General features: G+C 33.4%; 3 protein-coding genes across 3 annotated transcripts; 2 read left to right on the top strand and 1 right to left on the bottom strand.

Moving 5' to 3' along the window:
* Window positions 1-8360: 8360 nt before the first annotated feature.
* LOC130629656 (non-structural maintenance of chromosomes element 1 homolog) lies at window positions 8361-13609 on the top strand. Its single transcript, XM_057442936.1, has 8 exons — window positions 8361-8540; window positions 9509-9630; window positions 10402-10479; window positions 12002-12103; window positions 12182-12223; window positions 12582-12698; window positions 13229-13296; window positions 13375-13609. Exons 1-8 carry the CDS (start codon window positions 8426-8428, stop codon window positions 13511-13513), a joined length of 783 nt encoding a protein of 260 aa, XP_057298919.1. The 5' UTR covers window positions 8361-8425; the 3' UTR covers window positions 13514-13609.
* On the bottom strand, window positions 13586-40186 carry LOC130629655 (sperm flagellar protein 2-like). The gene is made up of 55 exons (XM_057442935.1): window positions 40101-40186; window positions 39530-39603; window positions 39310-39338; window positions 38833-38914; window positions 38233-38403; window positions 37299-37405; window positions 37150-37213; window positions 36887-36973; window positions 36755-36802; window positions 36318-36403; window positions 36155-36233; window positions 35721-35789; window positions 35208-35270; window positions 35011-35129; window positions 34611-34680; window positions 34415-34540; window positions 33870-33931; window positions 33630-33702; window positions 33156-33248; window positions 32962-33072; window positions 31482-31584; window positions 31216-31313; window positions 30780-30912; window positions 29957-30102; window positions 29750-29856; window positions 29158-29221; window positions 28820-28930; window positions 28175-28262; window positions 27912-28047; window positions 27481-27572; window positions 25963-26012; window positions 25690-25728; window positions 25549-25582; window positions 23706-23864; window positions 23112-23219; window positions 22742-22857; window positions 22506-22633; window positions 22335-22401; window positions 21832-21903; window positions 21158-21380; window positions 19927-20119; window positions 19481-19622; window positions 19232-19279; window positions 18566-18734; window positions 17754-17858; window positions 17204-17271; window positions 17018-17088; window positions 16388-16487; window positions 16166-16273; window positions 15863-15940; window positions 15370-15420; window positions 14945-15127; window positions 14451-14522; window positions 14096-14158; window positions 13586-13826 (listed from the first exon to the last, which is right to left on the bottom strand). The coding sequence occupies exons 1-55, from the start codon at window positions 40156-40158 to the stop codon at window positions 13608-13610; spliced, it is 5415 nt and encodes a 1804-aa protein (XP_057298918.1). The 5' UTR covers window positions 40159-40186; the 3' UTR covers window positions 13586-13607.
* Window positions 40187-44705: 4519 nt separating this feature from the next.
* LOC130629654 (pre-mRNA-splicing factor 38A-like) lies at window positions 44706-53891 on the top strand. Its single transcript, XM_057442934.1, has 9 exons — window positions 44706-44845; window positions 48556-48715; window positions 49548-49669; window positions 49994-50079; window positions 50264-50305; window positions 50511-50570; window positions 52020-52090; window positions 52674-52718; window positions 53698-53891. Exons 1-9 carry the CDS (start codon window positions 44716-44718, stop codon window positions 53807-53809), a joined length of 828 nt encoding a protein of 275 aa, XP_057298917.1. The 5' UTR covers window positions 44706-44715; the 3' UTR covers window positions 53810-53891.
* Window positions 53892-62687: the final 8796 nt, after the last annotated feature.

Raw genomic sequence — 62687 nt, 5'->3', positions numbered from 1 at the left:
TTTAAAAGCTGTTAAATAAATGACTAGCTTGCATTGGAGGCATTTACTTAAATTGAGCTAGCAGCAGCTTTCTTATTATTAGACCCCTCCTTTAATTATATTATTCTTATCGTTATTCCTTTCCCCCTTTGGCGCAGAAAGTTTTCTATTTACACTTCAGCGGTCGCTATAAAATTTGTGCTGCAAGCAAGAAGATGTAGACACTAAGTAAAGCAAGGTTATTTTAAGTCTTTCTTTATATGCATGGATCAAGAAATTTCCCTAATTTTTAAATAGAATTCTCGCGGACGCGTTGTCATGTGAGAAATAATAGGGAAAAAATTAATAACAGCAACGACACGTCAATTTTTTGGAATTTATATTGTGTATATATAGCTTGAAATGCTGATTGAATCAGTACTTTTGACAAACTGTTGAAGAGGTAATGGGGTTTAAAGATATTTTGACGATGTCATCAACCTGTCTGTTCCAAAATGGGTGGGTTGACCAGGAAATTAGTCCCAGGTGTGACATCAATCTTTGTAATTACCTTAGTTTTATATAGCCAATTAACAGATTAAATTACCGACAGCGAATAATTACAGTTGATAGCTTATAGATTTTAAAAGTACATTGGCGAATTACAAAAATGCTGTATAATGAAAAGTAAGTTCCAGCTAAAAAACAGCACTTCCTCAACAATACTAGTTGTCCACAAATTATTTAGGGATCGTCTCCGAGTTCGTTTCATTTTTGATACGAATTGAAACGATTTTCATCGTATGGGAATCGTTTCATTATTTTTTTACATCGTTTCATAATCGTATCATGAATCGTATCGTATCATAAATCGTATCATATTTTTTTACGAAACGATTTTATAATTTATTATGAAAAATGAAACGATTTTGAAACTATTCTGAAACGATTTTGAAACGATTTTTAAAAAAAGGTTTGAAACAATCTGATACGATTGTCAATTATCAAATGTAATACGATGCTAAAGGTGGATGACGTTATTGAAACAAATTTTACAATGAATTACCTAATTAAAAACCAATTACACTTGTGAAATATAAACTTGTCTTTTCTTTAAGAAGTTGCTGTATTCATTCTAAAATAACAGGAAAACGTAAATATAAGGCTTTAAAGTTGCCGTATTTCATTCTAAAATGACGAGAAAACGTCCCTGCAAAGCTTTACAGTTTCCGTATTTTATTCAAAATGACGAGAAAACGTCCCTTGCTGTATATCATTCTAAAATGATGAGAAAACGTCCCTGTGAAGCTTTAAAGTTGCCATAATTCATTCTTAAATGACGAGAAAATGTTCCTGCAAAGCTTTACATTTGCCTTATTTCATTCTAAAATGACGAGAAAACGTCCCTGCGAAGCTCTAAAGTTGCCGTATATCATTCTAAAATGATGAAAAAGGTCCCTTTTTTATCTTTAATTTATATTGTTTTAGTTATTTTTTAACTTATTTCTCCGAAAGACGATTATAAATATATAAAGCCTAAATTATAAAATCAAAAAATCGCTACTGAAAGGAACATAAAGATATTCGCTGTATTCCTTTCACAAATGACATAAACACATTTAAAATTCTAAAAAAACTCCATACTTATGACCTTACTTCACTTAGGTGCTTTATTGTTTTTCTTTGCAGTAGTATCAGGTATTGTTGCAGAGATGGTAAAAGCATCTGGATATATTGGAGTTGAGCTTATTACAAGTCTTGCTAATCAGATTTTAAAGGATGGTGCTATTCTGAGTAAGTGGCAGTCAAGTGTAATAGTGAATTGTTTCAAGCGCAAGGGTGATGCATTAGAAAGAGGTACCTATAGAGGTTTGAAGTTGGTTGATCAAGTAATGAAAGTTATTGAAAGCGTGATTGATAAGTTACTTAGAGAAAGAATTGATATAGATAAGATGCAATTTGGTCATATTGAAGAAGAACTACTTTGTTCATCACTAACATACTGCCAAGCAGTGAGCGGGATTCGATCCGCTGTCCCCAGAACTGGGGACTATGTTAGTGATGAACGCAGATAGTTTATCCGGATGGTGTGTATACATATAGGTGAACATTTATCATAGCACATCCCTATTTCATTCTCAACAGATGAACAAAGTAGTTCTTCTTCAATATGACTCACACGCATTATACTCGCCCGTCATGATCAGAGGTCTGATCGGGGTGAAGCATTCTCTGTTAAGAATGAAATATGGATGTGCTATGATAAATATTCACCTATATGCAATTTGGTTTTGTTCCAGGGTGTGGCACTACAGATTCAATATTTTTACTCAGAGAGCTTCAGGAAAAGTATTTAGGAAAGAGAAAGAATCTCTATTTTGCCTTTGTAGATTTAGAGAAAGCTTTTAATAGAGTGCCACATAAAGTTATTTGGTGGGCTATGAGAAAATTAGGGGGGGAAGAGTGGCTAGTTAGCAATGCTAGAAGTCGTGTCAGGATTAACGATTCACTTAGTGATGATTTTATTGTAAATGTTGGTGTACATCAGGGTTCTGTACTTAGTCCTTTGTTGTTTGTTCTAGTCTTAGAAGCGCTGTCGATGGAGTTCAGAACAAGTTGTCCATGGGAGTTATTGTATGCAGATGATTTGGTTCTCATAGCAGAGTCGATGGAAGAATTAGTTGCAAAGTTTGAGAAGTGGAAGAAAGAACTAGAAGAGAAAGGGCTAAGGGTGAACAAAGCAAAGTCTAAAGTCATGATTAGTAGCATTGCAGCCAAGTGTGACCTTGTAGTTGGAAAGTGGCCTTGTGGAGTTTGCAGGAAAGGGGTTGGTAGTAACTCAATTTTTTGTCAGACTTGCAAGCATTGGGTACATAAGAAGTGCAGTAGTATTGGTGGAAGGTTAAGAGCTGACATTCAGTTTGTATGCAAGTGTTGCAAAGGTGAGATTATAGAGAAAGAAGTATTTCCAGCTTCAATGATGTACAACAGTGGCTCATTAGAGATAGTTGAGAACTTCTGTTACTTAGGTGATATGTTGGGCAGTGAAGGGGGTGTTGGAAGAAGTGGTACTTGCAGGATAGGTTCTGCTTGGAAAAAGTTCAGAGAGTTACTTCCTTTGTTGACTAGCAGTTGACACGTCTTGTTAATTGAGTTAAAAGGTAGGTTGTATGAGGCCTTTGTAAGAAGTGTTATGTTGTACGGTAGTGAGACATGAGTGTACGGTAGTGAGACATGGCAGTGAAGCAGGAAGATCTTGACCGTTTAGAAAGGAATGATATGAGAATGGTCAGGTGGATGTGTAACGCCAGTCTGAGAGACAGAAAGAGTTCAGATGATCTAAGAAGCAGGCTAAGTATCCATAGAATTAAAGATGTTATCCAGATAAGAAGATTGAATTGGCTGGGGCACTTGGAAAGAATGGAGGGGGATAACTGGGTAAGAAAGTGTAGAGACTTGATAGTTTCTGGGGCAAAGCCCAGAGGCAGACCGAGAAAGACTTGGCAGGACAGACTTGATACAGAGGAAGTTGAGTTTAGATCTAACACAGTCTAGATCAGATTGGAAAGGGGTCATTAATATACCCCGTCCAACCTATGCTAGCATAGAAAAGAGACGTTTAGCCAAGAATGATGATGATCTCAATAACGATTTTCTTATTTTCTCTAAAACACCATTCTGGAGATCAATTTTTCTTTTCTGTTGAATGTTATTCTAATCTATATATATTGCAATCACATTGAGCATATTGAAATGATTTGCTTCTGGTAATGGAGCAGTATGACAGGTACCATTTTTAGGTGTTATTGGCATGTATTTCAAAACCTAGTGCCCAGGACTAAATTGATAAATGCTGGTAAAATCAGTAAAAAAATTTAAAATTAAGTTTGAATATTCTTTTCTTTTTTATATTTGCTACTTTTAAACAACAGGTGGCCACAAAAATGTAAAAGAAAATTAAAAAATACAATTAATAAGACACAGGTAACTATTTTCTCCTCATTGCTGCAATTCATTCTATCATGCACACTGTGATTGCTGAGATATAAATAGATAACAAAATTCTATAAACGTTAGAAATATTATTCCATGTGTCGCTGTTAGAGACAATCCATCAAGAAAACTTAGATTTACATAAAGAGAAACATTCTAGATGACACTGTAGTGCGTTTTAAATAAGTTTATGAAATAAAAAAGAGCTACGTATTGAAAAAAACTTTAGTAATAAAATAGATGAATTAAAAAAATAAGCAAATCTATATATACAAATAATGTTTATTATATACCCGATTTTTACAATGTAGAAATTTACTTACGTGACAACGCGTAGGTTTTATTGAGAGACCATTATTAGATTAATAATTTTTTTAAATCTTTTATGTAAAAGGAATGTAAAACAAACACCTTTTGAAACGAATTATGGTATGTGAAACGATTTCAAGTAAATATAATAAGACGATCTTGAAACAATTTTGAAACGAATATGAAACAATTTTAGTTTTTAATGAAACGATTTACAAAATAGTGAAACGATTTCCATACGATTTAAAACGATTCCAAAAAATTCAACATTAATTTAAAATCATTTCAAATTCGTATCACATGCTATGCTAATTCAACAATGAAACGATATGAAACGATTTTTTTTGAAACAATCTCAGAGACTATCCCTTAAATAAAATAAAACTGCTATAAAATCAAAGATTAAAAAAGTCAGTAGACAATTTAACCTAGTAGCCTTTATTGTATAGAGCTTGAAACGCTAATGAGAAAAATGTATAGAATCATGTGCTTTCCATAAACAAATAAGGAGATATAAGGGTTTAAAAATTTTCCTGACGTCAGCACAGACCTGCTAAAATACAAAAATGTTTTTTAGAAATTTGTATACCCGCTGCCTTAATTGTATAGATATTGTAACGTTGAGCAAGCAAATGTAAAAGATCATGTACTTTTGTACGTAGATATTGGGGTTTAAAGATACTTGGATGACATCATCAACCCGTCCATTCCGAAACGGATTTGGGTACCCAGGTTTGGAAAACTTACCAAATTTATTGCCATGGTGTCCCTAATTACCCACGTAGTGAGAAATGACTGAGGTCACCACCTTGTTTCTAAAAGTTATTTGCCTTTGAAATTTTAAGTGCATTGTAATCGCTTCATTAATTTAAATTAAGATATTGACGTTACATTAATGTTGTTAATGTTGTGTCATAGCGTCAAAAAATTAAACATTTAGGACCTAACTTTTTTAGCTACATCAGAGCAAAATAAACACATCCACTTTGCCTGTTACAGGCAGACAGACAGACACAGTTATTATAAGAGATTGTTTGGAAACTGTGAAAATTAAAGTATTCCTTTAAATATATTATTTTGTTAGGTGTATAAAATATATATGTTAGGTGTATCCTTGTTAAATTCAACCTTTCAACCAAACTTTTTACCATTTTTTCAAACAAATTTTTCCTCTGCAGGGGCGGATCCAGACTTTTTCAAGACTTAGTCAAGACTGAGTCTTGAGTTTAGCAGCTGGGGGCTAAATTTTAAGCTTTGCGGTTACAAAAATCGACGAAAATTGTCTTCCGATTTATCTAGTTATTAATAAAATTGACCAAAAGAAACGCTAAGCTATAACAAAATCTCCTAAGAACATCTTTTATAAGAATCAAATCTCCGTCTTACACATCTTATTTTAGATAGATAAAAGCACTAAAATTAACAGGGATTAACTACAATAAAGTAAGACAATTGTGAATATATTTCATTATTTATAAACTCTTGCTGTTTCTGCCAATATCAGGCTTCATCAGCATGACTAGGCGAATCAAATGATCACACCAGCCATGGACAGCAAAATAAAACACAATAATAACAAAAACAATAAGAATATGGAAAGATCACGATAATGAAGATGAAATATACATACATGTGATATGATACAAACACACCTCAACCCATGTATTTGTTCAGATATATTTGTTTATTCATAGGGCTAAACTCAAGTTTCACTTGAACTTTAAAAGAAGAATTTAAAAGGGCTTTTTACTGCTTTTTGCTTGCTGAAATAGGAAAATGCAACTTTCAGTTAAGAAAGTTGCAACCTGGAAAAAGGGGAACGTAATGATTTGGCTTGAAGTCTACACCAGACTTAACAATATCTTCATAACAAAATAAAATTTTTAACTGATCTTCATCAGGTAAAATAGATGGGTGTGGCAATATACACTGTGTAAAGAAAGTTGTAACAAACTGTAACAAGCCGAATTGTGGGTAAAATGTGTTAATTTTTCTCTTTATTACTGTTGACAAGGCAAGTATTGATAGAAAAGGAAACCATGTCTTGGGGGTACAGTTGTTGATTGCTTCTGCTTTAACTGCCTCCTCAGGAGAAAGAGTCATATCACAAACAATATGGGAAAGGGAAAATCTGAATAAACTTTTCTCAGATATAAAAATATTTGCCTTTTGGTCTTTAAAAGCAAATTGAAAACAAGGATGATTGGAATAAAAGGAAGGATGCAAGAAAAGTTCTACGGATGTCAAGATTCTCAAATCATCAACAAGAGAATTATCACCTATACCAATACCATTGATGCTGAGCTGTATAGACAGTCTCCTGATGGATTGGATCTAAAAATAATATATTTTACCATGACCTTTTACTCAACAAACTTTGTTTCTTAATAGCCATTCGAAGAGTTGTTTATTTTCATCACCAACCTTACTTTTCCAGATGTCAAGTTCTTGCTTCTAATAACAACACAAATATTAATTGAGAAAGAATTCCTCCGCAATGCTGAAAATTCTGTTCAAAGCTCATATTACAAAAACAATACACCTTTACGATAATTCAATTGTACATGCGTTCCTACGGCTCCCCATCGTTTTACAATATCGGAAAAATAGAGGTAAAACTCGTGTTTTTATGAGAGTTTGTTAGAGACGAAAGCGTGTTTTCTCCAGTTTGTTAACTTCCGTCGTATCAATTTCTTTCAAATTTTCAGGAAACGTTAATAATGATACAACTTATGTGTACTTTTCATTAAAAACAAAACGTGGCAAGAAAAGTTATCACGAAATCACGTGTTTTCTCCTTAACAAACTCTTATAAAAGTGTAATGTTTACCTTCTCTGATTGCAAAATAAGCTGCGATGGAGTGTTATTTTTTCCGAATTATTGTAAAGGTGTATTAGCCCTAGCTATTAGCTAATTAAATTTTTTTGTATTTGGTTTTAATAGTCTGTTGTATAAAGCTCTCCCCAACTAGCTTTTCGTAGCAGATATACTGAAAACCTTTAAATAAATGCGAGGTGTGTTGGAGAGTAAAAAACATACTTCTCACCTTAAAGCAATAATTCCTTTATCTTCACACCTCGCCTCAGATGGAAGGTATATATCTGGACCTGAATTCCGATGAAGACTTTTACCAACCAAGGGATAAATATCCCCAGACAACAAAAATGCTCGAGAATAAACACTTTCTAAAAGTTCTTTTTGCATTTTACGAACAGATTCAAAATTATCACACTTTAAATCAGTAAGCACCCGCGCCAACATATCTGCTGCAGCCATGATAGTACGGAAAGAATCCAAGCCAAAAGGCGTGAGTCTTTGACTAATCCTGACGGATGGGAGTTAAAACTATAGCCTAACAGGTTATCAGTAACCACGCAGTACGGAACCTAAATTTCCTTCGCTGGCTGCGGGCCACATTGTTGGACTACGCATAGAGTGTGAAAATTACGTCACGATTTTGACGTCACAGGCCCCTTAGGTGAGATGGGGAGGGTTGCGGGCCATAGCTATTTGATTTTTGACTGACTAAGTGACTGATTAGTCAAAATGAATCAGTCAAAATCTGTAAGCTATAATTTGCAACCCTCTCAGTCTATATGGTAGCGACGTCACAACTTTGACGTCAACATCGCTATAGGCGAATTGGAGAGGGCTGTGAACCATGGCTTTTCGCCGTAAAAAAATTACAATCTGATTTTTTAACGCCCTCCGTTTGCAACACCTGGATCGTCAACATCTTTGCTTGGCTAACATTTTTCGTCAAATTTACACTTAGTCACGCGACTTATCTGACTAACCCTGAATCCGCACCTGCTCTGTTCTCTTATTTTTTTTAATAACACAGCATAGAAAAGCTGAGATCAGTTTACAATCTCAAATGTACACGCTATTTTTAACATTTAACAGACCATAACTCTGTATTAAAAACAACTAATTAGACTTAATACCTTCATTATGGACTATACACCAAAGTCATCTGAGTTTATAAAATTGTAGTTATAAAAATGCTATCTGCTGTCGCATGGCATGAACTATTTTAATATGGCAAAATAGATTAAGGATCTCAATTTGTAACCCCTTAATTTTATTATTTGAGTGCTGAACCAGCCCCATCTTTTTAGATTTTTTAGATCAAAGAAACAGTATTTATGCAAGGTATAGATTATGGAGAACTACAATGATGCACATCGGCTATTCCTACAAATTTTTATTTCCAGAAAGTTAATGTTAACTGATGACGCTTTGCAGTTATATTTGAAAGTGGGAGAGCAAGTTGAAGGTGCGCCTACAGCTTATTTACCATATGTTTGAACTAAAATTTATTTTTGTGTATCAACTATTTAGCTTTCAAGCAAAGTTTTGTAAAAATTCACAATGTATAATACAGATACAAAGATAAGGGAATGGTTTTCTTATAAAGTTTGGACCTGAAAATTCCTGAAAAAATTACCTTTTCTCCAAAATCAATAAAGAAAATAATGTGAATGCCTATATGACAACCTACAAAAAAGAATTTAATTAACTTTTAAATTTAGCTCAATGGACTTACAAAAAGCTTTAATATAATTCGAATCAGGATATTAGGAGTTTATCTCCTTCTTGAGAAGGGGCTCATTGACAAAACAATATCCAACCTCTAGCTAGAAAATAGGTATATAATTCCTGGAATAAGTTAGTCCTGGAAAACCCTGAAGTTTCAACAACCTTTTCATGATGTTCTGGAATGATGCCCTAGTAATCATGCTGCGCTAAATTCATGCATTTTTTTTAGGTGCATAAAACTATTTACAAAGCTTACAGGAAGACTTTTCTCAGAAAGAACTTTACAAACTAAGTGTATAATCTTTTTTTGAAATTCCGTAATTCCTGGGAATTATTTCCATGATTAGTTGTTTTTTCCTAGCAACTTACATTTTTCTCCTACAATAGACATAATTGGTTCAAAATATAAAAGCCAAATAAATGTTGCTTCGTGATATAAGGATGCGTACATAAATGTTTGGGATATTTATGACGGGTGAACCTGTAAAATTTTCTACAAGCTAACCACTGGTACTAAAAAATGTCCAGAACAAAAATCTGGAATGTCTTAAAATTTAGTTTTAAATTTTTTATGGTCACCTTCTGGCAAAAAAACAAGCAGTGTATTAGAAGGTGCTGTGACATGTAATTTACCTGATTTAATTTTATAAAGTCAAATTTTAAAAGACCATTTTTTGTATTTCGGTTTATGTTTTATTGTTATAGTTGACACTCCTCCAGACGAGTTTTTTAGTTTTGTTAAAACTATAAACAAGAAATTAGAACCACTTTTGATGGAGTTAAGACAAGGAAGAGCTGAAGAATCTGGAGAAATGTTTTATGCACTGGTAAGTAATATCAAAATTTTTTTGATTACTTTTTGAAACCAAACACTGTCAAATAAAAAAACTATAAATATAAAATTGATTTATTGATTTTTTTTTGGAAGGGGATGTTTGGGGAGATTTATCCTATAAAAATATTAGGCGGCATTCATTGTGATTGAATAATATAAATATTATCATGTCATTAACAAGCGAGTGTATTCTGGGCTATGTTTCCAGAATGAATTCTTTTCATCTGAAAGCAAATTTATATATATTTAGTATATATTCATAATAGCATCATTCTTTGAGAATGCTACTTTGGAGGTGTTAAACCGTGCAGTTACAAAATTTCACAATTTCTACAATTCGCTAGGAAAATTGTGCAAAAACTTTACACCTGCACAAATCCCCTTAAAATGTTTTTGATTTATGATTCCCAGTTAGGGTTACGGGATTCTTGAAAAACCTCCAAGAAAACAACTAGTATATATATTTCATGTCTAATAATTATTACAACTGCTAGAATAGCTTGTGAACACACTTACCCACAGAAACATGTAATATGGTTCAGTTGTGTTGTTGACATTGCATACAGAATGCTAAACTCACCAATACAGATTACCAATGCAGAACATCTAAAAGTAGATAACACCTGAAATATACTTGTAAATTTTCACGTGTTGTTCTGTCTCAAGTAAAAGTCCGCAGTATTACCACATCGCAAATCTTTCAGGAATTTTAACTTTTTAAATTGTAGCATTAGTGTTGTTAAAACTGATAATTTTATTTTAGGTTAATTGCTATGAAGATGAACATTCGAAGCTTGCAACAAATTTTTTGCCACAAGAAATTGATTACATAAAGAAAGTGGTGAGCAATTATCATGAAGTCAGCCTTTTGTCTAATTTCTACAATTTCTAAAATTTTGTGAGTGAACATATAGTGAACATATAAAATAAGAGGCCTGGGACGAGCAAACAAGTGCCATTTTTTGCAAAAAAAATTATGTTATCAATTAACCTTTATAATATTTATGCATTGATAAAGTTTGAATGCACACCCCTTAACAGGTCTAAGTTTACTGATGAAAGAAAATGTCCAAATTTACTATTACTGAAATATGACATCATAATTCATGCAGCATAATTAAATCTGAAATTGTTTAAATGTGAATATCTTGAGAACGAAAAGAGCTTTTTAAAAAATTTAAAAAGACTTGTTAGCTAACTTTTTAAGCTCTATAATATAAGTCCAACATCATTTTGTACCTCGGGTTCCCTTTAAGTAAATTATTGCCAAAACACTTTTACCAAATATTGCAAAATATTCTGCCACAATAAAAGAAGAAACTGTTTTCACTCTTTAAAGCGCAGAAATTTTAATGCTATATTTTTTTGCTTTTACTTTGGCAACTTTAAAGGCATTTGTGTTTACAAGAAAAGTTCAATTTTAGTTTGTTTATTATAATTAACCAGACAACATTTACGAGGGAATTGATACTTGCCCAATCGTAAATAACGGGGCACCTAAATCCTTCTCAAAACGATTAAGAAACAGCCCAGTCTGATTGGGTAAATTAAAAGGAGGCAAAGCAGGAATTATTAAAGACATTTTAACATTTCAGACGTTTTATAAAAACATTTCTTGTTCTATGTTATGGAAACTAAAGTTTGATTTTAAGTAGTGTAATAGCTTAAAGAAGCAAGCAGGTGAATTCGGTCTTCCCAAAAAGATAGCCAACTGGCAAGAGAAGTATAAACAAAAATTGAGTTTGTAAAAGAGAAACTGATTCAACTTTAAGCCTAAGATAACATTTTAAGCGAGTAATTTAAAGACCAACATTGTTGTTAAATATTTGAAAGTTTTTATAATATTATGCCATCACTGTTATATAATCATTATTTTCTTAAAAAGTACAGCATAGCTATTTATTTTTTAACGATCATTCAAAGTTTGGTATCTTGGGATAAATTTTCGCAGGGATTAAATTTCGCGGATTTCGCGGCTTTTGGCCTAATCCGCAAACTTAAGTCCCCACGAAATTTTTAATTAATTGTTCAATTCACGAAATTTATATGAGAATATTTCCATGGTCGAAATGTCCATTCCACAAGCTTTTCTCTAGTCATCGATTACAAAAAAAAAATCTACTTTTGTTAGATCATTTTTTTTTGGAAATTTCTGGTTGTTTTTAACGGAGAGCTAATTTTGCCAGCCTAAAAAAATAGTCAAAAATGTCGAAGTGCGGAATTAAGTCCCTGCAAAATATTAGAATATTACTCATCCGCGAAATGCTCGATTTTCGCGGATGAGCTCAACCGCGAAATTTATTTCTCGCGAAAATTTATCACAAAAAAGTTATGGGTATGGAAATACAATTTCTTTTACCTAGATTGAGCTTATTGTGCTATCTGATGAAGGTGTAGTGTCTTCAATCGATTTAATCAATGCTGGTCATGATTTAACCAAACGAATAACGACACACGCAGCAGAGGTAAAGTGATTTCACCTCTATAAAATGTTTTTATTTTGTTAACAACCTGTAAATATTTTTTCGTTTGTTTTTTTTAAGGAAATTTTGAGTCAGCTTTCATCAGAGAGATGGCTTGTCGAGGTAATGTTTGGATTTTTTTTAAATGGATTGTTGGTTTTTTAGAAGATAAAATAAAGAGAGAAAATTAGTGTTGTGTGTCACAAATCAAAGTTTGATGAAATAGGTGAAGTGTAACAAAATCTAAAAAATTATTCTGGTTGTTTTAAACATGTAAGGTAGTAAAGATATTGTGTGACTGGTTTTCTAGGAGTTTTGTGAAAGAGAGTTTTATGAACATATATCGCATAAACGGAACACGCCCTAAAAAGTGTTACCAAAGGATTACAGCCAGTATTTAAAAAAAATTTTTTGTGGACATCATCAAGCTTCGTTAATATTTTATTACTACATAATTTCAAATTTTATTTATCTGTTTCAGCATCATGGCAAAATATCACTGGGAGCGAGAGCTGTCATTGAATTGGGCCAGTACTTAAAAATGAAATTTAAAGATCACATAAACGAATGTACTCTATGTCACGATTTTGTCATATCGGTATGTCCTTTGTCAATTCTCACGGATTGAATCACTCAGCAAAGCCTTAGTTGTAAAGGCATATTCTTCGTGATATTAACTGGCTGTCAAATTTTAAACACTTTTAAGGTTTCCAAGACGGTTTTTCTCCTTGGCTGTTCTTCAAGGTTTTGTTGTGATAATTTTTCCAAAGGAACGCAATATTAAAATGTCAAACATTTCTATCGATGGGAAGAAAATTAACTAGACGGAAATGTTCAAGGAAATATTTTCTATACTGCTTAGTGCAGAAATGTTGCAGGAATGAATGGCGTTATTTTCAGATATTTAAATTTTTAAACGTAAACATAGTAGGATATATTTTGGAAAATTTGGAGCAAAATATTTTTTTTTACTAAACTTTTAACATAGCTTACAGGGAGGTTTTTAAAGGATTCGCGAATTAGCCAAATAAAAATTTTCATATCAACAGAATGCAAAATTTAATATGTTTCTTTAAAATGCCTCTATATATTTTGTATTTTTCACGTATGTGTTTCTTTTCACACCAGGGCGACATGTGTATTAATTGCGGTATCAAGATTCACAAGTATTGTGCAGCTACTAACTTCACAAATATGTAAGAGCTTCCCTTACTTTATGACCTCTCTCCTTGATATACGAATATCTGTGTTTATTCTCATATTGTTTTACTTAGACATGCTTCGAAACGGAAATGTCCTTCCTGTAAAGAAGTGTGGGAGAATAATCTTATGAAGTTACCAAAAGTAGGGACAGTGGTGCAGCTGGACAAGGTGTGGTGTTTTATTTCACTCGTGTACAGAAAGGTCGGATGATCAAGCGATTGACTCGTTTTCCCCGACATATTTGTTATTTAAATATATCAAATTTAAAAGTCAAACTTATCTGCTTATGTCTTAAGTATACCCTTTAGATGCAATCTTTTCTCGTTAAAATGTGATTTACAAGATTTTCCTGAGTTTTTAAGGCCAATACTACAAAACATAGCTTCTTGTTGTCTATACTAACCTGACTGTCAGAAGATAATCCTCTTAGTAAGTGAGCATCTGGTAGAGTTAGCCCGGACACAATACTTAAAGCAGTCAACAAACCATCCAGTGCATCATCACTCGTCACGAAATAAAGCAGCTAAAATATTAAAAGTATTGAGGTAAACTGTGGCCTCACATGCTGTCAAAAGTTTTTACAATCATGGTCATACAAGCTATGAGCAGTTTCAAGAAATTCCCAATCCTCGTGTAAAACAATTTTACTTGGCTATCGACATAGAAAGAGCATTCTAAACACACCTGGATTTAACAAACTTTTTTTTACAACGAAAGGTTTAAAGTTAAGAAAATCCAGCGGTTGTCTTGTTATGATGACACACGGCGGCGTGAAATGGAAATTTCACTTACCATGTCTTTGTAGTTGAGTAGATCTCCTTCACATGTTTCGAATGAGAAGATTTCGAAGAAAATCTAAAATATGCATTTACTCAATATAAAATGAACCTTTTAGGCACGACAAAATATTAGTGAATAATTCATTATTTTCAGCCCTTTCTTGGAAAAATCTGTTGACATATCCAAAGTTTCTAACCTGATAAAACGTTTTAAATTAAATAAACCGTCCATAAAAATTGTTACGTAAAGTGAATTCTAGAACTTATCACTGATACCAAAACATAATGATTGCACACTAAGGACAATTCCCTGATGAATGCATAACTCTCCGGACTCCACAGTGGCATGAGATCCGTGAAACGAATACCTGTTTAAGATTCTTCGCTCTGTCGTATTTCTCTTCCAGATGTTCACCTTGTTCTTCCAACCAAATCGGAATCTATATACAGTAATCACTTTATAAAACATACTAATTCGGGTCATGTATTTCTTTAAATCGGACTTCAAGCAATTTAAAAAACATTCTAAACCGGGTCACGTATATATTAAATCAGGTTTCAAGTAATTACGTCATAAAACATACTAAACCGGGTCAAGTATTTTTCAAATCGGATTTAAAGTAATTACGTTAAAAACATACTAAACCGGGTCAAGTATTTCTCAAATCGGATTTTAAGATGAAAACCACTTTTAGCCCAGATAGATACTTCAGGTCAAGAAATTTATGTTTGGGATAATAAAATCTTTTTAAGCCGAAAAAACTCTAGTACGAGTGAAAAGGAGTGTCACAGTCTCCTGTAAAATTGAGAACATTGCATTAGAGTGTTTGAGCAGATCCAGGCATAAGTGCTTGCTAACTACCTGTTGATAGTCTGTATCAGTAATGACACCAGAAGAAGTTGGATCAGCTGATTGATACCCCGTCACAGCATTTCTCAAATCATTTGCTGAGGGTATAGGGTATGGAACAGACAGATAAACCATGAATTCTTTCCAGTTAATGTATTCATTGTTAATCGTTAGCTCTGATGTTATCGTTCCCAACTTAAAATAAAAATTGAAATACCCTAAACAAACGTCATCAGAATGTGATTGTTACGAAGGAAACAATCATGAAAAATCAAATTTAAATGAACTCCAGCTCTTAGACGGTGCAAACTTCCTTTATGCGATAAAGGTTAACGCTTAGCTATTTAAAATACGAGACAACTGTAAATAATTTTAAAAGTATTATAAGCTCTTCACACAATTCATCCACTATGGCGAGAGCTATTCTTATCTTTCACCTGTGTTGGAGTGATATTCAACCATCGTTCGGGAACGGTTTCCAAACAAGCCTAAAATTCAAATATATATTACACGTTTTCATAATAAATATGCACATAAGACTCCACAAGAATGGTTAAAACTGCTAATTGTTTATTGATTCCGTAAGCACGCCGTATCCGCCCTACATTAACGCCCCCTTTAATAAACACTGGTGCTAAGGATTTACGCCAAAAATTAAAACATGCCTGGATCCACTTTGGTTAAAAACGAAATCGGGAAATCTCAACGCAACGGCAACTTTCTCCAGCAAGGAGACATGCACAAAGAACCGCGCGGACATGTCCCGCCAATTAGTACTACTTCAAGGAGACATTTTTACGGCATTTAGTTTCGAGGACAAAAGAAGATAAGAAGATACACGTTCGGCGGAAATTAGCTTTCGCGGATCCAAAATATCCTTATCAAAGTAAACAAAGAAACACGATAAAATAAGTGAATGTTTGAACTCACCGTTGACGCAGTCATATCTGTTACAACATTCACGAAGGCTTTAATATTTACCAAACCAGATGGCGCTATTTCTTTAAACTAAAAAAACAAACAATAAACATAAAAAGAGACAATCGTGAAAAAGGTCCTGATAAAAAACAGATCTCACTTGACTCATTTTCTCCGAAGTGCTACAGGCAAAGTTTTTAGCGACAGTATCATAAAAGGGTCAGGATACCGCTATGTTATAAATTTACTCGCTAGATACATATCCACTCATTGACGTCACGCATGTAACGTATGCCGCAAAACAACGATACATACATGCTTGCTAAGACCTTGTAACTGCACACATGTAAATATATCGGGCTGGCTTTCTTCTCTGGGAGATAGGATGGGTGGTGGAGGCGGAGTTTTAAATACATGCAGGTCCTGAGAAGTAAACGAAGAACAATAATCATAATTTAAATGCGGATTAAAAAACGGATAACGGGTCAATAAACGGAAAAGGAGGCTGACTACAAGTCTCGATATAGTGCAACTTACGTCGTCAATGAAAAACTCTTTATCTTCCAATATGACAGCATCTTGCAATTGGCATTCATTTTCGATGTTTTGCCGAATCACGTCAGCCATTTTGGAAATGCTAAAAACAAAAATTAATAATAATTTCATTTTTTATTGGAAGCAGGTTTAAAAAAGATAGACCAAGAAACTTATGAAAAGAAAACAAAACTGCAGAGTGAATAATTTGCTGACAGCGAGCCTGCAGATCATACCGCGGGTTAACAACTAGTCCTCATAATAATTACCGCATTGTCATGGCAACAGAAACACATTAATAAACTAGAGCTTACGGTACTTGACTATTCAGAATGTTCTTATAAAAGGACATGCAATCATCTATGTCAACGAGGAGACTAGGAAATTCTTTAATCTCCTTTCGGATAACTACCTTCCAAGGAAGTAGCTGCTCTTGATTTTATGTGTTCACACACTTGTAGATATAAAGAAGCAAAACTTTTGTCGCTCAATATTTTTTGGGTGGCTGGTAGACATTCCACTCGAAAATTCTCACTCGAGAATATTACTCGAAAATTTTCACTCCGAAATCCCTTTTTATTAAATCACATAAGTTAAACTTTTTCACACTAAAAATAAACAAAGCATGTCTACCTCTCCATTTCTTCCAAAAATCTTTTTCCCAACCAATTGTCCATGTCAGTGTAGGTTGCTTGAGTTTTCTCCTAAACATTACAGCGTTCTAGCCAATAAAGGAACAACGAGAGACGTCTGTTTTTTCTTAAGAAGAACATGGTCGAATCCAGATGCGTTTAAATTGAAACTATTTTTTTCACATACCTTTAGTTTTTTAATAACCATACCGCCATGTGTTCTAATCGATTCCACGCGCGACTTCAAACCTGTACCTGTAAAACACAAAGCAATACGCTACTTATACCTGCCTCCAAAACACGAAAAGCACAAGATGAAAATCTTACTTAAAGAAATAGGCTTTAAGAATTTATGCCTCTCAAAAAGAAACTTTTTCTAAGAAAAAGCAATATCGAAGAAAAAATGACATAAAAGTATCACACTTGCAGGTAATTAAAAATGTACGCTGACCTAACGTTCATTTTAACTTTAAGCAGGGGGGTGGGGAGAACGTTGCGAAAATTCACGCATTGTTCCACAAGGAAAGGCCAATCTGATCTCAAAAACTATAACTATCAATCAAATTGAAACTAGTCAATGGAACTTCCGGATTTTTAAAAGTTACCGAAGTTAGGACCAGAACTAAACCACTGAACGTGGATATTTTTGTAACTTACTTTCTAACTTCGACCCTGGCAGACTGAATAAAAAGAAACAATACAACACCAGCAAACAGAACACAAATTTATTCACTTACCTTCTACTCGTACGATAGTTTTATATTCTTTTCTCATCTTCTCGCGCATCATCTGTCGTTGCAATTCTTCTTCGCTCATAATGTCAAGCGGGCTTGCAATTTGAGCTAAAAAGTTGATAAAACGACAGTAAAAATTGTCATCAATAAATGTGATATATCTGTCAAAAAGAATTTTCGATAAAGGTGTGGCAATTTTCAAGAACGTACGATAATTCTTGATAAGGTACAGTAATTTCTTTCGAGAAAGTGCAATTATTTTTGAGAAAGGTACGTTAATCGTTGAGAAGTGCGGTAATTTTCGAGAAATTCTAAAATTTGTTTCAGAAGCTGCGATAAGTTGCGAGAAATTCTAAAATTTGTTTCAGAAGCTGCGATAAGTTACGAGAGCTATACAATAAGTTTCGAAAAAGAAACGACAGTGCAAACGGAACATGTTTTTTATACGAGAGAAACTTTTATACTGAATTAGCATTGTGAAGTAGAACAACATAGAGATTGGGCACTAAGTTCTTTTTTGGCAACAACTGGTATTGATCGAGAAATAAATACGGATTTTGAGAAAGTTTATTAGATGCAAAAGTTTGAATTTTAGATTCACATCCTTAACTAAATTTCTTTGAAAAATTGAGGCTAGAAGCATTACTTCGTATCATCTGCTTGATATTACAAGAACTTTAGTCTAGTGTTGTTTTTTAAAAAAAGTTTGGTAAAAAACCGTTTTATGCACGATTAAACACGATACAATGCGATACAATGCGATACAATACAATACAATACGATACAATGCAATACTACGCGATACAATACGAAACCTGGTGTCGGTGCTCGCACTGGCGTTTTCGACACTTTCGAAGGACTTTTCCGCTCTTTATCAAGCTTTTTGCCCTTTTTGTCCTTTGAAGCAATTTTTGTCAATTCATTGTTGGTTTTGTCAGCCTTCAAGCTTGCTTCTGCTTCATCGTCAGCTATATCAGAAGCTACCTAAAATCAAAATAGACGCTGTCCACACAGTGTCACAAACAGGTAATTATTTATTTTTTGGTCGGCCCAGAAGGTAGGAGTGTATCTGAGGACGTGTGCTGCATTTTTAGAAACAAGTTAGCGGAGTGACTCATGTTCATTTATAGGAATAATGATACATACTAACTAGGCGATTTTAACTGTACCTAAAGTCGACTACTGTGCTAACATAAAAACTTCTGTACCACACAGTTATATACGAAATATTTTGTTCAATAAAGCCATTACATAAATTTCACAAAAGAAAGGGGAAAGAGCGGAAGAACGAGCGGAAGAAAGGAAGGAAGGGCGGAAGAAAGAGCGGAAGAAAGGGCGGAAGAAAGAGCAGAAGAAATAACGGAAGAAAGGGCTAAAGGAAGGAAGGACTAAAGGAAGGAAGGATTGGAGTTCTTTTAGTCATTACGGATATGTATTAGTAAAAAAACTCGTCAAGCAAAACATGTGAACGTATTGCATACCTGTGCTTCGATGACATGAAAAGCATGTAAAACTGCATCGTAAAGGAGCTGAAAAAAATAGACATCGGAAAATAAATATAGAAAAATAAATACAGAAAAATAAACATAGAAAATTATGTAGCACAAAATATAGACATATATTAATGTGATTTCAGTTTTTCCGCGTCCAAATTAGGTGTCTTAAATACCTTATCACATATTCTTTTCGATTTAAATTTTTAGAAATAATAAAAAAATAATTGTGCTTACTTTTTCATCTTGATCTGAAGGAGGCAGTGGACTCTCCATGTTCTCTGCACTTCCTTTTTCTTTTCTCGACGAGCTTCTTTTCTTTTCCATTCGTGTTGGAGAAAGATCGCCAGGTGAAGGCTGTCTCGAAATAAGTGGGATTCTAACGGTAATGACAAAAACAAAAATTATAGTCTGAATTTTCAACATTGGGTTTAATTGACTTAAAGATACTCTCTTAACAGTTAAAGAAAAGAAAAAAGGTCTAAATTGTTCTTTTTTGGAAACTATTTACCAAAAAAAACTCTTGGAACACAGTCCAAATCATTGTCAAATTAATTATGCTAGCTGTACTTTTTAGAGACTATTACAACCCCTAAAGCAAGATTTACACCAGGACCCCTACTTCCGAAAAACAATGCTTTACAGCAAAACCCTTAATACTCCACAAATTTAACAGGTTATACCTTCCTTTCTTTTCCTCTGCAGAAGGCTCAGGTGTCTTTAGTGTAGGTTTCGTCGTGGTTGATGCAGTTACAGATAGCTGTGAAGACGATGTCTCTGTCAACTCTGGTTCGTTTGGTGAGGGAGGTAATGTAGCTGGTATGTCAATCAATGGAATTCTGCTAAATTGTGGCTCACCATCTGATAGAAGTTTTACTACAAGAAAAGATACTTAAAATTGCATTTTAATTCTTTGACACGCAGATATCGTTATTGCTACTCAAAACACTCGGAAAACAGTATTTTGCCCAAAATTTGATTTCTAACAAACTCAAATTTAAAAAGTCAGCTAAAAATTGAAAAAAATCCTTTCTAGCAAAACTAATTTTTGACTCTTTTATTTTTCTACAAACTAATAAATTTAACTCAACTTATTTTTACCATAATTTTTTTATACCGACTATAATTTTATACCGATTTTGTTTCAATATGCACTACAATGAAGCTTCGCATCTTTGCCCATAAAATGCTGAGAAAAGTGTTTTTATGTCTTCCTAAATTAAAACTAATACCATTAACTTTCATGGAAATGATTTTATTTCAAATTTATAACACCCACTAAACATTTCCACCCCTCAATATGTGTGCCACACGTGTTTTGCCCAATTGAGTGGTAACCGCGAAAATGTGTTCTCAACAAAGATGATGACGTCAGTAAATTTTTATCAACATCAATCCGTTTCTTAAGCTCTATTTTATTCCTGCAAATGCCATCAATATAGCTTAAGCTGTTCAAAAGTTATTCGAGGTAGTTGTAGCTATCCTACCAAAAAAGCTCAGTAAAAACCGAGCGAAACTGATGTTGTGGACTAAGAACCTTATCAGCGAAATATCACTAAATAATAAAATATGTTTTCCTTTGTCACAATTATTATTTGCACTTAATTTTGTCGACCAATTTTACAAGCGACCCCTATTCACTCTAAGGATTGTTTAAGATACGAAGGGTGGGGATCATTCTAAACTTTGTCTTGTATTTTATTGAATAGCTACAGGAGCACCTTCAATATAAAGTACGGTTCCATTAAAGTCAGTAAATGTCGTGCAAAAATCGCAGAGATTCAAAATATTTTCTACAAAATATTCTCTACGACATTTGTTGGATAACATGTGTTTCCAATGAAATGGCAACAGTCATTGTTGTAAAACTGTTGTGTGACTGTTATGTTATTAGAGACCGACCTTCATGCCTACCTTTTTGCGCGTCATCTCTATCCTCCATAGCTACGTAATAATCTCTAACCATTTTACATGTCTGTTGATATCGATCAATCTCCATCTGTACCAAGGATATGTAATGGTTTGCGAGCAGTCCAAGATGGTCTTCCAACCATCCTTCTGTCATGATTGTGTTTCGCTCACTTTCTGCATCTTCTTTTCGACTGTCACAAATGTCCCACAGCACGTCACATAAATCCTACACGAAACATCAAGTTGACATTGCAAATTGCTATCCAGTCAAAATAACGGTTAGAAGGGAAAGTCGAAGGAAAAATAGATAAATTTCCTTTAATTTGTACACACCCTGAATTGGGATTTTCATTTAACACCCGAAATGAAACTTTATGTGGAGGCTGCTTTGCAAAGATTTCTTGAAAACTCTGAAACTGAAAATTCGTAACTTTTCGTGTTTTCCCTCTTTTCTTCTCATCCCTTTAAGGCTCCCCTTAACTCTTAATTCCCCTTAATCCAAAGAAGATAACATTCTTCAGGGTTCCGTGTTAAATCCCAGAAACAAATTCCTTCTAATAAATTTTAATTGTATTTGCCTAATATCAAATCATCTATCCATATTTTGATTCCTAATCAATTTTAAAATATATGTACATATTTTGTGAAATGGATAAAAGCAAATGAAAAAAACTCACATCAACTCTCTGGTGAAGTTCTGCTTTAGCATTTTCGTCACTTCTCATATCATGGGGAAAATCGTTGTATTCCTGACATTGAAAGAGATATTACAATTTAACATATCAGTTAAACATGATTTGGAATATACAAGTATATAAAAACAGTTGTTCCAGGTTAGTTACAAAGTCGAAGTGGCTTATGAAGTTACCACGCACATCAAGAAAAAGGTCTTTAGCATTTTAACTAGTTACATTATGGGAGTATTTTATAATCGAAGTAATCACTCACACAAAGTTATCTTTGCCCTTCGAGTAGGCTAAGAATAATGGAGTATAAGCTTTTTTTAAAAAGTGATAATACTCGCACATGCACGACATTTAAATTTTGGCAAAATTAAAGATCCAAGAAAGTTCAAGAAATCAATTAAAGAAATTTTTAAAAATGACTCCCTTATCCTTCGAGGAACTTAAAACTCAAAGAAAAAAATATCCTTTGAAAAAAAATGGAACTCAAAAACTACCTTTTGCCACTGTGAAACATATATTTGCTTCTCGTCTGGTCTTTGCAGAAACTCGACAAAGTTTTTTCTATGAAATACATTATTTCATTCATTCATTCATTCATTTTATCACAACAAAAATAAATTGGGATTTTTTAAAAATGTCACCCATGTTAACAAAACACTTTTTACCTAGTGGTGTAAAAATATCTGTAAATAGCCTCGTTCTCATGTCGAATCTTTCTAAACGTGTGTTTACACGAAGCAATGTAGGTTTCTTCTACTATGTCCCAATTATTTAAAAGCAGTTGAACAAACTCCTGTAATGTAACAAAGAAAGACAGCGTAAAAAGCAAAGTCTTATCCTAAGTGTTCTTAAGATTCCTTACTCACTTCATTACACAAAAACAGAATTGTAACCGTGCTACCTCGTCGATGGGCTGTTCCACATACACCCAGTCGTCATCACCTGGTTCAGGAGAAGGTGGTTCGACAGGTTCCTCAATGGTAATAACGACTTCTTCAACACGACTCTCAGTTTTACCTGAGCATGCAAAAAATGAATGAAGAAAAAAAAATTCATATTGTATCTGCTTTAAAAATAATTGCAGAACTTTACATGGATAAATCTTTGATTTCAAATCGATGATTACAAAATATACTTCTACTTTTTACCAATAGCTGTTAATCCACAAACAAAAAATGTAACTCTGTTAAAGTTAACAGATGGAGGGAGAGACAGACTGTTTAATGTAACACTAGATAATTCATTCATCTTTAATAATTAAACATTCTTACGTAGTGATTGTGAACTTGATTTTGTGGATGAAGACCTCTTTGATGAAGCACTTTCCTTCTTCTTCTTAGTAGGTGTTTGTCCTCCTTCTTTTTTTCCCTTGCCTTTACCTAAATATGTAAATGCATTTTCAGAAATAGATGCATTGCTTCTTAATTGTAACAACACTGAATTTATAAAAAGCCTCAAGACATTCTTTACAAAGGCAGAGAGATCTTTTATTTTTTGGTATAAAATGTTCGTAGATATAAAGTCACACAAATTCTGAGCTGCAAAGTCGATAAATGCACATAAATAAAGGGTGACAACATACGCTAACTCAGCTGAAGTTCTGCCTTGTCATCTTCGTCATAAGCACAATACATAGGTTAAAAGACGTCATGTGAAATAAAGTCACTTTAGCATAATGTGTCACTTATTCGTGGTGAATACATTCAGTTTGAAAGGTTCCTCACAGTTACTCAGGAGAGATAGAGTTTCTTAATTTTTTCCAGTAATAGTTTCTTACAAAGCAGTTTCGTGAAAAATAAAGTAAACAGTAATTCAAAAGGAAAAATATTATATCACAATATAAATTTAGATTTACAACACTTTACCCTTTTTCGTCGGTGAGGGTGACTCTGGGTCCTTCTTTTGTCCTTTTTTCGATACCTCTGCAGGTGTTGGGGGGTCACTGGTCTCCTCTTTCAGTTCTGTTTTAGTTCCTAAATCTTTCTCACCTCCCTCTGGAGGGGCTTCTGGCGCAGCAGGATTAGCTATTAGGTAAAAGAAAATCAAGTCACACTAAAATCCTGTGCCAAACTGTTCGAATAATTGTTTTTTTTTTTTTACTTTTTGAGAGAATTAGTTTTCTAAGAATCATCGTTTCATACATTTTAAAAATATGCTAAAAAATTCGATCACCAGATAGTAAATTTTTTTTAAGAGGGAGAATTTGAGTAAACTAAAATATTAATTTTGACAACATTTTTATCGAAAAAATGGCGTTAAAGCAACAATATTAAATGTACCCAAATTTTATATTTTGAAATTAAGTTACACATTGACTCTTCTATTGAATAGCCTATTTCTTATTCGTTCAATTAAATTTTCCGTTTTATGTCATTGCATATTTTTACATTTTTAATCAAAATATTTAGGGTCGCTTTAAAAATTATTGTTTAAGGGTTAAAGGATTTTTTAAGAATCCTAAGACTGCAACAAAAATGTTCTGATACAAAAAGTGTGTATATCCTATTTATTTTGGTATAGCAAGGGGTTTTGTCTGTGCAAGACAACCGCCTAAAATCAATAGAAAAAAAAATTAGTTTTGTATTCTTACAATGCAATTCACTGTCTTATTTACGTCCAGCACGTTTTTCATATAAGAAACCGGTTTTAACACTATTTGGTATTTTTTAAAATTTTGACCCCACTGCTACAATCTATAAGACATTGCTTAAAACCACCATAGGACACCCTCTAAAATTAAAAACGCAAAAAATTTAGATGTAAAAACCATTTAAGCATGAAAATTTCATAGACATGTTATGTTTTTAATTTAAACATATTGCATCTCTTTAATTTTTTTTTCCTGTTTTTTTCTTTCTGTTCTTCCAGGGCTTTTTGATATTTTTCTAGTAGCCACATATCCTTTATCATGTGCAAAAACCAACAGATGTGTTTCAAACCATTTATATTACTAACAGAAAAATACAATGGCACTCTTCAAGATTCTAAGTTTGCCATGACGTCATACAAATACTAACGTTTGCTAATTTATTACATTTGTTTTAAGTCATAGGTGGTATTACTTTGTCATAAATTATAGACAGCACACAATTTATGACCCTCCTCCCTTTATACTTAGAAGGAGCAAAAAGCACATAGCAAACAGGGATAAAGCCACTTAGTACTAGAGAAACTCAAATTCCGAAACTTTCTGCAAATGTCGAGTTTTCTGATAAACATATTTCAAAAAGTAAAGAATGGTTTTAATTACTAAAGCATTCATGCTTACTCACTGCAACTATATACTGCTTTTTGTCAGATGTTTCCATTTTTATAATTAAAAAATAATTTCTTTAAATGTTTATTAAGACACCTTTGGAAGTAAAATTGTAGTTATGGATGAAAACAAAACTGAAACTAAACCTCTCGCCAGGTTAGTTTTAAATGTGTGTTGTGGAGAGTACCATAATGTAAATGGAATAACAGGCGATATTGAATGGTTTTTTTCTTGCATAGTTTTCACAGTTGTAATGTTCAGCTGATCCCGATCCGTCATTTCAAACATTAACTTAAAAATGGCCATCTTTCCAAAATTAAGAAATGCCATGTTAATAATGTAGTAAAAACTTTTTCCTTCATTTAAAGAATATTTTCAAAGGCGTATAACTAGTTATATACAACCTCTTCCACTATTTCTCTGCTTGTCAAAGCTAATTAACAAAACTTTACCTAGATTTTCTGCAATTACTTCTTCATCTATTTTCTGAAAAGACAAATTAAAAAAACACCTTCAATATTGTGATGGAAACATTTTACTTAATAATAAATTTGAATTAAGAATTGCAGAATGATAAAAGCAAACTAGACTACCTGCTGTATTGGTTCATCCTCTGGTACAGGCGTCACTAACTGAATAAAAGATTATAAGGCAGTGTTAACATGGAATCAAGTGACATTGTACACAGCAGTAAAAAGACATGCCTGCTTATTTGATGCTCCAGCTTTGGTTGAATTTACTTCATAAAGGACTGACTTGTTTGTATTTTTCACTTTTAAGCATGTACTGAAGACTGCAGGCAAAGTGTTCAATTTGACCGATTCGAGCGGTTTGAGAAAACAAGAAAATTATTGTAAATTACTCACTCTTTGTAGTGTAGAGTCCAAAATGTCTTTTAGTTGGGAACATACATCTTCTAAAAAAGCAACATTTATAATGCACACGTACCGTATTTTCTTCCATGCACGCCCCAGGCGTTTATAAAATTTAAGGATTTTTAGGGGGGTTTTATTAGAGGGGGCGTTAAAAAAGGACGTTTACGAAAAATATTATTTGAATATAAATAAGTATTAAGAAAAAAGACAAAGCTTTATTTTTAATAAAAAACATATTTTTTCCAATTAACGCTTGCTGTGATCACACTAGGGGGGGGGGGCGTTTAATAGAGAGAGGAGTTTATATAATTTTTTTTGCAGGGGCGTTTATTAAAGAGGGCTGTTACATGGTCTACATGACAGCAAGCTTTGATTGGATTTTACGCAAATGATTTTAAGAATGTTTAACAATCAATAGAACAAAACATGACTTCATGTTCTATTATGAACCAAAACAGTATTAATCAAATGTAAATATAGGCCTCTATCCAATCGAAAGCAAAATTTTCTCTCGATTGAGGTTTTAGGTAAAATACATTAGAAAATTCTTTTTAAATATTTCGGTAATGAACATGTCATTAACTTTTGAAAAAATTTTTATCAAACGATAATAGAGACCTTACATAACAAGGACGGTGCCATTTACAAGGAAGAAAATATCATTATTTTTTCAATGTGCAACTCAAAAAAGAAACCTTGTGTGGTAGAGTGTCGAATAATTTAACCTAGTAAAAATGCAATATAAAAATACTACTGAAAAAACGAAGAAAAAGCAAATATTTTGTTGTAAAATTTTGTATGTGTAATGCTTGTTGTCAGTTTCTTTAACAGTTTTGCATGTTTTTCTTTACAATTTTTTACAATAGCCATATTTGTTTATATTTTATTTATGGTTGTTGCTCTCGTTTAATTTTTACTAATTAATATTTGACACGTAATTCGTACAACAAGCTTTGATGAAAAGTTAATGACAACAACGTAGTAGATAGTCCCTGTTCTAGTTTCGTAAAGTTCCTAATATTTTTTAAGAATTGTGAACCAATTCTTGGGGTCTTTTTTTAAAAAAAAACCTTTCTTATATACAAGCCATGTCAAGCCTAGAATGTTAGACTTGTTCTAAATTTTTAAAATCAATATGTTATGCCTCTAGATTACCTCCCATATGTGCTACTACACTTTTATGTGGTTTTCATAAAGGCAAAACCAAATAGATACTGAAAAAATATATTATTATAATTATTATAATTATTCTGAATATTTATACAGGATATAGCCATTTCAGTGTAGGAAACACTGTTATCAACGTGGGTCCTGTGTTTAGAATGTATATATTTTAAACACTGACATTGCCTACCCATTTTCTCTCACATGGCATGGGTTGGCTTGTAGCTATGTTAAAGAAACTTGCTAAACTTTCCCTCGCTGTGGACTGAACCACAGACCTTGTGATTACGAAGCGAACTCCATAGCCACAAGGCCACGTGCCAATTAATATTTCTAAACAGTTACCATATGAAGTGTCCGCATCTACTGTCTGTAAGACATTAAAGCGATTGAACCATTTTTCCAATTTAGGCCAGTTATCTTGAAATGTAGTCAATCTATCGGATATAACAAAAAAAATAGGGCATTATATAAATTACGTGCTGTGTAAAGCTATGTGAGAATTTTTATATCTTTTTCAAAGGTTGCTTGCAGAAGTTGAGTGATTTAATCCTTTTATACAGTCCCTGACGTTAAAATATTTTGGGTTTTTTTAAAGACAAAATCTCAAATAAACGGCAGTATTCAATTTTCGCAAACCAAAATTTAAGTACAGAAATCACAACAGTTTATTTATGCGTTTAATGTGACTTAAATGACATATTGATCATGTTTTTTGTTTTGTTTTTATTTATTTATTTAGGTTCTTATAAAATCATTCTATAGAAAAGTGCAACCTTATTTGAGCTTGCTCTTTGTCGTTGGAAGTATCAACTACTGCATTAACTTTATTCTTGCTCTGCAAACCAGTATAGCAACCCTCCGGAGGAGGGTTAAATTCTTCATGAAACTCCTCCCCGGTTTCTGGATCATCTAGCACAAAAACAACAAGAAAATTAAAACACAGGGTACATATTTTATCCATAGGTATGGAAAAATAAAACAAATGTCTGCAAAGACGGTATTTCAAATTGGATATGCTGACGTCAAGAATACTTACAAGATCTTCCTTCTGCTCTTCTTAAAACAACCTCGTCAGACACATCGAATAAAACAACAACATCGATACCACTCTTGGGTACTTTCACCTTAAAAAATAAAAAATGAATGACACTAGCATCACATTGCATTCTTCAAATGTGCCTGATATTACATGTTATAGTTGAGTTAGAACGCTTTAATAAAAGACAATATCCTTTCCAGCCTTAGCTAACTTGTGCATTAGATTTCCAAATGTTGCAACGAGTATAGATCAAGTTGAATCTGAATCAACTTTTCAAAAGATACCACTGGGTAATCGATCTGAAGCTATCTCCTTAGGACATGTTGTAAACGATCCTGCAACATGACACAAGGACTTCCTTACAACATACCTTTTTGCCAACAAGTACCAACAGGATTTAATATATACATGACTGTGGTGCCACATATATGCAATGTTATTCAACTTTTAGCTTTTTATACTAATTATGTAATATTTTTCCCTTTACACCAAATTAGAAATAGTTACATTGTGCTATCGTTCAGAATAACATTGGATTAAGCCTTAACTCCATGACATTGTAAAAATCTTGAAAGCTTATAATCTATATTAATAATTGTATGACAAACTACAAGTCTGGAAAACACAACATATAAAACATACCTCAGCAGGTGGATATGGGTCAGGTGCAAGTCGAGATTTCCTCCCTTTCTTCACCACAGATTTGCGAGGACTTGGAGCAGCTTCGTATCCTGTCAATGCCTTTTCAAGTAACTAAGACAAAAATATTATTTAACAGACATTTTGCCAAGTTATTGGGAAAAATGTTAATGTGGAAATGTGCTTTGATGTAAAAGCAGAAAAAATGTAGTGCAAGTCTCAAAAATTCTGGTAGTATTGCACATTAGAACTAAACACACTTAGAGGATGACAAATTTACTTTGGCTTACAGGGTACACAAAATACCTGATATTCTAAGAAATTTTTATATAAATATATACCTTGGCTTGTTGAATATTCATTGGGAAGCCATCAATAATCCATCCTGTTCCATCTGGAATGTTCCTGTATAAATACATAATACCATATTATTTATATGAAGTTGAAGAAAAAAAAATAATGAATTTGTATATTATTATTATTCCAAAATATTTATACATGATATAGCCACTTCAGTGTTGGTAATACTGTTATCAATGTGGGTCCTGTGTTCTGGATGTATACACTAGAATTGCCTAACCAATTTTCCTCTATTAGCATGGGTTGACCCGAAGCTATGGTATAAACACTTGCTAAATATGCCTGCATTGTGAACTGAACCAAGGACCTCTTGATTACGAAGCGAACTCTAAATCCACAAAGTCACATGCACATATAATTAAATTTTAATATTAGAATCAGAGTATATATCATTAGCGTAAGATTGAATAAATTCTGCTCAATAAGACCTTGATAAAGGTTCTACCATAGAGATTGCTTGTTAGTATTTGATACGGTAAAATGCCATCAATAGTTTACACCGCAAATAATCTGGAGCAGTTACAAGTCACTTTTCTTAACTAGCTGAAATGCACTAAGGAAATATTATTATACCTAATGTGTTCCACTAAAATATCAACAAGTAAAGAATCTGGAATTCCACGTCCTTTCTTTAAATAAACATTTGCCTTGCCACCCAACTTTGCACGAAGTGTTAATTGCTGTAAAAGATGAAAATGTCAAACTGCATGAAATTGGACATGTAAAAAAGTATTGTATATAAAGAGAACACTAAAATTAACTTCAAATAAAAAACATTACATTTTCTTTTGATTCAGTGAGATGTAGGGAAGTATCAGATTCTGTCATGGCTATGCTTCCCTTTTTTAAGCTGGTATCAGGTGTAGCTGAAGCAGCTGCACTGTTTCGTGTGACTATTTTTCCAGGATTTTCATCCTCGTTAGTTTCTATTAAATACAAATAATGTTTTAACTAAAATTATGAAAAACTTTCACTACACTTGGTAAGGGGTTATTGGGGAGGGGAGTAAGTGGTAGTTTTTTTTTTACCAATGGTTTTTTATATGAAATATAATATACGGTATGAAATAGGAGGGTCAGAAATACTTGAGGAAATAGTATTATAGTAGTCGTTAGCCCGTGGAAAATCCACAGGTTCGCCCATCCTTTTTATACTGCATCATGTGCGTCTCGCTACTTGCGCAACTAAGCTACCATTTTGCGTGACCGACAGAGGTATACAGGTATTATAATATAGATTCACAGGATAGTTTCTGGTTTAAAAAGAATTATTTTTGTGAGTATCGATCAATTTGCACAAATCTAGCAAAAAGTCTAGCAAAGATTATTTCCAGACTTAATTTAGAATAAGTTGAAACTTTGCAAAATTTTCACAAACACTGAAAACAAAATATATGCACAAACAAGCAAAACATTTGACTGATAATTTTATTAATTATTTAATTATATGGGAGTCCTTTAATTCATGTGAAAATTCATCCAAAAAGTTAAGTGTATCACAAAAATACTATAACAAAATTAGGAAAAAATATTTGGCAGACCTATTTTCAAATCATGATCAATTATGATATATTAACCTCAATAACTCTTTTATAAAAGAGTACCTGGTTGGCCAGTAGTTTCCATCACTTTTTCAGGTAGTACAACTTGTTCTGTTTCTTGACATTCCTTGCTTTCAGATACTATTTCACCATCACATTCCAGTTTTAATTCAGAGCAAGACTCCCTTGATGCAAGCTTTGACATAAAACAAAAATAATTAAGAAATTATTTGCTGAGGATGGCATTTAAGAATGAAGAAGAACAGGGCATTGCTAAGCATGATGTAAACACAAGGAACACAAAATTAAGCCCATAGTAATTGAGTCTGAGTATCAACCATAACCCTCCATCCGAAAATAAAAAATAATTAGCAAAAGAAACGACAAGACTTTATTTTACCTAATAATACCTAACTTGCATCATTTTTTGATGATCTAAGCAGTCTAGCAATCAAAATCTTATTTCTACTTTCTACGTGCCTGTTTTAACACAATTTACCTCAATATCTAACACTGGGGGTATCATTTCCTGACACTTCCATGCTTCCAAAGCATCATCGACAATTACTTCGACATCCAGTAATTGAATACGATGAGCTAAAGTAAAAACACAACATGAAAATTTCCATGCTCTTCACTGAGTATGTATTCTTTTCCAAGGGTATTTACACATGTACAGAATAAAATCCACATAACTGCAATAAATCAGACAATGAAAATAAGAGATATAAAAGCAAATACTACAACAAAAACAAGTTCCCTTACTGGAAGCAATTTGTTGTATTGCTCGTGTTTTGCCAGAAAAGAATTTGCCAAGGACACAAACTTTGATTGGAAAAGCTGGAAACTCAGGTTCTGGAGGTGGAGGCTAATTGTAATAAATATATTAAAAATACAGTATATTTTTCAATCCAAAGTTAAATATGAAATTTTCAGTAATAATTTTTAAGACATTATAATAAAACAGGATTTCTATTCAACAAGCTTGCCTTTTAAGCATATTCAGACTGGTCAAGCATATCGAAATTGGTCTGCTGATAACTTTATTGGTCACCTAATTATTCTAACTACGAGAATTTAAATGCATTTTGTGCCCATGCATGAACTAGCTTTGAGTGGTATGTATTTATTTGTATTTAACAGTTTTGCCAAGGTTGAAGTATTTCTTGGCCATTCAGTTTGGCTTTTTGAATATTTTAGTATTTGTTACTATAATTATGCTCAATAACAGCAATATATATATAGCAATATATATATAGTATATATATATATATATATATATATAAGTACCATGACCTAAAAACTTGTCAAAATTTACTTTTAACTGTTCATAGCGGACTTAGGACTTAAGATCTTAGATTAATTGGTGTTAAAGTGTGTTAAATTTTGCTGAAGTCAACATGCTTCAATTCCACCCTATTTCTAGCCTTTCCAGGTTGGTTCATAATATAGACAATGGAGAGAGTGTAGCTACAACACATCGGTTTCAAGGCCTACACCCCTGCCAAAGTAGGACTTTTGCAGCCTACTGACTGCACAGTACTGCCCAAGTAATGCTGTTTTCCAATGTCAGGAAAGAGTTGAACCATGGGTAGTTCCCCGAAAATTATATCCAGGGTGGTAGTAGCTAACGTTTTAATTTTGGAAAATTAGCAAAAATTATAAGAAAAATTATTTTTATTTTGAGAACCAATAAAGATTTTTTTAAAAAAGAAAATTTCTACATAACTGTGAAAGATCTTTAAAAATGACCTCAAATTGTTTTAATCGTAAGAGAAAAGCTATACAAAAAATAATAATTTTGCACCTTTCAAAGAGTCAGATCTAATTTTGGCACATTTTCTTTACAAATATGTCAAGGCGAAACATCGAAGAAGTTAGCAACACTTAAATCCGAAAATTAAAAAGAGAAGCATAATTTATTCTAAATGTAGTGGCTACTATGTTGCAGTTACAACAGACATTTTTTTGTGATTTATCACAGCGTAACAAAGAATTACTTACGCCACCCCAAAAAACAATATTTTTTTTGCTCTGTCTCAATTCAAGCGCCACTGTTTAATTTATGTAGAACAATGAGTTATTTCAATCTACAATTTACCTATGTTGTCAGCATTGTATATTACGCAGTTTTCATTATCTACTGATTTCCACAGTAATCGTAGAATGAAATGGCTTTACAATTAAGATTGAGCACAATATAATGCAATGAAACATTAAAAAAAAATAACATACAAATACTCACAGTGGGAGGATATAAAATATTATTCAATCGTTTTAAAATAAAACCAAGCACAGTGTTTTCCTTGACAACAGAAGATTGTCCTTCAACAGGTATCCATTCTCCAACAAAATTCTAAAAAAAAAGAAGAAGTACAAAGCTAGATCTACCATCTTTCTAGAAAACAAAAACTCATAGGTGGCGTTAGCTTAAAGTACCTTGTACTCTAAAAAGTCTTCTTCATCCAACAATGTTTGTTTAGACTCTTCCAGTGCAAGCAATTCTTCTGCTTCAGGGTCAACCTCCACAACCTTGAAGTATAAACAAAACAATGAACCAGCGAGGGATTGTACCAAAATAATGCCTAATTTCAAATTTTCTTTCTTTAGTGTTGAAAGCTTTCTTATCCAATCAATGATGGTTGTTAAACTATAAGATGTTACTTTATCACAAAAAAATCTTAAAATATACTTTTGTTGTGATGAAGTAATTTCATCATAAGATTACCCTATTTTCTTAGAGCTAGTAATAAAGCTAGTAATAAAAAAAATAAAATGTAAATTTTGGTTGAAAGAGAGCAAACTACATTTTTTTATACAATCATTGTGATTACTGTAACTAAAGACCAGTGAATGGACCAAATCCAAAAGTGCAGGTTTACAAATACAGAACTAACAATTTTCATGACTTACAGGATTCTCATACAAAGGCTTGGAGTTTAGAAACAATGCTTTCCATTCCCTCACAATTTTTGGTGGCAGGTGCCTAAGAAAAGTATGATTCAGTAATTAGTTTGCACTTTTTATAAAACACATAGGAAACAAAAACAATCAATTTGCAGAGTATTACACAACGACTACTGTTACACAGTGTGCGTAGTAAGTGAGTACTAGATGTAAATTCCACTTCAACACATCACTGGCAAAACTTACTTTTCAGTTAATTCTCTGTACTCTCCCACTTTACATGCAAAGTCAACAATATCCAGTAAGATCTAAAATAGATGTGTTATTACAGACCATTTATACAAATATTCATTTACGTAGTTACACTACTTGAAATTTTTGGAGAAACACGTAGTTGGACCACAAGAAATTTGGCAAGAGACACAAAGTCCAGGCACTATAAAATCTTGTAAAAGGAATTTCATATAAAATATTCTTTGAGGAGTGAATCTTTTTTACAAAAAAGACAAGTCTTATGGTATATATAGAATAACTAGAAAATCCTTCATCATTCAAGTGCCATCCCTTCAAACCTAAACTTTAACTAACAGTCAGTGGAGCTAAATTTCCAGATGCTCTTGCCTGGAGTTGACAAACATTCCAGGTATTCATATCGATAGGGAATATGTAACATCTGGTTGTAAATTGTTAAAGTCCTTAAAAAATATATTTTTTGGTCCTGCACCTAGAATACCTCAACATTCTTAGAGATAGTAATTTTAATTGAACTATGGTATTTCAAAGCTGCATACCTCTCTACATAAGCCATAATGCTTTTCACTTTTCCGTAATGCCCGTTCTTTTGCAATAGAATCATGCAATTCTTGACTTTGTTGGACATCTTTGGCATAGTCAATTTTAGCTTGGTGACATATTGCCTAGTTAGAAGAGTCTTATTGAAATAAGAGGAATAAAAAATAAATATTTAAAAGCGTTGTATGAACATACAGCTTCCCTTTCCAGAGCATCTTGAAAGTCTTGTAATCTTCTTTCTGTGAACTGACGTTCCCTTTCCAGCCTATAATGTACACCAAAAATCTTTATTACAACGTATACTGGTCTAAGTTAGTTAATAGCTTACTCATTTAGAGCTGGTTCAACAAAAATATAATTAAAAATGCAAAAATCCAGTTTAGCCAGATTGTGATGACTCGCTACTTGTTGTCACCAGAGATTGCAATGCAAGACATATGTCAGCTTGAACAACGTTCTTCAACATACAATCGAAAATTACTGCGGTTGCTACTTCCAGAATTTTTGTAAATATACATGAAAAACAGCAGTCTTATTCAATATGTAAAACAAACATTTAGAAAAACCTTGTTTAAATTTGCTAAGAAGGGACAACCTGTTATTCCGTATCACCTCCTTTTCATGGCGAACATGCATAAGTTGCACAGCTATTCTGCGCTCCATTTGAGACTGTCTCATCAGTCTGTTAACAAGAATGTTCTCCCTCGCGCTCTCCTATAAAAAAGATGAAAAAATAGACTAAAATTTATTAAAAATGATTTTTCTTGTTGTCAATGATGAATTTTTTTATACTTGTTGCATTTCATGTGCTTCCATTTGCTCAACAAGTACTTTTCTTCTTCTTTTTTCTCTTTCCTGAAATATCAAAAGTAACAAAGAATCGAATCAATAAACATCCAAAGAAATAAAAAAATGAAAGAATTATTTGCATCGGGAACATCCTCATAGTGCACCAACAAAAAATCACTAAAATTAGGCCTCCCCAAGCCCTTGTGTGTAAACGTCCGCTAGGACCCTCTCTTGTGTACATACTTTCAATTATCCCCTTTCCTTTATTCCATTTCTTTTTTGATTTAATTACTCAATCATTTATAATTTTTAAAAATACTTTTTAACACAATAATATATTGCATAGTAAGCGTCTGCTGTAAAAAATACATAAGTTTTAAAATTACTTCACCTTGACAACCCCCTCCCTATTTCGTGCAATTGCACACTTTTGGCTTGATCCCTGCCTCCCCTTTATGCATATGTACTATGGGAATGCCCCTACAAATATGCACACAGCGATAAAGAAAAGTTTACTTTTCGTGCATTGGCATCTTCATTGAGTCGCTGTCTGATCTTCATCACATAATCAAAGTTTTCTTCTGGCTAAAATTTTTATAATTTTTTATACATCACTGAGGTGACTTAGTACCTAACTTGCTATATGCAATCAACAACTTTTTCATCCAACTCACACTTTTACATTCACACTTTCATTCCAATTTTAGCATGTGGTCAGTTGGTTTATTTCATTTTGGATTTACATTTTAATAGTTCAAGAGGGTTTAGAAAAACTTTAGTGTCCAGAAAAAGTATGAATATGACATAAGTCAGCTGGTGTTTACAAAGTCAACAAAAATTATCAACATATTTTCATGAGTAAAAAAACCCTACACATAATATTTCCATAAACCACCTTTTCACATGCGTAGAAATAATACTTTAGCAAAACATAAAGAAATGTGGCATACCTTGACAAAGTCACTTGTTTTCGGGGACTTCTTAGTTTGGGAATCGCTGAGAAATGTTTCAATATCAACATCAATTTCCCTTAAACAAAAAGACATTGTAAAAACTGTTTGTTAACAACATTTCGAAAAAAACAAAAACAAAAGAACATAATTTGAAGTATACCTAATTTGATCTGAAGATTCTGGTGATGCAATTGATCTCATATTTTGCAAACGTTTTTCAAATTTGTCAATGTTGCAATAAACACTCTAAAAGGAGACATAGCTTTTGCAAGGGTATTTCCAAATAAAAACTTAATCCTAACCCAACCTGTTTATCAAACCATTGCCCTAAACAGAATGTGGCACGCAGGCTTCGTATGTAAGGGGATATTTTTAAGACAGCAGCATTGGTTTATGTGGTAAACAAGGTGCAAGGCAAAAATACCTTATTTTTGCTTACCAATAATTAGCACAAATAAATCTTAATTCAAAACATATGTCATATTGTTATGCAAACGTATTTTATTTAGCACCTCTTATAGTGATAAAACATTCATGGCACTTGTTTTCATTTTCTGATGAATATAAAACCCAACAAACATTTAGTAAAGCAGTCACCTGGATTTCCCTCTCCTTTAATACCTCTTGCTGAGTCTTCCCAGATTTCTAAAACCCAAAAACATATTTGGTACATTCTGAAGATAAATAAATGAAAATAAATAAACAAATGGATAAAAAACAGACATTCACCTTTTGTTGTGGGGGCTTTGGGATTTTGACATTCGCTCCTTTAATTTTAGCCATGATTTTGTCCTGTTGTTCTCTTATTTGACGAGACTAGAAATAAAAAAAAAATAGATGTGGGATCAATGTAAGTTATATAATTAAAGTAATAAATTGTATGTCTCAGTTAATTTTCTAAAATTTTTACTCAAACTAACAAACAATTGGACAAACTAACGGACAGAATTAACCAAAAAGTTGTAACAATAAAGTCAATCCGGATTCCATACTCTTTCTAGTTCTTTTTGCCTCAAGCCTTGCTGATACTTTTTTAACTTTCTCTCCTCTTCTTGCCTAAATGTTAAAACACACAAAATTCAGTCGATTTTTATTTTATAATATTGGCACTCAGTTGCAATTATCTGTATATTTGTCATACTTAGCTCTTAAAGCTTGCTCCTCCACCTCTCTTTGTTTTTCGTCATACTTTGTCACTAATTTATCAAAGTCAACATCAACTTGTCGTGGAACTAATGTCTTCAATCTCTGGGTGTAAAATACAATTAAGGAATATGCTTACAAAATACAAATATTCTTGTTCTAATTTATGTTAACCCTATTCAATCCAGGGGGGGGGGAAGGAAGTTAATATTTATCTATACACCTGCATGCCAGATTTTTAGGTCCAATACCACACAGAGCCCAGGATATATTTTTTTCATTAAGGATTATTCTGTAAATTTGGGACACATAATTAATCTGATTTCCTTTTTGGATTTTACACGAAAATTGACGAATATAGAATTTTTAGACAATTTTTTGCATTTTTTTATGCGAATTATGTAAGAACTAAACAATATGTTAAATATCTTTTTTTTAACTATCGAAAACTTTTAACAGAATGTAAAAATTGGCTCTAGAATTAAAGTAATTGAATTTTAAGCAGATAGTGGTATTCAAAAGTTATTGAGCCCACACCCTGTTCATAATGTGTTCGAAAAACCCAGACTGAATAGGTTTAAAACACAACGCTGCACATATGGGAGCAAAGAGTAACCAGTAATTTGACAATGCAAAAATTAAGAAGAATATAAGATTTTGTATGTTGTTAAGGTTTAAATAAACTCACCTGGGTAATTATTAAATTTTGTTGTGTAATTGTTAATTTAAAATTAAAATTTAAAAATAATAATACTCATTATTTGTCATTAAGTGACAGATTAACTGATTACTGGTTGTTACTGCTTTTATAAACTAAACATATGTTAAGAAGTAGTATTTGCAGTTATATTTGCATGTTATTATTTACCTGAACTTATTTTAGAAGTAACAATAATAGTATCTGAAAAAATAAAATCAGTTAAATTACAAACCTCTTTGTACATGTCGCTTTCGATAACACCTAACCTGGCAGGACCAAGTGGTCGCATAGTCTCCATAGCAAAACCTGTTAAATTCATTTTAGACTTCTTCCCCAATGCTATAAATAACTGGTACAGTAGTCTGGTGGCCATTCCAGGTCTCTCATTGATGATTTCTCTCGCCTACAAGTTAAATATTACAACAACACTTTTGTTACGGTCATTGAAAACTATTATGCTCTTAACTTATTAATCAGTAAAGTTTGAAATATACTCTGGCTATTACAGTATGGCAAAGAAAACCCTGTAAAATAGTAACTAAAAAGATTTTTAATACAACATTTTTGTCATGTTGCAATAACACATTCCATATTCCATAATTTTAGGTAATATTTTCTAGTGTTTGGGGGACAAAATAGAAATTTTAAATTAGGGTGACTTCAGTTTCTGGAACCGAAAGGCCACTAAATGATTTTTAATTGCTATGATACTATGGTCAAATCTTATTAAAGGCCATACATATACATACAACGAGATCTAGATTCTGTTATGAGGATCATTATTGGTACTTCCAACTTTGGGTGCTGCAAAATACAAGTGCAACAGACATACCATGTTTGTGTCAAACTTGATGTCTAGTAACGCCATTGTTGGTTCTATGCGGAAAAAATTATTCAATTTTGTATCAGCTGATCTAAAGAAAAGAATTGCAAGTTATAGTGATCAAAGTGGTTTAAGCATCCAATATACATACACAGTTATGCAAAATGTTTTGAATTCAGAAATATCTGAGATTCTTCTAGGTTAAATTAGCCCTGCTGTGTAGTAAGAATGTGCATAAACAATTCACATAAAATAGGTTGCATATTCAATTTTAGAGACATCAATAACGAAAACTTCTCATCCCAGATATGTTTCTGACGTAATTAAAATCCTATACCAAGCTGTTTATCAAGCCAGACCTTCCTTGATCTGTCTGTGGTTATGTAATTTTAACTGAGAGGAAGAAATAACTTTTTTTCAACAGATTTTTAGTAATAGTATTTGGAAGAATGCAAATAAAAAAATATTTTTTAACAGATCTTATACCGTGATTGAGAGAACAAACTGAAGTCGTCCTAAAATAAAAAAACAGAACAAAAAAGTAATAAACCTAGATAGAACTCTAATTAATATGAAAATAAAGGCAATTGGAAAGGGAATGTCCTCTTGAAAAATGGTTAACATTTGCAGAGAAAGATTTTTATTTTATGCACCTACGTACAATTTTTTTGAGAAATATTTTACAAAAAATATATAAGAACTGTACCTGTAATCCATATTGACTAAGTAATTCTCCAATAAGATAGCCATTTCCGAAACATTCCGCAAAATTATTTGGATCTAAAAAAAGATTTAGATTCACGCAATTCTTAAAAGGGTAATATTTTGTACCCTCCTGAATAAAGGGTCCTTCATATACTGTTAAGGATCCTCATAAAACAAATAATCAGGCAAAACCCTGGAAAGGCTTAATAAACCTCTCCTTTTATATCAAACTACTGTCAAATAAAGTCAAAGAAGCATTTCAATAATAAACTTCTTTTTCCTGAAACTTTTGCAAGATAAGTATACTTTCCACAATCAAAAAAAGAAAATGCCCCGGTCCAAACAAATTTCATTACTTCAGGCTAATAGGAAGGCAAGGATGCATGAAAAAGGAAGTATGACACGTGAAAATTTGAGGAAGAGTGGAACTGTGGATTCTTCCATGGGCTGACAACTAGTAAAGGCTGATTGCACATCATTTATTACTAAACACATTTTTAAAACTAATATTCTCAGTATTTTTAAGGGGAAAAGAATTGTGTGAGATCAACCAAAACTTGTGGAAAACTCACCAACTTTTTGGCTTAACTTGACATCCTCGTTAAGCCATCTGCAGAGTATTTCAGACATTTTTGACAATTTTCATTACATGTTTTCTGTAAAATATAACAGACAATTTCTTATTACTGACACAACAAATGTATCAAGTATAAAACACAAATAATTATAAACACTATATACAAGTAAATTAATAAGGTGGCCAAAAAAGATAAAAACACCAAATGCCTTCCATTGTTATGATTTAGTTTTAAAATTTTTAACAAGGCCTTTTAAAGTTTGCATAATAATAAATTTGGACTGTAACCTTTCAGTATATATTTCAATATAATCGTATCATATCATATATCTATATCATTAGATATATCAGGGTACAATTCAGATTTTTTGAATTGTGGCACTCGGCTCAACAGAAGGCTTTTTGAACGATTCCTTTGAAAACAAAATGACACAACTAGAGCCTGGAATCTGTATACCATGCATTTGGCTGTACTAATATGACACCAGCATCTGTGATGTGTATACCATGTATTTTGCTGCACATGGTATGATGCCAGTGTCTGTAATGCACATGCTATGTATTTGCACATGATATAACACCAGTACCTGTATATGTAAATTTGTATATTATTATGTAGTAATACAAACTCCTCAGTTTGTATTACTACATAATAATATACAATGCAATGACCATCTTGTGGATGCCACTTTTAGCTAACACACAAAACTATTTTGATTATTTATTTACAGTGATGTAAAACAATATTGACAGTCATGAACCAAAATGCTTACCTAGGGCAAGGATAGTAATAACCACTGTTTGTGGATGGTTCACACTCAATTTTGACTATTTCTTAAGGTATTTCGCAAAGGAATACCTCCACCTATCATTATCAAGCTATTAGTGCTACATTAGCAAAAAGATGGATAAGCAGTATACTTTTCGCCGAAAAATGCTATTCAAATTTTATGTGTTTTACTTCCCACTTTAAAAAAGTTCATCTCATCCTGTTTATATGTTATGTCTATGTTGAGAATTCAGTAAAAGTAAAATTCAAAATAATAAAGCAACCATAGAGCTACATTTCTCGTGTTTACAGCATGCTTCCACGTTAAAAGTCATCACTTTTTTGAAATTAAACCCAGTTTTCCATTATCACTTGGATGAAAAAAAGGGTCCTTTAAACCCATTAAACAAAACTTGGAGCAAAAGAAAAAGAGTAAATTATGATAACTATATAAGTTGAATTTTGTTAATAATTATAAAATATTCTCTTGTGTTATTACCTTTTTGCAATAGGAATAATAGACCCAACTACGGACACCGGCCCAGCTTTGGACGCGGGACTGGCCGTCTTAAGACAGGACAGCCCGTCAAAAGACAGGTCGGTGTGTTCGCCGTTGGGATAACCCATCTATTGACAGGCCCGGTCCAACTTTGGACAAATGTATGCAAAATTGTCTTAAGTTGGTACAGGCCCAACTATTGACGAAGGAATCTCCCGCTTTAAAAAAAACGCGTCATCGGATGGGACAAACTCAACTGTACATAAAGGACTCTTGCAATTTTAGAAAATGTGTCATAAGAGGGGACAGGCCTAACTATTGACAAAGAATTTCCATTCTTTTAAAAGACTGTGTCATAAGATGGGACATGCCCAACTATTAACACCTTTTAGAAACAGCCAGAGCATGGGTCAGTCTGAAGTCTCTCAGACTAAAGGTAAACCTTGTAACATGGGCAACATACTGTTTCAATTTTTTTAAAAATTTGAAGACAGGCCTGACCCAACTGTGGACAAATACAGTGTCTATAGGAGAGGACTTAAGAAAACAAAACAAAGAGAACAAGAAATAAATGGAGGAGAAAAATCATGACTTCTTTAAATATAATCTATTACAAATATAGATAAAGTAATGAGCAATATCAAGTTGCAATAATTCCACCAAAGATTATCTTAAAAAGTAGCTAAACATAAATACTTATATATGGGTTACTTTCAAACTTTGCCCACTTGGAAGCGTTAGTACACAAGCATGATTCAAAAATTGACATTATAACCTTGTCTGAAACACATATTTTGAACAAGGATTTTAGTGACAATGATGCTCTTTATGAACTGTCTGGTTACACTTTGGTTAAAAGAAACAGAAAATCTGGAAAAGGAGGAGGCGTGGCTGTTCATGTCAAAAACAATATTAATTTTAAGCAAAGGCTGGATTTAGAAAATTCAACTTTAGAGTCTCTGTGGCTTGAAATTTTTATTAAAAAATCGAAATCAATTTTAGTAGGGTGTTTCTATCGCCCTCCAGAGGGTTCAAAGTACTTACCATCTAAATATAACGAAACATTTGACGATCATTTAAATTGTATCAATCAAGAAAATAAGGAAACTATATCCATGGGAGATTTCAATGTGGACTGTAATGTTACAAACGTCAATAAAGATTTTAAATCTACAATTAATGTGCATGATTTTAAACAACTTATCAATAAACCCACGAGAACGTCTTCTACGTCATCAATGACAATTGATTTATTTTTCACTAATTGTCCTGACAATGTTCACTGCACTGACGTATTCCCTACTTCGCTGAGCGATCACGATATAGTTGGTGGAATACGTAGATGACACCGTCATATACGTTGCTGTATATACATATAAAACATTACATATATATATACACTTAGCTGAATGTTATATCTTGATATTGACTCATAATTATTTGGCTAGTCATTATGCTCTCAACAATCCAGGTGAAATATCTCTAATCACGTAACAAGGAAGTCTCTAACTGCTTTAAAAAATGCATTTGCTGATCTGGTCTTGCACCAATATTTGCCAAGTAGTGTTGTTTTTGCTACCCACAAGAAACTTTAAATGCATAACTTGATTTAATCTAACAGGGTGCCGATAAGCTGCAAATGCCCGCATATATATGAGCGAGTTCAGGCAACTTTTCAAATAAAATCAGCGGTTGACCCCCGAAACCGCCCGTGTGAGATATATTAGTTGTAAAACCTTGTTCCTCTTTCTTGTAGCTGGATACCATTTTGTTTTGGGTTAAGTCTACACCAGTTAAGTCTGGTACACAGCTTTCCCCAGTTCCTATCAAGTGCATTTTAGTATACTGTGCCTAATTGAGCTCACATCAGGGAGGCTAGGCCCAAGTAAGGAAACCTATAAGTAAAGGCACAGTAAGAGTGCAGGCTGGTTGGTTGTAACAAAGAAATGTGTGCTAAGAAAGTATAGATGACAAGAAAGTAGTCTTTTATATGGACACACCCTCTAACACCCGCACTTTTAAAACTCGCCCGGAACATTTCCGAATGCAATTCCTTGCAACAAACCGTGTAGACGATAGTTGGGAAGAAGGCGCTTGAAGAGAAAATAGTTAATAAAGTTTATATGTAAGTTATTTAGAAAGTAAACTTCATCAAAAACAGTTCTTTTAAGAACTTCGCTACCACATAGTAAGTTTATTTTAATTTTTATAGTTTTTTTTGAATCATATTATTGTTTGTTTTTCTGGGCTTTTTTCGGGCATTGTTCGGGCCTATTCGGGGTTTTTCGGGCGAATATTTGATTTTTTTTCAAAACACTATATCTATAAACAAATATCGTATGCGGCTTATCAGCACCCTCGTTTTAATCTCAGCTAGCTATATACAAAAAAACGCCAGAAAAAGTTGCAGCATTTCATTTTTTTTACTTTATTGGAGTTAGTTTATGTTAAATGCATGGTCTTGATGTATGCAAAGATCTTTTAACGCCATGTTGCAAGTTGGTCCTAGCCTGTCAATTGACAGGGCAGCATGCCAAAGAATGGCCCACCTTGTCGAGAGATGGGCCACCGTGTCTAAAGACAACTTACGGACCATTTTGGTCAGAATAGTAGCACTATAGATTCATCTTCTCAGTACATGTTATCAATATTAAAATATATTATATATATACCATATTATATATAAAATCCTGGGCTATGGCTAAGTCAGCAAAATTATCACCTGGAAGAGTTACACGCTCTCCTGCAAAGCAATTTATTTAAATTTCAAGAGACAAAGATGGCAACTTACACAAAGCTTCTTTTCTAGCTAATAATTTGCAACTTTAACGAATATTTTTCAAACAAATCAAAACAGGTATAAAAAATATCATTTTCGTAATTAGTACGATACTTTGAGTTGATTTTTGATTATATACTCTCTTTTTTTAAGTGGGATGTTGTAGCTGCTAAAGCTTTAAACACACCAACGGAACATATTTATTTATTGAAAAAGACAAGCGGTTGTGGGTCAGTTTTTATCTAAAGTAAAGGAAATGGACTCTCAAAATATTGATACATCTAGATGATTAATTAGCCAAACTTTTTACCACATCATTTTTGCTTTTCTTATATTTGATCCCATGAACAGTCAGCGTGGGAGCGCCATATTTGTTTATGAAGTTGCTTTGACAAGCTATAAAATACCGAACATGCGTGCCTATCAACAAAGGCGATTTTATATAGGCAGTACTTCAAATAAGACCACATAACATTGGCATACGGAGCCTCAGTTAACCAATTTGAGATATTAACATATATTTAGTGACACCAGGGCCAGCGGGACAAAACATTCTATCAAAGATGGCTAACAGAACAGTGTCTGATGCTAAAACCATCAGAGGCACAAATCCTCAATACCTTGTCGAAAAGATTACAAGAACTAGAATTTATGAGAGTAAATACTGGAAAGAAGAATGTTTTGCACTTACAGGTATATTACACGCATTCTCAAATGTTTGCTTTGAGACATTATATTGGGTTTTATTTTTAAAAACCAGTGAAAAGGAGGATGATGACGACGCACTATCTTTAGTAACTATTTGCCTGCTGAAAACAATGTATACAAAGCTTATAACAAGTCATCTATAGTGTGATGGTGTAAGTAAAACATAATAAGGGGCCGTCGACAAACAGTTTTCGTCTCCGTTAACGGCATATTGGCTGCTAGACTCGGACCCCCCAGCCCCTTAACGGCAAGCCCATTTCCCCTACGTTAGTTTTCGTCTCCGTTAATGATAAATTTGCTGTTAAATAGAATTTTGCCCTCCTCCGTGCTTTACAGAACAATCTTTATGGAGACTTACAGTACTGTGAAAAGGTTTGTTAACATCGTGGTTCGTGTTTATTTCATGTTACGCACAAACCACGATAGTCCACGATGCGTATTTTTTTAACAATCGTGGACCTCACGATCATGTTTCGTGGACTACATGAACAGAAATTAAACATTACACCATGGGGTCACAATAGATAACTTCTATTGTAAAACAACAAAGACCGTATTAGTTTATCAATTAAATCAAAACTCGACGGCAAAAAATAAATTAACACTTGTTGTTTTATTTGTTGTCATAAAGCTTGTCATATAATAGATTTTAATCGTTCGTGAATCAAAATGCGATCTTAAAAAACATTTCTATCGCCGCTATTTGTTTATAACCCTTTAAAATGCGATCTTGAAAAACATTTCTATAGCCGCTTTTCGTTTTTAAACTTTAAAAATGCGATCTAAAAAAGCATTTCTATCGGCGCAGACAAATTTAACTTTTCTAAACAAATGACATTTCGTAAAAATGCAATTGCGTACATGACGAAAAATCATACAGCTTGATAAAACCTGTAACAAACAAATTAACTTTAATGAAAGAATTTTGAAAAGAAAAAGAATTAAATTATACTAGCTATAAAAATCACGAACACGATGTTAACAAACCTTTTCACAGTACTGTATACAAACACAAGATACATTTTTTAACAACCAATTCTAGATTATGGCGGATTTTTACTGTGGAAACATTTCCTAATTTGTTGAATTTTTTTCATTTTCCCTAAAAGAAACAAAAAAGGTGAGAAATTGAATTTCGTCTCCATTTTTATATTTTTAACGGACAATGCATTACCCCCTCCTCTAACGGCAAATTTGCCGTTAACGGAGACGAAAACTGTTTGTCGACGGCCCCTAAATGCAGGAGCCATACTAGGGTTCGTTTGGTTAGTTCTTAAGGCATCACCAACAACCCCCTCCCCCCATATGTCAAACATGAACACTAAAAAAATAACTACCCATCACCATTTTTGGTCAGGGAAGACCACTAAATACAGGATCTCGCAATTGCAGTATTTGTCAAAATGTCCCTGTACAAAAATTGTACGAGACTCTGCACTTTCTTACCCAATTCGCCCTTTCTTTCCAAGTGTCCCAACCAACTCAATCTTCTTATCTGGATAACATCTGCAACACAGCAGATACCTAGCCTGCTTGTTAGCTCGTCGGAACTCTTTCTGACTCTCCGACTGGCATTACACAGCCACCTAACCATTCTCATATTTCCATTTAAGTCGTCAAGATCTGCCTGCTTCACTTCCCATGTCTCACTACCGTGCAACATAAGACTTCCTACACAGGCCTCATACAACCTACCTTTTACCTAAATTGCTTGGACTCTACTAGTTAACAAAGTTACAACAAACCAAAGTTACTACAAACAAATCCTGCAAACTCAACAAGGCCACTTTACAACTACAAGGTCTCACTTGGCTTCAATGCTACTAATCATGACTTTAGACTTTGCTGCATTTAGTCTTAACCCTTTCTTTTTTAGTCCTTTTTTCCACTTCTTAAACTTTTTAACTAATTCTTCCATAGCCTCAGCTATGAGAAAAAACCATCTGCATACAATAAATTCCATGGACAACCTTTTCTGAACTCCACCAACAGTGATTCTAAGACTACAACAAAGAACTAACTACAGAACCCTGATGTACAAAAAAAATTCTTGGTGCAGTAATGATATGGCAAATGTCCTATTTGTTCTACAAGAGAACAGAACTAAGTAAAACTCATTGGCCGCATTTTTTTTAGTTTTTATTTGCCAACTGACTGACCCTGTTTTAAGGGCTCAAATGACAAACAACGCCATATATATGCCTTAGTCAATTGTACCTTTTTTTCTAAAATCATATAAGAATTTTATACGATTTTAATACAAATTTTTTTTGTAAAGTCATACAAATTTCCATACAAATGCAAAAATTAATTAGCCAATACAAATAATACACATTCTTTTGCTAACATCATCAAAACGCAATTGTATAAATTTAAACAATAATTTTAAAATTATTAGAACCAGATCTTATTACTTACCTGATGATGTAAGAGTTTTTACTTTCGAAATGCTTTGTCTGTTTTTATTGTTTTTATTGTACATAATTTTAAAGACCTTATAAAGTTTAAACAACATCATATTTTTTTATTAAAACATTAAAATGCGATAGTATAAAGCTCAGGCCTTTTCAGGAGATTTTGAGTGGGTGTGTGATGAATAACACTCCCAAAATGCATTTGCGTGTGCTTTAGGCGTGCTATTCTGGTAAATTTCTCATAGAATATAAGATTTTAAGCGTGCTATCGACAGCACGCCTGAATCATTTCAGGTGTGTGTGGGCGTGTGCGCTTGCTATCGCACGCCTCTCATGAAAAGGCCTGAAAGCTCAAACATATTTTGTTTTAAAGTTATTAAAACACAGTCATAAAACACCATATTTTGTTCCAAAGTTATCAAAACACATTTGTACGGAGCTTAAAAACTTTATACTGTTGGAAGACAATTAAATGTGATGGTTTAAAGCTTTAAAATCGTCATATTTTGTTTAAGTTTGAAAAAACGAAAAAAAATGCCTTTGCATGACAAAAGTTTTTGTTGATGGTCCCTAAATTAAAAAACGATACAGTAGCAACTGTCAGTTTATGCAACTTCAACAATTTATACACAGAGATATTGTCAGTTGTTTTGTTTTAGCTTCTTATTTGGGAAGTCGTTAACTGTTTATAAGAAAAAAAAGGCTAATTTTTCCTCACTTCTATAAAATTTTGCAGATAAACATTACCTATCTATTGCTATTTTAATTTGCAATAGAACCTTATGCAAAGTATTTCTTGATGGCCTGCCAGTTTTGACATCAAACTTGCATAAAAAACAACAACAAAAAGTGGGTAGTTGACTTAGGTTTTTTGGTGAAGGTGGAGAATGTATATACCATGATTTGCGTGTGAGCACCAATTACTCAAACATCAGAAACCCAGTTGACAGGCTCAAATACATCTGAAACAGCAGCTTTTGACAACAAATCCAGAAGTTTAACACTTGAAGCCAGCAGCTAAGAAACGTAAATTAAAAAAAAGCGATTAGTAATTTAAAAGTTATTTGACTGTATTACTCAGCCATTTAAGCTAAATTCGGGTATATTTGTTTAGCTCTGCAGCAAAAAACAATGAATTACTACCAACAATGTTTGAAATTGTAACTGGAAAATTAAAAATGATTTTGTGAGGACCTTGTTTTTTATTTTTTTTTGTCAAGTGATCTGTCAAATGATCTTATCAAACATTCTATACAAGGTATATCCATTTTTATTCCTTAGCTGAACTGCTGGTTGATAAAGCCATGGCTTTGGAGCATATTGGTGGAACGTTTGGCGGGAACATCAAGCCTACACCTTTCTTGTGTTTGGTTTTGAAGATGTTACAAATTCAACCAGAAAAAGATATCATTGTTGAGTTCATCAAAAATGAAGATTATAAGTAAGACTTGTGTATATATTTGTTTAGCTCTGCAGTGAAAAACAATGCCTTACTAACAATGTATACAGTATGATGATGGTATCCATTGAATTTCTGTTTTGAGAAAATTGGAACAAGACCTCAAACCTGAGGCCAACTTATGTCTGAGGCATGTATAGTTGTTGTTATTGGATTCTAGCCAGCCTCTAGGACAGGTTTTTTGCTTTAGTCTTCATCACAACTTGTGAAATGCAAGAAACTATTTGAAATTCTGCAAGCGCTGTGATCTCCATGTTATGAAAACTGTAACTTAAAGGCAAATGGTTTGCCACACAGTCGGGGACTTTTTTTTCTATTTTTGAAAAGAAAAAATTTAAAAATAGCACCCATTTTTAACACATTAAGCAGCATAAAGACTCTATTGGTTTTCCAAACGATGTTCTTAAGAGTTCTTATGCTAGTTGACCAATGCATGAAGTCTATAAATGGTATATAAAGTTTACCATAATGACCACTGTTTCCAACACTATTTGTTTTCACAGTGCTTCTGGGCAAAGAAATTAATTGCTTTTCATAAGCATTTCGCACAATATTGAATCATGTGAAACCAATTTTTTTATTAAGTAAAAAACACAAAAAGGTCTTGCATGCAGAACTGAGCCTTACAATTTTAGCGTATGCTTTTTTTCTGGTAAATCTTGAATATTAGTGTTATGCCTCTATACCTTTGTTTTCACGTTTGGGAATTGATCAGAAAAATGTAACAACCGCTGTCAACATAGCGACAGTGCTGATATTAGAATTTCTGGTAAAACACTGAAAGAAATGTAAAGTATAATTCTTAATTTTTTAGATATGTTCGAGCGCTTGGTGCGTATTACATGAGACTCGTTGGAACATCCTTAGAGTGTTACAAGTATCTGGAACCTCTTTATAACGATTACAGAAAAATGAAAAGAAAAGATAAAAATGGAGGTAAGAAATAAATCTTGTCAGCTTAAGAATCATGTTAAATTTATGTTTGTTAGGCAGACAGAAATCCAGTTGATTCATCCATTTTTTCAAAAGCATTTCTCTTTAAGTATTCAACATCATTTTTGTACAGATCCCTGAAAGTTGTTTTAGTTTTTCGGCGGAGTCTGTTGGGACGTTTTGGCTTATTTTTGGAAACTGGGGTAATTTTTAAATGAATAGCAAAGCTTTTTGTTTGTTTGTTTGTTTATTTACTTGTTTGTTTTTTAGTTGTTTGTTGTTTTGAAGTAAAAGCTTTTCCCGAACACCAAGTTTTTGTGTTTTTAGTGTTCCATGTTATTCACATGGATGAGTTCATCGACGAAATGTTAAGGGAAGAGCGAGTTTGTGAGATCATGCTACCACGAATACAGGTAGGTTGAATTTAATATTTTCTATCACTGGTTTGGATAAACGTCTTTTTAGCTACAGAGCTTTCAAATGTATTTTTTTGCTTAAAATATTGACTTTGATAAATGCTTAAGCAGCAGAACTAAAGTCGCAGTATGACAATTATTCTCTTTCTTTAAGTTTTTGTTGTGATTTCGTTTTGTTTAGAAACGGCACGTTTTAGAGGAACTGGAAGAACTTGAACCTAGAGTAAGTTTCTTGTGTCTCTGTGTATTGATTATGTGAATAGTCAGACAAGAATTTGTAGGCTTTTCTCCTCTGCTTTCCAAAACTTTTTCAAAAGACAGCTTTTTACCAAACTTTCTGATATTTCTGATAATTCCTTAGGCATCATACAAGAGATGCGTAAGGAATTTTTATGTTATGAAATTGTTTTTGTTTTTTTTCACTGTAGGTTAGTGCGTTGGAAGATGACATTGATGACATGGAGTCTGATGATGACGACGATATGAAGGTGTGTTGGTTTCCTTTTATATTTATAGCTCTTGGGTAATATTTTGACAATCTTATTTTTAAAGACACTAGCAATGCTCCTTCATGACGTTTTCCGTTAAGTCCCTTTAAAATACATGTTTTAGCTTCTTTCTTTTACTTATGGGCTTTTTCCTGTATCTCTTTTTTGTTTTTGTTGCCCTTTGAAACGCGTGGAATATAAACTAAGCATATTGAGGATGTATGTAAATGTTTGGAGCTGCAGCCAACAACGCATTAACGGCTACTTTCATTTAGCTAATGCTTGAAATAACGTTCAAATTGTTTGTGAGTGCAATTGGAACAATAGCTGGATTAGTGTGACTGATCATTTTTTAACCTTATTCTCGGGTCATTTGTTTTTTCAATAACTTTTAAATTACCTCAAGTTGATTTATTTTTGCGAATTTTACCTATATTCGCAAAAAATTCTCGGAAATGGTCAAAAAATAGTCCCTTCCCAAAAACAATCTTCGCGAATTATCTAAAATAGACCTATATGCTAAAATTAGTCATCACAAAATATCTGAAATTGACTGAATCGCAAAAATATGCCTTCGCAAAATTCAAGTCTTGAAACTTGAATTAAACGTTTTGTGGATACATTTTGCAAAACATTTTGCCAGAAAAGTTTGTCAGAAAAAAAATTATAGTTGTCAACACAACCGGTTTATAAACAGCATATAGATCGAGGTTAATAGAATCTAAATTATTTTGGTACAAAGAACTGCAGGGGTAGGAAGTTTTCAAATAAAGAAATGATTCTAACTATTTCATCAAAGAAACGTTAGACTATCTTTTGACTAAAAGTTTACCATATGTTGTATTTTTTTTGTGAAAATAAATTTTAACATTTCTTTCTTTTTCTTACCTTTTGAGATTCTGTGACGGGTGAGCAACTTGGTGTGTTTTCCTAAAGCGTCCCATCATCAATTGCCTGTTTATGTTCTTAACCCTAAAAGGACGGGTCTCGTTAAATATTAGCAAAATCGGGCAGAAACATCCACACAGTTGGACTAGTATAGCTCTTGAAGAAGAAGGTTGTCATGAAAAAAGTCCTTCTCCCATGTTTTCGGAAAAGGATGAATTGGGCTACGCAACGGTACCAAACATGAACCGTCTATGTTTTGTACTCAGCCAACAATCGCAGCTGTAGTTTCGACAAGCTGATTATTTGTCGAATAAAAGAACGTTTGTTTTCAAAAACAGCCTGTCCTTTTAATTTAAGGGTAAAGAAACTCATAAAGCAACATTTAAAATTAACATCGCAGCAGGGGATAAGTGACCTTTAGAAATATATATAACTAACATACTCCCATAAGGTTTGTCATGTGACTCTATTCGTTGTTATAGAGCATGTTGCTAAGCAATGATGTAAACCATGTAAGATAACATTTGGTAACAGTAGTTAAATATTTTTTTTATTGTGCAGGATTCTCCACCGAGGAAACGCAGTGAAACACCAGAGAGGAGGAGACGAAAGAGTCGCTCTCCGGAGAGAAGGTTAGTTTTCATCTCGTCGTCGCAGAGATTTATTCTTGAAACATAGTTTGAGATTATTTCCAGCATTAAGCAACTTTTTAAGGGAATGTTGTGTTTTCGTTATGAACATATTTTATTAATTATTTCTATAGCATAAACCCTTCTTCTCTTCCTAACACTAGTTGAGGGCTGAGTGATGTCCAATTTGCCTTAACTTGAATTTTTGGAAATTTCAGAAGTTAAAGAGAAGACCCTTCATTCTATCTAAAACTATGTGGGTGTGTCGCGATTGCGAGAACTTTCTAGAAACAACCAGCGTAGTAACAATGTGCTGAGTGAACAAATTGAGATAATTAAATGTGATGACTATCACGAATCCTTCCAAAAATGGAATTTCGTGGAATTCTTGTATATATGCTGTGTCTACTTTAATATTTTAAAAGAAACTAAAATTTTGTAAAAGGATGTATGAGTTGAGGGGAAGGGGAGTAACTTCGTGTGTTTGTACTTCAATCAGTGTTTGTGATTAACCTTAAAGTCGGTATGAGTCAATGGATTGTTATAGTAAGGTGATGAAAAGGCGATTATAATTTTACTTTTTCAGACGCAGGTCTCGCTCAGCATCGCCACACCGTCGGAGTCGTAGAAGGTGAGAAACTTTTTTAGAAGATAGGAAATATATCATTCGAAGGGATTTGTTAGAGATAGCTTTAAATAATATATCTGTTTTTTTCAAAGCACGAAACAGCACTGTTTTAATAAAGCGGTTAATAAAGTAGTACTCATTTTATAGAATCTACCTTTTCAATTTTAACATCAAGACGCTATTTTGGAAAAAAGCGCAGGCATATTTAATTTTGTGGCTGCACTGATTCTGACAGTCATAAAATATCTCCGTTCCGAGTGAAAATGTTTTTTTAAGTGACTTACCTTTTTCTTTGTACAGATTTTGTTAGTTAGCTTAACGCTTAACCAGACGAGTTTTTTTGTATAAATTTATTTTACGCAGATTTTGCGGCGAAATATTAATAAGGTACTAGCCGCGAAACCAAATACCAACGAAAATTTCATCTTAAAGTGAAAAGGAACAATTTCATGTACACGGGGGAAAAAAAGGTACGTTGTCGCCAAAAATTGTAACAAATTAAAAATATGAAATAGTGTAAAAGCTTTGAATATTAAGAAAAAATGTAATTCGCAAAAAATAATACCCGCAAAACTACAAACGATTATCCGCGAAAGGTAATATCTACAAAGTGTAATTTTTTTCCACCCCCTCAAATGAAATACTCGTGAAAATGAGTGCTTTTGCTCTCTTCGTGAAGTCACTTCAAACCTGAATGCCACTATGAAAACTCGTTTAGACGGCAAGTAGAGTTTTTCTTCCAACAAAAAATTGTAAGAAAAATATGCTGCGCCGAAAATGGTTTAATAAGGTTATAACAAGTTTTCTAGGCGGATAAATAAGATTAATTTTTTTGGATGAGATACTATATAAATAAGATTAATTTTTTTGGATGAGATACTATAGCCCTCTTTTTTAAATATAAAAAACAGTCGTCACCTTTAACAACGAATTAACTGCCAGTAACTCAACTTAAATATAAGTCCTTTGATTTTGATTTTAGTCCAAGTCCACGACGCCACAAGCATCGAAGTAGAAGTCGTTCGAGGTCACCTAGACGAAGACGTCACCGCTCACGATCTCGTTCTCGATCTCCCAAACGCAGTAGAAGATAGCGTTGTGACGTGGGTGAAGTTTGTTTTTTAAAAAAACACTTGTTCCCAGTCTCCTTGTAAATAGATTCGATATGCATTTTAATGAATGTTTTTTACTTGTGTTGTTTCAACGTCCCCTTGGTTTGTTGTTTTTTTTGTTTTTGGACAGAAAATTAAACCACTGCCTTTTCTAATTTTTTTTGACAAAGTGAAAAACATCTACACTAAATTTAATGCATTTGACCATTTTCCGAATTAAACTTACGCGCAATTCACGTATTTGACCGTTCTCCAATTGAAATCTGCGCTAAAAAAATGTCATTTTAGGCAATCTACGCCAGAAATTTCTCCTTGTAAAACTTGATCATGCGAAAGAACAACGTATATTGCATTAAGCCAAGGAGGTTTAAGCCAAGTTAACTTGCCCCAGGCATGTCGTTGATGACTATAGTTTTTTAACATAGCGGTTAGTTTACATAATATATAAAATTTTGGAGAATCGACTTCATTCGCCTACGCTTCAGCGGAATATTTAGGTTTTTTCGGTATGAAGTGTAACTGTAATGAAAAAAAAGAACACTTTAAAATCAATTTTAAACCCTGTCTACACTACAAACTTTTTGTACATGAGTTTTACATATATTAAAGTTGCTTACAAATTTGGTGAATTAGCACAATGGCTTATAAATTGATAGTAAATGTATAAAAATATATATACAAATATAGTAAAAACAAAAAACTGCATTTCAGACACGAGGCATGTTCAGTTACAATACAACCCAGGAATCCCAAATTTGTAAAAATTTATCACTGAGTATGGGTAAATCTACACGTTAACTTCCAAAGTACTGCAAATATGATGGATCCAATGAGAATTGAAACCACGACCACTCACTTTATCAAAATCCATTTAATTTGAACATTTGCGAACATCCAAAAAAGGAATCATTCAGCCAAAAGGATGTGCTCTTTTCTAACCTCTACGGTTGAGAGCGCACTTCAGTTTAACGACTATGCTGAAACAAAAGAATAATTGATTGTTAGTTTCTTTCGTAAAAATAATTTTTGTTTTTATAAGTAGAAAATTACCGACAAGTTCCCTTTCGCACTGTAGAACTAAAAAAAAAGTAAAAATTGCACTCGTTTCTTGGTAATATAACAAAATGCACCGGATGAAATAAGGATCAAACTCTTGTAACAAAACCTGTAGTCAGTACATATTTTATAGACGTCGTTGTAACTCCCCAATTTACGTTATCACTCTTTGTTTTTCCCAAGACGGTATTTGACATTTTCGTTTTACGATTCTTTGACTCTTGTTGAGTTTGTTTTACCTTACGAAGTGAAAAAATAATATATTATTTCTCTTTTTTCTGTGTTTTGATACACTTTAAAACCAATGTCACTACACAATATATAAGTGTACTTTTTTGCGGCAATGTAACTTTCACTTCTTAAAACTTTTAAGGTCCCAATTTTGTCCGCTATAGAGAGATTTTACTCTATTAAAGGTACTGTCCGATTAAAAAACAATATCTTTTCTTTTGTTTTATTAAGTATCAAAAATAACGAAGATTGCACTCTTAAACAACAAAGATTTATCCAATACTTAGCACCATCGTTTGTTTGTTTTGATCTTGCTGCACTAGCCTACCATCTTCACGAACTTTCGAACGCGGCAAAAGGACTGGGTCAATTCATTATTCAGCACATTTTTGCTTGTGACGTAGTTACCTGGCTTCTTATTAGGCGAACCCCCTCGACTTGCGCATCGAACGACTAAATGTTTATTTATATTTTTTTTCCTTTGTTTAAAAAAGTTCTTCATGATGATAGCAATGAATGAAAATTATTCGCAGGTTCTAGGATTTCAATTCGAGCCGGAAAGAACAGCGAATGATGAGCTAGTTCCGACTTTTCAAGACGTAGACGAACATAACATTGGAAACCTTGTTGCTCCTACTCCTAAATGTGAGAGGATGCCCTCTGAAGTGTAGAATGTTTTTGCTGTCACGAGACAGACTCTCAGTCTTTTTCAGGAATATTTGAGTAGGTGTGCGATGATTCGCACGTGTAAATCAAGTAACGCGTGCGATGTAAAACGCACGTGCAAAGAATGTTACGCCTGCGATACGGGCTCCGAGGTTATTTTTGTTGCGCATTCATTTTGCGGTAGAAAAGTGGGGGACGTTTTAAATCGTGAACCCCAAACACGATGATCGAGCGTCTACTGGTATAGCGACTCTCTCAATCTTAACTTCCTTTTCTACATGTCCGAAATAGTATGCATGACTATACTGTCATTTTTATATTTATTGTTTATTTTTCACAAGCAAATAGGCAAAAATATGCTTTGTTTTCAAATTAAAAAAAATCTTTATCCACGTGGCTTAAATAAAACTTCAAAATTCATTCAAAAAGTTCAGCTACACTTTAACAAAATTTTTACAGAAAAAAATTTATACCGCCCGTGGGTTTCGGTTTTACAGGCATAAAGAAAAAATCCATTAAATTCGGACCTGCTATGGTTTCCAATTATTTTGTCAAAGGAAGAAATTATCTACAATTAAATCCATGATAAAATGTCTATTCCGCCTGTAAGTGCAGTTTTGCAGACTTGCTTCATCCGTGCTCCGTCGGCGTTCACCACCGCATTAGTTAAGAACCGCATGGCTGGATTTCTTGTGTAAGACCTGGTTACCAACGACAAAGGGGCCAGGCAAAAGAGATTTATGTCTACGTAGTTCTTTTAACTAAGTCAGGAGTCGGTGAATTAGCTAGGATGGTCAGGTTGGCTATGAATAGGCTTGCTCGTGGATTAAAAGGACCAGGACTATTCAATAATTTCTGAGATCTAAAAGTGTCCGACCAATACGGATATCTATCGGACGTTTTGTCTGACGACTGTCCAAAAATTATTTCGAGGGCTGCCATCGCACGCTACATCGCACGCTACAAAATGGATTTTATAGGTTGATTTTGAAAACTCAATATTTATTTTTCAGGCGTGCGATTAATCACACGCCTGAAACGATTTAGGCGTGTGCCAGGGCGTGCGCGTGCGATCGCACGCCTCTCCTGAAAAAGACTGGACTCTATTAAATATTTTCAATTACATGGTATAAAAGTTTCTACTCCTTCATGAGTAATTCTTAGATGCGAGTGTGATTGAGTAATATTGTAATATTTTTCAGATAAAAAATGTATTACGGAACACGAAGAATTCCGAGCGGTGGTTTTATTGAAGAGTACGCTGTGAACATCTTTGGTGCACTCCATGACAGAGAGTTTCGAACGACCACCTAGTTACCAGCCCCCACTCACCTCCTTAACATCCTTTTCTTTCCTCCGTTCAGATATTTCTCTGACTTTTGGTTTTTCCTTATACGGAAGATTTTTTTTTGGATCCTTGAGCAGCGAAAAAAAAATTTTATCCTGTTTTTTTCGACTGTTGTTAGTGGAATTCACAACAGCGCACCACGACATTATTCTGCCTCTCAACCTTACTGAATGTGCGATCTGAGTCTAATCTCTCTGTGGCGGGACATCTAGTGAAGAGGAAACTAATTTTTAATTATTGATTGGTTGTCTTTAGAGTAGCTGAAACAACTATGCAACCCTAAGGCTAAAGTCATATTGAACTTCAAGTTTTATTAGCGAAAGCTTCTTACTTAGGTTCGTACAGAATTAGCACAGTGTGTGTTTACCTTAAGGTCTAGACACATCTCTCGCCTTCGATTTTTTAATTCCATATGAATAATTCATAAAAAGCGGTCTTTCACAATTCAGGGGGTAAAATTACCATAATTTTTAAACATATAATAAAATATCAGCCCTGGCCCACGTTTTATCTATTTTGGTCAGTTCGGCACGCTCCAGGTAAATACGTCACACGCGACATATTATTTCAGCCTCGCTTTAGTGCCTATCATCCGCCATCCATATAAACAATCGAAGCGAGAGACCGCATGCTTTTTTGTAAACAAGAATGAGATATTGTTCAGTTGGTGTTAGGAAAGAAAACAAATAATTATTTAATTATTTTATAGAAATTAGTTCCAAATAAGAATTTTTTGTCAAAATTTTAGTTGATTTTTAATCGGACAGTACCTTTAAGGTGATCCTATACCTGAAATACTAAAATTTGATTTTCGTCCTTGCCTGTTCTTATTTTTTGACTGAGTGTGTTAGTACATGTGTGAAATACAATGACAAAGTAAGAAATACAAAATTGAACTGAAAAAGTACTATAAACGTTGCAGTGAATAACTCAAGAGCAATTAAAGATATATTCTTCAAATTTTTCGCATTATGAAAGGTCAGGTACTACTTTTAAGAGAACTAATTTTTGGCGAATGAGCTGATTCGTCAATTTTGGCGGGAATTAAATTTTGGCGAATCACAAAGTTGTTCATATTTGGCGAGATTTAATATTGGCGAATGGCCCGAGTGACAAAAAAGCAAACATTTTTTTTTGATGTTTATCGTTCATCTTCTACAATAAAATTAAAAGCATTTCCGCTTTAAGTCCGCATTATCATTTTTCCATTCTGACTTTTCATCGCAAGCTTCATCTCGTTCGTTGACAAAAGCATACATTTCTTCTGATCCTGGTATTTCGAATGTGGTATTCATTTCATTTGATGTACAAGGTAATTCAGACAAATCTTGAAATGGATAATTTAGCAGACCTACCTTGAACACCGCGAAGGATTGCGGAAGCCTACTAGCCGTTTTGAATGATGGTGTTACCTTCTTCTTTGGACATATAATTGTAAAACTCGGTGATCCAGGAGGCATTAATAGGCTTGATAGTTGTCAGGAGAAACTTCACCTCGATATCTTCCACCTTCTTTCTAAGCGATAATGATTGTTGAACTGTCTTGAAAGCCATTCACCAAACCTTTTTTTAAAAAAAACTTGCAATGTCCATTTACAATAAGATCAAGGGACTAAGAAATTTGGGTCATGTTGGTAGAAACCTTCACGAAAAAAAATATTACTTTGGAGAAGCAAATCCGTTACTTCTTTGGTCATTTGGCCTTTAAACACGTCGAGGGTGAGGAGGGCTGATTTGCTTGGTTTATTTATAACATCTCTTTCCATTTTAACGTATGGAAGAGTAATCTCTTTAATAATTTTAATGGATTCTTCTGTGTTGCTGAAATGTTTAGGGTTCGCACTTAAAGACAAAATTTAACCTAGGCAAACTCTGCTTTGTTTTCCCTTCATAATGCAGTTGGAAAGGAAGCATTTTGCCATCAAGACTTATAATAAAAGTTTCTGCTATGGATTGCTTGTCTCAGCCTCCAACGATTGCTATAGATGTAGCTCCGTTCTTGGCTAGCGTGATGAGAAACGGGGACAAATTTAAGTGGCGTTTGATCTAAGTTAATGGCGAGGGATATCGGAATATTGTGTTCTTCAATGTATGCAACAATAATAAACTTATAAGCTTATAAACGGTGTTCCCATGTCACTTCACAATAAAATTATTACAACGTGTACTGGATTACACATTGTAGCGTAGTTTTATTTAAGCTATCAAAAGGGTACAAAATATGACGTAACAACGACACTGCCACAAGAATGTCAAAGAGAATTTGAATCTGTGCTTATATATTGCTAGATGATTTATTAGACGTGAGATAAAAAATTAAAAAAGGAATACTTTCTGACGTCAACGTATAATCATGATCCTCCAATTGCATTAGAGATTCTTGTACAGTCAATTTCAAGTGCTGGTTTTAGCAGAGTAGATTGTTAATGTTATCTGTTGTATTTCATGAGTTGTGTGTTAATTTTGAGTTAACTAAACAAAACAGGCAAGGTCGATCGCATTAACGTTAAATCGACATTTCTGCATGAAATTCATATGTGTAACATATTGGTGAACATTGCGCCCCATTGATGCTGTAGCTTGCCAGTATGCGAAATGTTGACCGAAAAGTATCTAGCATTGACTGACTAAGTAGTAACATCAAAAATGGACCACAAACGCTAAGCCGCATAGTTAAAACGGCGTAGGATAACAATTATTTTGCATAGCTCGTAGAAAACTCATAGAATATATTATGCTCTCTTTGATGTCCGTAAAATAAATGATTTGGTTGTCATCGAATTCATATTTGTTTCTTCAATTGACGCTAAAAGGAAATCAATCCATATCGATTCAAATACATTTGCACGTGATAAAAAATTGAACAACATGGCACAAAAGTGTAAAAATCGAAGTAGACTATGCCGCATATTTACCCATAATTGATGCAGCTTGAGGACGAATGTCACTAATGTCATGATCAGTTTCCTTTGCTTCTTTGCTGTGATTTAATTTGATAAAGTAAGCATTATCGTTTCAACTTCTAACAATTTTTGACGTCTTTGTTATGCCATCTAAGGTCGATATATCTAGGTTTGTTCGGCGACACATTCTCTACTTGAAGCGTTGGTTGCTCAAGATTGAACTAGATCTATCTTACCCTTAAGGTGGCTTCATAACACTTTGTAACAAATCTACAGACTTTACGGCATGCACAAACACAAGCACAGTCAAAACAACTATCATAGGCAAGAATCATTCTCTTTTCTGATGTTCACGTGTTTTGGTGGTAAGCCGGAACATGCCATGAAAATTGACGCATTTATCTGAAAAGGAAAAATGATAAAGCATTTTAAAAACGACTTTAAACCAGATTGAATTTTAACTCGTCAAACTAAAATTTTTTTACCTGTTCTGTTTTTATCGCCAAACTAAAACTCGATTCGCATTAGGTCCACAAAAAAATGATTGGAATGAAAAAAAACATTGTGTTTTAAAAACATAACAAAAAACGAAATCCAAAGTTTGGTTCAGAATGCCTATGATGGCTTTAAGTAAGGTGAAAGAGCTTTTCCAACTTGTATCTTCTATCCAAAAAACAAGCCCTTGATTCGGTACTAATTCTAGAATAGAATCGTATCCTAAAAAACGATTATGCGCAGTATAATCGAGTTAAATCGAACAAATGATGTTTAGTGTCAAGTTTTCTTTACTACTGCTATTTATTTCATCTTGGAGGTATCACTTTCTCGTTCGTGCTTGAGGGGAACATGATTTTTTCGCTCACACACTTGCTCGTAAGTGTTATAAATTCAATGGATTTGAGTAAGGCGGAGTAGGGCTGCGAAAAAGATCAAAGTCATTAAGAGATCTGCTTTGATAATTTTTTAAGACAGCTAAAATGCAAGAATTTAGATAAGGGTTGAGGGTGGTGGCAAGGCAATCTTTTTCGGCATACTCGTACTAGTAATAGCAAGGGTAACTGCAGATTGATTTAAAGATATGACGTATATGAATTGTAACCACTCTGCGACGGATTTCTGTATCTATTACAATTACATTAACCTATACATACAGTTATCTTGCGTAATTTTCACAGGGTAATATCGTGTGAGAGAAAAGAATACACAAATATGTGGCCAAGTTAGTGTAGAGGTACCGTACTCCTCATTTTAGCGCAGAACACTTTGTCTGTGGCAGGCATGCAAGTTGGAGCGATGCTATACGTATCTCTGACGGCAATGTAACATTGCTACAGTCAGAGGGGAGAAGGAGCTTGCGGTTAAGACAAAATTTCAAAGGACGTTAAACTTTCCGTTACTTAAAACATTTGGCGTTTTCACAAACAGTGAAACGTCTTTATAATAGACAGCAACAGGACATAAAAGGAGGTGCCCGCCATTGATTGACTTATATTGTTTTGAAAACTTGCTCTGGGGTGTCAAAGTGTGTCAAAGTGTGTCAAGAGTCTGGGTTTAAGAGACGAAAGAGTCTAAAAAATGAAATGATAAATTACAAAATATCTCAACTGTATTATTGTAAATGTGCTATCTATTATTCCTAAAAAGATATTAAAGGTTTCACAAAAATCTTTTGTTTTGTCTTAGGGAACACAATATACTGTAAAGCATTGTAATCAAAGCGTGGATGTTAACAATTTTTCATTGTAAGTTGACTTTGGGCGTCAGCTCCTTTCAATCCCATGTTGTCAAAGTGACGGGGAAAGAACTGTGTGTATAAATAGAATATTCATTTTGAATTCTATGTTTATTGCACTTTGAAGTAGTTGATTTGCCACGTTCTAGGGATGTACATGTACTAGTTTAATAAATGCCATTAAATTTTCTATTTGAAATAAGTCTAAGTAGCGATGGATATGACGCACGCGTTTTACAGACTGCGCATGCGTGGAAATACAATAAACATTAATCGATTTTCGACTTTGTTCGATCATCGGCCATAGGAAATGTCGCATATGGTTTAATTAATCAGAACATAGTTTGAACAAAATTTGAAAAACTTTGATATTATCATACGCTATTTGATGGTGTACCCTTGTTAAGCTGTATGAAGAAAATGCAGCACTGAAACTACTCTTGTAAAAAAACTGGGGGTGTTTTTGTAGAAACGCTGCAAGATTGTTTTTATAACTTGACGTTCAAGTCTACTGGCTAATTTCTTTGTTCGAACAAAACACATTTTTGGTCAATGTGGCAAACATCGAAAGTTTGTTGTTCACCTCACATTAGGGGATGGGACAATGTCTCGACAGCTTTGTTTATTCGAAAACACCTTTTAAACATCTTTTTCTTTGATTTTCTTCCGAAAGATAATATATCTGTTCGGACCTTTTAAAAAAATATTTTTTAAAGATAGCATCCATAATTCACAAACCGCGCCAAAATTTTTAAAATTGTGGTTCTTTCATGTTTCCTGTCAACGCCTCGTACGCGTTTCATTCTCATATAAAAAAAAACGCTACAGGCCCTGGGTTCGAGTTTGGTTTCCCGTTTAATCCCGCAAACGACAACGCAAAAATTGAGATTCTCAGTTGATCAAATTTACACAATTTATGTCTCA

Source organism: Hydractinia symbiolongicarpus, chromosome 2 (assembly GCF_029227915.1).
Source record: "Hydractinia symbiolongicarpus strain clone_291-10 chromosome 2, HSymV2.1, whole genome shotgun sequence".
NCBI classification, from domain to species: Eukaryota; Metazoa; Cnidaria; class Hydrozoa; order Anthoathecata; family Hydractiniidae; genus Hydractinia; species Hydractinia symbiolongicarpus.
The sequence above is the reverse complement of the archived record's forward strand: the minus strand, read 5'-3'. Positions and strand labels throughout refer to the sequence as shown.

Bases quoted from the DNA above. Each gene is read 5' to 3' on its own strand.
- LOC130629656 (XM_057442936.1), top strand. From the start codon at position 8,426: ATGGAGAACTACAATGATGCACATCGGCTATTCCTACAAATTTTTATT. The intron at 8,541-9,508 runs GTGCGCCTACAG...TTATTGTTATAG, and splicing joins AGTGGGAGAGCAAGTTGAAG to TTGACACTCCTCCAGACGAG. The intron at 9,631-10,401 runs GTAAGTAATATC...ATTTTATTTTAG, and splicing joins GAGAAATGTTTTATGCACTG to GTTAATTGCTATGAAGATGA.
- LOC130629655 (XM_057442935.1), bottom strand. From the start codon at position 40,158: ATGTCTGAAATACTCTGCAGATGGCTTAACGAGGATGTCAAGTTAAGC. The intron at 33,932-34,414 runs GTATGCAGCTTT...CATCTATTTTAG, and splicing joins ATTATGGCTTATGTAGAGAG to ATCTTACTGGATATTGTTGA. The intron at 14,523-14,944 runs GTAGTTAGCAAG...TACTGTATATAG, and splicing joins CTGATACAGACTATCAACAG to ATTCCGATTTGGTTGGAAGA.
- LOC130629654 (XM_057442934.1), top strand. From the start codon at position 44,716: ATGGCTAACAGAACAGTGTCTGATGCTAAAACCATCAGAGGCACAAAT. The intron at 48,716-49,547 runs GTAAGACTTGTG...TTAATTTTTTAG, and splicing joins ATCAAAAATGAAGATTATAA to ATATGTTCGAGCGCTTGGTG. The intron at 50,080-50,263 runs GTAGGTTGAATT...CGTTTTGTTTAG, and splicing joins TCATGCTACCACGAATACAG to AAACGGCACGTTTTAGAGGA.